Below are 72089 nucleotides of genomic sequence, written 5' to 3'. Positions count from 1 at the left end.
GTCTTAATTGTTAAGTTTTTAAATGCAAAAGCTGGAATCATTTAAGTTTCCGAATCTGCAATGTTGACCATATTTTTTGGTAAATGTAATGCTTGATTATGTTGAGATGGGGTAAGCTTAGTAAACTGTAAAAATAAGGTAAATACATACAAATGGATACAAAATGTTAGTATATTCAAAAGTACTTGCAGTACCACATGGATCTACATTGTTAGTAATTTTTTCCTCATTTGGTTTGATGTTAGGTACTGGTACTGATGTCTCTGCAATAGCATTGTTCTCCTCATGTGATACTCTATTAGTATGTCCCTTAGATTTTTTCCTCTGCACCTATTACCATTATCAAGTTCTATTAGGTTCAATATTATTATAAAAATTCAGATTAATTATTAGATGCATATTACTCATTGGGAGTTTGTGTCTCCTATTTTAAACGTTTACCTCTTTGCAACTCCATGCCACCTCTTGTTGTGGCCTTTTGTCCCATATATTGTGCATGTCATAACAAATCCTTTCTTACTCACTTTACTATTCTTTATTAAGGCTTCAATTTCTCATCATCTTTCCTTATCTTTACAGGATTCCTGCCCTTTTTTTGGCATTTCATGCACATGCAGTGGTGGGAGGACTGGTGGAGAGTAGATTTAGGCTAAAATTTCTTATTAGTTGTTATGTATAAGAGATGGCTATGGTAATCTAGGTGAGTACTGACTTTATAGTAGTCATTCAAGTGATTTTTAGGATTATTATTGTTATACCACAATGCATTCACAACATGGCAATAAGGGATGTATGTTAAGTCCCACCTCCTACATGTACAACTCCTCTCCTTATCAACTACAAACTGCCCTTTAGAATCCACAACCTGAAATTTGTCACACCAGACCATTTTGTCTTATACAACCAACTAATGATTTTGACTTCTCTAGTTTTGCAAGTATCTTAGGACAATAAACTGTTGCAACTCTCCTCATTTGGTCTCTTTTCCTATGTATTCTTTTCATTAACTTAGTTCTTATAATTTCATTAATAGTAATTAAACCATTGGTCCTTAATTCTAGAATAAAGCTATTAAAGTACTCACTCAAATTGTTTAAAAGCATGTCACATTTAGGATATGACCTAAAATGGGACCTAAACCAATGATGTACAGGTATATTGTTTATATAGTTATGTGCATGCCTATTCTCACTACCCAACTTATCCATTATTTTTTGAAATATCTGCATAGAGCCAGCCCTAGCAACACTAAAAAGTGACTTGTTTTAGGCCTAAACTATTGAACCGCTTTCTGAAGTTTGTGTTGATATGCCTAATACAGAATTTGTGTTCAAAATTGGGAAATAGTTCCTCAATTATTGGGATAAGTCCCTATTAAAAAGATCATAATTCACAGACAACAAAGAAAGTGTTAGTAACTATAAGCATATAAAGTATAATCATTAACTATAAGTAAAAAAAAAGTTATACTTTGTCTATCACTCATGAAAGCCTAATAATATGAGTTGTTTATCTTCAAGTCCTCTACTAGTAGTTGCAAAAACTATTTCCAGCATACCTTGTTCTCCTTTTCCACCACATCCCAAGCAATTGGGTAAATGCAGTCATTGGCGTCAATACCAACTGTATTCAACAACTGCCCACCATATATGCCCTTCAACCAACATCCATCAACATAAATTGAAGGCCTATAATTTTTTTTGAATTTTATCCTTAGTGAACATATACATTCCTTTAAACATAGAATCTTCTAAATCAAGAACAATTGTTGATCTTGGATTACTTTGCAACAACTCCAACTTATATTAATGCAATCTAGACAATTTCTCTTTTTCATCACTGTTAATAAACTTCAATACTATATTCCTTGCCCTCTAAGCCTTTAGTATAGAAATATCAACTTGCATATCTTCTTTCACAACTGCAATAATCCTACTAACTGCCCATGTAGGACCAACCTTAAATCTCTCAAATTATTATTTGTTATCCATTTAGCATTCACATGTCTATTATAGTGCTCCCTCATACAAATATGTTTGAAGTTTCTTGACTTAATTTGGACAGTTTTCTTATCCATATTCATCAAATATGCCCAAATAAAAGAAAAGGCAAACATTTTTATATTTTGCCTTACATTTCTATTTCATATTAGGACCAAATACAACCTGATTTCTGCTTCTAATAGCATTTTTCTTAATAGCCTCATTGAATTGTGTAGAAAAAAAATGTTGAAAAAATATAGTGGTGCAACGAAAGCTTTAAACATTTCACATCTCATGGAAATTAAGGTTACAAGTTGTAATTGAGGATTTAATTTGAAAAAGAAACTAACTTTTCTTTTATAAATATGAAGAACACAAAGAAAAAGATTACAACCTTTGAAGAGCAAAATTCAATTCTTGATTGTTGATGATGTTTCTGTTAGAGAATCAAATAGAGGTTCGCAATTGCAAATCCTCTAGATTATCTCACACAACCAATCTCAATCAAAGCTATTCAATCCTTGAATATGAAAAACTCCTTTTCCTCTCTCAAGTTTCCTACTATGATAACCTTGTTATAATAGTAAGTATGTTGAATTATCACTCTAATAATAATAAGAATCAGAAACTTTCTCTTATATAGTGTTAAAGATTTATAAATCCTTAACACAGTTGTACAAACATATATCATTACAAAACTCATTTATGATGGCATGTGTCAAGCAGTGTTGACATATGTCATCATAAAACTCTTTTATGAGACACATGTCAAGTTATACTAATACCACGTGTCAAGCTGCATTCTTAACGCATGTTATCATAAAACCTTTTTGGTGATCACGTGTCAAGCTGCTTTCCTAACAGATATTATCATAAAATACTTTTTTTATGATGACACATGTTCATATACTTTCTCCACACTTGTCATCGTAAATCCTTTTATGATGACTTGTGTCAAGCTACTTTCTTAACACATGTCATTATAAAACCCTTTTATAATGACATGTGTTAAGCTGTTGTACAAACATATGTCATTACAATAATCATTAGCTAGACATTTACGGGCTTTAACTTCGGAAGATGCTAATGTTCCTATTCGAGGTACAAGTCAAGTCCATCGCTGTGCTTGAGTTGATCTTAGCATGTGTGACTTTCTAGGTTCATTATTAATTTGTAATGGAAACTTAATATTAACCTCTTTAATATTAATTAAAACACTTTAATCAACTAAGAGAACAATTAATCAATTGCCCTTTAACCATTCCCATAAATTATAAGTGACGTTTGGAACTATATTATAATTCCTCAATTAATAATAAAGGTACTGATTATCCATAAACCCTTTATTTATAATTACCATGTAATTAAATCCTTCTAATAAACAATATCCTAATCAGTGAAGATCATAAAATAGTAAAATCTACTAACTTAATTCTATGACCAAATCCAAGACATATCTCGACTAAATATGATTAATAAGAAAATCATTTTTCCATTAATCATAATTACCTCGACCAAGGATTTCTTAGTCAAGATGTTATTGGATCACATAGGATATTTTCCTTGTTTACTTAAGGCAATTGATTCCTTCTTGATGAACACCCGCCTCCATGCATATGTAACTTGAGCCACTATCTGCCAGTACCCATTCTAGGTATGAACGGATACCTAAAGCATAAGCAAATTCCAATTATATATTCATGAAATAACTCTAATACTTTAGGTTTGAGGATTAGTTCCACCATCATAACTTAATAATGAATCAGTAATTTAAGTAAGTCATCCATGTGATTCATTATTTTTTCAAGTCATATTCAATCCATTTGTCTTACAAGTGACCCATAATGATTAACTTAGTAACTCATACTAAATGGCATGAGACTCACCATCCTATATATGTTAGTATCTCATACTAATCATAGGGTTAAACACATTATATTAGTCTTCCAGGCTAAAGATTTCAATATTTAATCATAACCAAGAATTATTTTATAATATTTATTCTAAAGATCATCCGTAACTCATATTCTCAACTATTGAGAATGGAGTCTTTAATAAATATTATTAGACTCGTTCAATAATTATATTACTATAAAAATGAATGAAAGATAACTGCCATTAATAAAATGATATTCATTACATAATAATATCATAATATATGAACCAAAAAGTAAAAGTCCAATTGGCTTTTAGGACATACATCTAACAGAAAACAACATCCCAAGCTTGAACTCTAGGTTGGCCATATCTATTTCTTTATTAAATTGGAGCCACTTATGCTTTCTTGAATCTCCATCTGATTCATTAGTTAATGAGCAAGAAAGTAGCTCATTAGATGGAGCATATACAGTTTTATCAAAATCATAGTAAGCTCCATCCATATTCTGTCTAACATTAGTACTGCTACCTTTATCTCTTTCTAACTCCTTGCTCACAAACTTCTCAAACAACTCATCAGCATCATCCTTCAAGTTATAATTTGAATCTACAAAATCATTATCTTTGTGCTCAGAACCACTCTCATCCTCAATTTCCTCCAAATCACAGTTCTGACCATCCTCTCCCTCTCCCTCCAAACCATTTTTATTTCCCTCCTCATTCTGTCCATCATTCTCCAAGCTAGCAAAACCTAGGTCCATTTCCTGCATTTCAGCTTTGGCCCTAGCATATACATGCATCATTATAGCCTCATCGACAGATAAACTCATTTCAATAGCATCATTATCATTATCTAAATTTCTTAACCCATCAAAATGATTCTTTTTAGGATGCTTCCGAAAAAACTTTAAAAGTTCAGGGACTAACCCAAATTCCCTAGCCACACTTTGTAACTTCAAATGAGACATTTTATGTGATAAGCAAAAGTCTACATTTCCTACATTAGATAATATAATATTTCTCCTATTATCTAGTCTAAACACATGCCATTGAATAGTGAAATATTCAGAATTAGGACTGCATACCAATATATAAAACACACTTATTAATAGTTCTATTATACTAACATATATAACACAGTTTATTAAATGTTCATAAAAGCCCCTAATATGTCACTATTAACAAAGTCAGATTTGAAACTTGCAATACTCAGGTGATAGATCCTCTTCATTCCTTAGTCTCCAATTAAGTGACATTGTTATGCTTCCAGCTTATGACTTCACCAAAAGAAACAATGAGGGATAATGTCGAACGAAACAGGTCTTCAAATAACACAACAAAGCTAAGCTATATAGATAGAGAATCAAGGTTAGGTTTCACAACATAAAGCTATGAATGGTAGTGGCTGCAAGAGAAAACACGATAACGAGAAAGAAGGGTAAAGAAATAAAAACCGTGAGAATAAAAAAATGAAATTAGGATTTTCAATTTAGGTAAAGATAGTTAATTTAGAAACACTTTATAAATCTGGGTTCCGTATGCGGATTATGATTTAACTTACCTTACATGACACTTATGTGTCAAATATTAGAAGAATATGTTAACTCCGGTTGCCATGTTAGTATCATACAACCGAAATCTCTTTGGGTACTAAAATTTAGCTGTCATATTGAAGATGCAATACCAAAAAAAAGTTAATATTTTAGTACCAATTGAAACAAAATGCATCCTAGCTTTAGTACCAGGTAAGCTATTTACATTTTAAAAATTGTTTGACTTATTTAACTGTAATTTTAAATATGTAAGTATATGTTTATTTTATTGATATATTATACAAATGGTCTCTATTCATATATGAATTAATTTTAAAAGATAGTATTATTTTTTATATTATGTTAAATAAATATCATTAATATATTAATTAATGAGTTACTTTTGCTTAAATAATAATTTTAATTTAAAACTATTAATTATAAAGTTGTGTTAAGATTAATAAATTTATTCTTACGAATAACTATTATGATTATTTCCTTTAAGAAAAAGAAAAAAGAAAGTAATAGTCCACGCGGCAAAGGAGTCGCTTCAGTCAAATGTCGTCTATTAAGTTCTTAAGTCAAGCGTACTGCGTAGCAAGAGGATTAAAAAATTGTTTTCTTTGAAATTTCATGGTCATGGTCGTCGTCATGATCTTTCTTTATCTTCTTACAGAATCATTGCAGTTGTTGCCTTACATTTAATAAGCCGGCTGGCTGTATATATAAAACCTAAATTATTATAATAATTATATGTTTTTAATAATATTTATTAAAAACTTATAATTATATAATGAGTAACTTTTTTATTGAATAGTAAAACTCATAAGAATATATAAATATATATATTTATCATATAAAATAATTCATTTATAATAATTTTATTAATAAAATAATTATAATAAATATAAGAGTATTGTTTTCTATTTTTATTTTTTATTCTAATATTTTTAATTTTATAAAAATTTATATTGAATTATATAAATTTTATTATTAGTATATATCTATATAATATGAGTAATTTATCAATTTTTTATAGAGTTAAAAATATATGGAATTACTATAGAGTTATAATTTATTTAGATTAGTTACTAATTAATTTTATTAAAATTAATAAATTAAAATAATTATTTATAAAATAAAAATATAATAAAACTAATAATTATTGATTAATTAAGAATATATTTTCTTATGTTTTTATTTTATTATTATTATTATTTATTAAAACCAAGTAAATATAAGACTCTTTTGGATTAGGTGACAAATCGGTCCTTATCTTTTGAGTTCCACATTTATGGATAAGCCATTGCTATTACTTTTCTTTTTCCTTTTTTGCCTTCAAAAGTTGGCATATATTTGAGGAAAATGATTGATTTATGCATTTTGAAACATTTATTTCAGGTTAATTCTTCAAGTCCTTTGCATAGGGTGCATGTGAAAGCATTGATTATGCGAATCAAAATTGGTAATTAATAAGAATAATTTAACCCTTAACATAATTTTGCAATTTTATAAAATTCTTTTAATTTTTTATGAATAAAATTCTTTCAGTTTTAATTAGTCTGTTTTTTATATAATTTACGTCTGACTCATTTATAAATTTATTACAAATCTCATAATATATATTTAGATATATTATTGAGTGTTATAGTTATAAGAGTGGTATTGAAAGACCAAAATACTAATAAAAATATTTATTTTCTTTTTAGTACTATATTTGGCGAGAAAAGACAATTATTGTATTATGGGGGAAATTTGTTTTTTTTTTTAATTCTAAAGATATCTAATTTCACAATTTTTTTATTCTATCAAAATCATCTGTGACGTACAAATTACCTCTTATATTTATATTTATTACATTAATATCCACTTGTGTTTTAAAAGTCAATGCAATTAAATAACTAAATTGATACAAATTATAATTTGATCCTTAAAATTTTTATCAAAGTTACAATTCAAGTAGAAAAAAATTAATAATAAAAATAATATCTATTTATTTTAATAATTTAATGTTAAATTATATAAATTTTTCATATTTTGATAATATAAATATTTTTAGAATATTTATATTTTACTAGAATTTAATTATGCTATAAATTAAAATAATTAAAGAATACTAGTTAATTCTTTTTGTACATACACTAAAATTGATTTTTACATGAAAATTAAATAAGGAGATTTGAGTATAATAAATAAACTTAAGGGACGATTTATATACTACACCAAATATCTTGGGTAACATAAAATCAGACCTAGTTATGTTTGTTTAACTAAAATTTTGACGGAATGAGTTTTTAGTATAAAATTATAAAATAGAAGAATGAAAAATATAAATTTTAAATATTTAGATGTAACTAGTATAATATGGAGAAATACATAAGGCAAATAATAATTCATTAATTTTATATAATTACTCTTTACACTTCAAAATAATATTTTAATTCTTAATTCACTTTTCAATTGTAAATAAAATATTTTCTAATTGAAATAATTATCTTTCGAAATAGAATCTCAAATTGAGTTTTTAGTAATTTATGAACTTAATTAATAGTCTCGATGTATAGTATCATGTAAATATTTGAGAATTCTTTTAACCACGTGCAAATGAGGTTTTTTAGAACGAATGAAATCTAACACATAAATATATACTATCCATGATTCGGATTCGGAAGCCATTAAGTAAAGAAGTGAGCCAATTATATTTTCATACTTTTTTTTTTTAAATAGATTTACGCTTCTATAACTTGTCAAGCAATTTTGATGCGCCCATTGGGATTTTCACACTCTTACAACCATTCATTTCAAACTTCTTTAGAAGCTCTTTGGTATACTTGGATTGGTTGATAAGAACATTATCTTTATATTATTTGATTTGTAATCTTAAAAGGAATTTGAACTCGTTCATCATACTCATCTCACATTCCCTAATCATATATTTGAAAAATTCTTTATAAAGACTTTCATTATAGTAGCTCCAAAAACAATATCACTAACATAAATTTGAACAATCAAAATGTCATATGATTATACTTTTTCATAAAACGAGCAGTGTCCAGCCTTTGCTTTAGAAAAACTATTTTGTAAAATAATAGAACGAAGAGAGATCAAAGAATTAGAGAGGGAAAGTCGAGTTGAAGAATGAATTCAGCTTAGCTTCTCATTAACAAAGCAGTAGCATTTCTAGCTTAGCTTGCATTTCTAGCTGGCAGGTAATTAACCAATTATAAATAACTTACACTAACTTTCTTATCTTTACATTAAAAAAAAAAAAAAAAAAAAAAAGTCTTGCATACCAAATTTTAGGAGTTTATTTAAATTATTTAAAGCTTTAGTCAATCATTAAACTAGAAAGCTTTAGTCTAACTAAGGCAGATATTGATGGTTAATAGTTTATATTGTAAGTCCTTTTTTCTTATTTGTAGCGATTGAAAATTTAAAAAGGTTTTTTGTTTATCATTTATAAATATTATTCGCTATAGAGATAATAGGGTGTGGTTAAGGCCACTCGCAGAAATATCAAGTCCGGAATTCTAAATTATACTTTTATTATAATTGTTTATAAAAGAAATTTTTATTTTTTTATTTTTTTATTATTTCTTATGATATATTATATATTATTATTTTAAATTGATTAAGAAAAAAGACTATAAATACTTTTTGAAATCATGTAAAAACAAATTTAAATAAAATACCTTATATCACATCTTACTTAGTTTACTAATTAAAAAAAGAATACATATATATTATTTCACTTAATTTAATAAAAAGAAGAATTTAACCATATATTTATCAAAAATATTAAGTTTAAATAAAATATTAAAAATATATTTAAATTCATTTAAACTCAATAGATTATAAATATATATATTAGGTATTCCATATCACTCGCAGAAATATCAAGGCCGGAATCCTAAATTATACAGTACTTAAACTTTATTCTTTCTAATATAAAATTTTATTTATTAAGTAATTTATCATATATCTAACTATAAAAAGCTTGTGATTAATCAAATTAATATGTATATGTTTTGATTTTATAAAAAGATAAGATGAAATCATTTTAGAAACTCTTAAAAATATTCTACTATCAGTTTGACAATAAATTACTTAGGAAAAGACTTTGATTTTATAACATAAAAATGTAATAATATTAGTTGAAAAGGTATTAAAGTGAAACATACCCTAAGATTAAAGGAAAAAAGAATAAGAAAAGAATAAAAGAAAGAATTCACATATCCTTAAATGACATATGATACTTTTTCATATTCTTTTATTTTCTTTCTTTTCTTATACACATATGCATATAAGCATTTACAATGATAAAATGACTAGAATTCATAATTAATTAGCTTAAACACATTAAATATGAGCAAAAGAAATGCACAAATCCTTTTCCTCATTAAAGGCTGTATTGAGAGAGTATTAAACAATGTGTGGGTTGTCTCCAACCAACCAAATGAAACAGAAGCATATTCTAAATTAAATTCAATAATAAATAATCTACCAAATAAAAAATCTACTTTCTTTAAAATTTCATTAAAGGAAGTCATGTATCTGACAACAATATTAAAATTGATAGGGTAGATATATGTATTTAATTAAAATACTTTGATTTATAGGCTTGTAATTGAAGCAGCCAGTTCCATTTATGTTATTTATGGGTTCTTTTCTCTTGGATTTAATGCTATACATTCAGTTGTTTTCAATTCAATCAGTGTTTTGCAATTTGAAAACAATTATTCAACCCATTACATCTTTTGATTAAATCATTTACTAAATCATCACATCTATATATTTACTATTTATGTGACCATATAAAAAACACATTCCCTATTTGTCATTTTGCTTTAACTATGAAGGTCAATCCGATTTTAGTTTTGAGTGAATTGTATTAATTTCTGTTTAATTTTTGTAATTAAATTTTCACTCTTTTTTCTTTATAAGAAAAAAAGTTTATATCCATATTTCAACATTATTCAGACCTCTGGCCAGGAAGTTGAAATGTCATCTTTATACTAATGTGTGAATTGAGAATATATTAATTGTCAAACTTTGCCAACGAGGCATAGTTTAGAATATTTTAACAAATTTTTAAATTATGTTACTTTTTTATTATAAAAAAGTATATCTAAAAATTAGATTTTTAAGAAATTTTCTTTTGAAAAATTAAACGTAATTATATAGATTCTTTTTTAATACAAAATGTGCAGATCACTAAACGTATTAATTTGGAATCTAGTGAAAGAGAGTCAACTAAAACGTGATCAAATAATCAGTCTTATATAAAATATAAATACTTCAATAATTCCTTATGATTGAGACCTAGGCCTAGGCGCTTATTTTATTAATTTTTTTCTTTTTAAAGTCACATTCTATTTCTACATTCTCTTTTTGTTTTTTATTAATATAAAATTAAATAAAAAATAAATAGAAATTGAACAGAAATGTATTGCAAAATAAGAATTAATTAAAATCATATAATTTTTTCTTGAGTTTTACCCTAAATTAAAATCTAAAAATTAAATGATCATGATGATCGTTGACAAGTTGGTTTTTCAGTTCTACTAGGCTTCTGTTCGTCGGTGATGGCGTAACCTTGGATTGTTCTCAAAGGCTATGGGTTAGCTTATGCTAAGGGGAGTTTTTGTGGAAGTTGATTCTATAGTTGTGTGAGATTTTTTTATGGAGAAAATGAAGATTGATGATCGTCTCAGTGTCATTATTTAAAAATATCAAATATTACTATATAATTGATCTGGCTTATAAATAAAATGATAAATCGAATCTACTTAATAGTTTTTCCCGACTCCCTTACTAATTTGGTTTAGAGTTGGCTATGGGATCTCATGTAATGGGGTACTCCCCCTTTATAGTTTATCTGAACCTCAAGTATAGGTGTTGGTTGGGACAGAATTGCTGCTATGTAATTTTTGGGTTTTATGCCTCCTTAGTACCAAAAAGAATATGAAAATCAACCTAAATGATTATATAAATTAATTTTAAGTATACAGTCTAATTTAAGTACACACATACCGTCATATGCTGATATATTTTTCTAACAATTTAATTAATCACAAGCCTTTTATAGTTAGTTATATGATACCGTGAAGGGATTATTTAAGTGAAAGAAATGAAACCATACACTTTAAAATGATAAGAAAATTTTTACATACTTTTTAAGTGAAAAAATGTATAACTACACAGTAGATTTTTATACTTTTCTGAAAGAAAAGGTAAAATAGTAATAAAACTCAACAAAAAAAATATCAAGCAAAACCGTTCCGAATTCTTTTCTTTATTTCTTTGTATATATTTATATTTATTTCATATATCTTAGGAAAATAGCGCATTTTAAAGGCTAAAATACACATTTTTCTTGTACAAAAATTATAATTCAGGTAAAATGAAAATCGACACGTCAGATATAATATATGCAGTGTTACAGAGAATAATAAATTGTCTTACTTTCCATGATAGAGTGAAGAACTATTTCAAAAAAATAAAATAAAAAATCAAAAGTTAAAATGAGAAAATGGGAACCTCAAAAGCTCAACAATATAATTGCAAGCTTAAAGCTTAAATTTAAACTAGGCAGGCAACACAAAAGTCTTGATGCTAGTTGGGCTTGGACCCATTTTCCAAAAGAAACTGGGCTTTCTAGTGGAGGAAACTTTGATAAAAATATCAGTTTTATTAATAAAAGTCAATTTGTAAACTGGATCAGCACCTGTCCTATAACTGAACTAGATATCTGTTATTTGGACGGTTAACTTTTTGTAATTAGATAAAATCTTTTGATATTTATTTTTTAATTAAATGAGTATTTTAGTTACCAAATTGATTGATGATAATTAATTACAAAACTCTTTTTTTTTTTTATGCATATACTAATTTTTAAAATCTAAATTTTTTTTGACATGTGTGTTTTGTTTTGGATATATAAATTTTTTATTTTGATATGTGTATTTATTTTCAATACATGGACTTCAAACTGATTGTGATTTTATAGTTTTTTTTATTAATTTGCACAAGTAAATGACTAGTTGCTATATTACATTTTATTATAATTATCCATATTCTTAAGGTAATTAACTTTTTACTATTATAAAAATTTGAAATATAATTATTTATCTAAAATTTAATTTGGGTATTTAGTTTAGGTGGCAAGCGATTTGACCACACTCCAGATTTTAATAAACTTAATATAAATAGAAAGATTTTAGAGAAATATTACTATATTCTTAAAGTTTGAAATTAAATTATACTATTACTATTACTATTATTATTTATTATAATTATTCATTTCTTTAAAAGTAATTAACTTCTCAAAAAAATTAATATAAATATATAATTGTAGAAGAATTTTAATATTTCTATAGAGTTTGAAAGAAAATTATACTAATCACTTATCTTTATGTTTGGATAGCTATTGTTATTATTTTGATTATAAAATTAAATTTATAGGTAGAATTTAATAAAATTATAATATTTAATATCTATTTATAATATTTTTAAAATAAAAACAAATTAAATATTTCTAAAAATTCTTCTTAACTTTTTTTATTAGTGTAATAATATAAAAATTATTTTAAAAATATCTATTAATTATTTTTAGTATTAAATAAATCAATACTATCAACATAATCGATATTATAATCTTTTAATATTAAAATTATTATATAAATAAAATTAATTATTTAATTAATATAATATTAAAAATATAATGTAAGATATTATTTTTTAAAATTAGAATCATTATTTAATTAAAAATTAATCTTATTAGTTAATATAATATTAAAATATAATTAATATGTTATTTCTTATGATCGAATTAGAATTATTATTGCGGTGGTTTCGAGTGCGAATCCAAGTGTCTTTAGCGATTACGATACTGCAAGGCTAGTACATTGACTGGTCACACAGACTAGTGCCGGAAAAATGAGTCACCACCTAGATAATCATCAGGACACTTCTTCTAAATTTGTGGCATAACTATATTCCTTAAGAAAATATCGCCGCATCCGAGATGGATCTGGAAACCAATTTTCTTAATTGTGTATTTCTACTTTTGGTTTTCTTAATTAATAATCTATTCCCTATAAATGCAACAAAATATTTTTTTACACACAAACAGTACAACATGGCATAGGTTGACTTAATTCTAGCCCTTTTATTAAGACTGACCTACTTCTTGTTATTCAATCTAATTAACTACTCAATTACATACAAAATGTCTAGCCCAATTTTATTTATCCGGTCTAAACTTATTAGCCTTTAATCTTAAATGGGCTACCTTTTATATGCCAAAAGCCTATTTTAATCTCTTAAGTCTAATGGGTTAGTTTATTAATTAAACAAGGCGAAGACCCACTTAGATTTAGTTAAGTTTTGTAATCAAGCCCAATTTACTATCTTCTTAACTTAATGGGCTATAAATTTCATGTTAAAATCCAATTTCAAGCCTAAGTCTATGCTAGCTATTTTTAATTAGCAATCACTATCAAGCAAATATTTATCACTACGTAGAGGTTATAGAAATTTAAAACATAAAGCAAAAAAAAATTAAGAAAATAACAAAATTACATCCCCAAAACTCCAAAATAAGTAAAAGAGAAGAAGCTAAAAATAGGCGAAATGGGCAAAAAGTATTGAAACTACACAAAATTAGCGAGCCAGGGATGAAGTGTCGATCGACACTAGGGCAGAATTGATCGACTCTGCGCACAACCAATTGGCTCTGTGGCTTTTCAAGGGCCAAAACGATTAATTTTGATATTTTTAGATTTTCCCATGAATCCCAATCCTAAAATCCTTTGAAAATCAATCATGCATAAGATAAAGTAAAAATCAATTAGTTGAAGAAAATAATAAAAGAAAGAAGCAGACAGTGAAATAGGAAAACTTAGCCTAAACATGCAAAAAGACTATTCAAAAGAAAAACTTACAGTATTCTCAACTGAAATATATACAAATGCAAGAAAAAGTCATATGACATGTTGGATTAGACAGATCTATCATAGGAACCAAAAGAAATAAAGAAAACTAACAGATCCTACACAAGTTTGGCAATTGGATAGACAAACTGGAAAAAGAGCATATCAGTCATATGACAAATAAGAACATTTTAAAAATATGTTTCTATAGAGAACAACTGTTTTAATTCTCTTTATCTTAAACATGGCAAATTACTAAATAACTTATCCTAGCATGCAAATTTAATCAGTTATGACATAAGTTATGTGATTCAAAACTCTAAACATGCAAATCTATTATAAACAATTGTCATGCAAAGATTAGATTCAAATTTAAAAATCCTAAGCATGGCATTAAATCAGAAAGATCATAAAGAGAAGATGATGAGATGACTGAGTTTTAAGAATTCTTAGATTGCCACCATGTTGTGTAGATGCTTGAGTCGCAGGAGTAGAGGAGGAAGTCAATCCAAAGATTAAGTAGGAATCTAGAGTGTTTAAAGGGTTAGTATTGATTTTTAAAATATCAATATGTTCACTAAAGCTTACTAGTCGTTCTCTTGCTAAGAATTACCAACTCCCCCGCCTAGGTTTTTTCTGTTAATAAAGAAGGTGGGGAGAACTCTAGAGGCCATGATAATTATCCCTTTAATTATTGATAATTCTCAAGAATTATAGATAATTAAAGGAATTTATCAAAATATATTTTTAATGATGAATATGGGCAATTAAAATAAATTGGGATAATTATTGAGAAATATCAATTTAATTATAAAATAATAAAAATTAAATAATCATTAATAAAATTCCTTCTAGAAAGTTGATTTTGACGGCTATGGGTGTTTAAAATAAGAAAAACACTAAATATAATCACGAAAACTAAATATCGAGCCAACCGGCTCTATGTACAACTATTCGACTATATGCAGAGCCGATTAGCTTTGAAGGTGGGTGGATCTGTAAAAATTTTGCAATTTAGCCTCCAAACTTTGTCGTTTGATTGATTTTGACCAAAAAATTGACCATTCTAGTCCATTTAATTCAATTTTGACCTTTTTGATTTCAAAAAATAAGATTTTGATTCAATTACTCTTAATTCTTATTAGGGCCTTGAATTTTCTCACCTCCATGATACTCGGGAGGAACAATGATTTTCATCATCAAGCTTTTCGTAATTTTTTCGACTTCTAGATTCGGAAAACGGGTGCTTACAGTTTGCCCCTGATTTTGTTGAGATTTATAAGTATGTTCATGGTTAAATAAATCAAGACAAATCATAAACATTAATGATATGATAAAAGGATATGAGAGCTATAGATGCTTCGCTCCGTAGGCCTTGTGACATCTCAAAGACCTCCATCCAAGTATTCAGTGTATGGAGAATTCCTCTTGCTTTGTGGGTTTTTTTTTTCTTCTAAAACAAATATGGTACAAATTTTTTATCTAGCTTGGATTTATAGAGTTCACCCATCTTTTTAAATTTCTAAGTAACGGGCATTTCTATTGTTGACTATTTGGGGTTTTCTAGTTATCTTCCACTTTAGGAAGTAAAGAGCTGTGATTTCCGCTTCGCTGTTATTATGGGTATCGACTTCTCAAGTGCTCATATACCCTTTGACAATGCATTTCACGATCATCGGTCTGATGCTCGTGATCAGTATATTATTGATCTTTTAGGGTTCTTACCTATGCACAAGAACACCTGTTGCCTAGTTTACTAGTGCATCCCGCACCACTATAAGGGATTTACTCCCCACTCTGATAGGGAGGTTGATTAGATGGCTCGACCCTTTCTAGTTTACTTGTTCGGGACTATCTTATTTTACTACTCTTGGAACTCGTTGAACCTGCATTAGCTAGCCCCTCTATGAGACTTGGACAGAGTCTCTTCTTATAATTAGAAATCTACTGCCTTGGCCTATTTGTATCAACAGTTGGACATTATAATCCGAGAAAGCAAGAGGCTTCACAGATTCTAGAACGTTATCCATGTATGTCTTTCTTCTATGTTATAGTTCTTTTTGCATTTTTCCTAATTGTTTCTTATATGCTGATCATTGAAGTGCAAGTTTGGGCTCCATAGCTTTGCGTTTTGTTAGAGAGCTTGGCCTACTAGCACTTCTCGAGCAGGAGCGTTGCACTAAAGTAGGCCTAGGTCCTCCCACACTGTATGTGGATAAATGCCTTATCCTAGGATCATGTAAGAGAATATTTATTAGTTTAATTTCACATAGCTAAAGTTCGGACACTTACCTGTTTGAATGACTCAAGGACCGGAGGAACTTGGATCCATACATGCTATTTACTGTCGATATTGAGCACAATAGTATACTTCTCATTGGGCAAACTTGGCACATATAGTATCTTGGCGAGTGCATCTATGATTGAGAAAAGGTCCTACATTCCGACGCGTGCCCATGTCGCCTCCATTGTCTATGTTTTGGACGGCTGACCTCTAAGATGAGGAGATGGAAGAGTGTCTCAAGGTTATGGCGATCTCGAGGAGCTTATGATTAAGTCACAAAGGAGCTATTATCCATCCTTAATGTCTTAGTTGTTAAGGTCAGTGCCTCTAGATAGAGACACCATTGCACAAGTATTTTATTATTGTTTATCCGTTTCACAATTATTTTGTTATGATATGCTTTAATCATTTTCTTCATTGATGTGCTCGTTCTCCCGGCCTAGTGCTTCTAGAGTATTAGAGTCGAAGGAGGCACCCACTCGTCATCCTAGGGGTACACAAACTTCTAGTTCTTCTACCATTATTACATCTAAGGAACCTCCCATGATCATTTCCAATGTGATTCCTGAGAATATTCCTTTCCTCTAGATTCGACCATATCATACTAGTGTCCTTTCAACATCATTAACCACTGATTGACCTTGGAATTGAGTTCGGAGTTCACTCCCAGCGTATGCACCTATACAAGTGGCTTTTCATTTGTTGCTTCTTATTATCTTTGCTTTCCGAAATGTTAGTAATATCATATACATACATAACTTGCAGATTTAGAGGGATTAATTCGAGCATGTACACCAACTTACTACTACTGCTAGAGGACAGTTCTTCATCGTCGACGAAGACTGGAGGGTAAGTTAGAAATAAATATGCATATGTGATATGATATAAATGTGATGATATGAAACGCATGCCTAATCCTTTGGGTTTGTGCGAGAGGATCATGAGGGCTTACAGGGGCAGGTCGATGCTTTGCGACAATAGACTGAGACTCTGACATTCCAACTATCTACTCTTCGGACCTAGGGCTTAGAGACTACCTCGAATGAGGTAGATGATTCCGAAGAGGGCCCCAATGACTATTCTTGACATTTGTAGATTTTTCCTATTTTTAGAACATTGTCTTGTACTACATTTGCTACTGCTCTTGTTATGACTCTGTGGCAGCGACTCTTGAGTATAAAAGTTAATTTGATCATATTGAATGCATATTTCGATTAGTCAACGTTAATTTTACATATATACAACTCGTATAAGTGTCGGAATGTGAAATGATTGGACTATAAATGTTATTTTACTTAAATGGCTAAACATTATTTTTTTAGGTTTATAAGCGTGATTTATTAAATGATTATAGTACATTAATATTGTTAATATTCTGTCTAGGTTGATATGGGTTAGGCGTTAGCTTCATATATTTAAAGTTAATTTTTTTTGAATAAATTAAATCTCAAGTTGGATGATTTTTTTGGTTAAGTTTAATAATTTAATTAGCGGTATGTCTAGGGATAGATATATATGTTTATCCTCTATTTTGTTTGAAATAAGTATGTCTAGGGATAGATATGTATGTTTGTCCTCTATTTTGTTTGAAATAAGTAAGTTTAGGCTATATATGTTAGGTTTGTATTTCTGCTATATTTTGGATTTTCTTTAATATTAAAATCATTATTTTATTGGTTTATTATTATAATATCACTATTTGAACATTTCATTAATTTGACATTCTTCATAGTATAGGTTGGGACTTCTTATACTTGACCTAATCTTCTAATGAGGACTATCCTTGATTTTGGATAAATTTAGATTTGAGTTGTTTATATGCTTATTCATTTATGTGTGTGTTTTAGGGCTATTTAAAGTGTTGGATAATTCTCCATTATACTTGCTAATCCATTTTGTATCCCCATTAATTTCCTTCTTCCTATTTTTTATATATATTTTGTTAATTATTTTGGTATGTTTAGATTTCACCTCATATGCTAAAAATAAATTGAATTTAAGTTGATTGATCACCTTACATGTTAATTAAAATAAATCGACTCACCAATATGAGTCCCCCCGCTTTCCTTATTTTCTTCACCTAATCGATTAAAATAAAATGAACCCAGCACCCACATGCTTAATAAAACTGGTTCTATATGGTCACCTTGACATGTTAGATAAAATTTAAGGTACCAATATACCTCTTTTGGACTAATGGGACCAATGTGCCTTCCTTACTTAGGTAGATGTATACTAGGCTAGTCCCTCCTTTCTCACCTTTGCATGTTTAAACAAGATAATAAAATGCCATCGTAATAAAATGGGTAGCAAAAAAACTAGGTTAGTACGATCAAGGAAACCAAAAACCTTAGAGTTAGTGGAGGCCAGACTTTGTGTCCGGGCATGTTGGGGTGCTAACCTCTTCCAAGCATGTACCTAACTTTCGAAACCCAAATATCTAATTCGGGGAGGGGAAAAGTTAGACTCTCCGTAAGGAATCTGAGCCGACATCTTTCATTCCTCTATATTTGTTCCGGTTATTTTACTCAGATGGTGACTCCTAGTCTTCTCCGATAATTCACAGTCACTGTGATTATTATTGATTCCTCTAGACCTCATCTCGGATGGCTAACTTTTAAATCAAGCTTAGTACAGACAAAATAACTTCTAACATGATGACATTCTCACACTATCCTTCTTAAATTTGAACTCAAATCCTTTATAATTTGGTATAACTATTTATCCTACTGGACTACCGCCCTAAATGGATTGGCTTGGCTGAATTATTGCAATTTATGACTTGGATTTATATATTTATATTTAATTTGATGGGATTAAATTTTGACACTATTATTAAAATGATATACCGTATTACTAGACTAAATCACTATTTTGTTTGAAGAATGAAACTCTTTAAATGATTGAACATAAAGAAAGAATGAAAAGCGTCAAGAGTGAAGACCCATCATGTGAGGGATGTAAAGCTTGACTGAACCAATTTGATATGATTCTTTTCTAGAAGAGCATCAAATGATATTTGACTAGGAATAAGAATCATATGACTACTAATTTTTCAAATGATACATTAACAAATACAGTAAGTCTGAATTTGCTTTTGTAGAAATCAGGCTAACCTTTTGGAGATAATAGTCATGTGAAAGTTTTTTATATATATTTATTATTAAAAATTCTCAATGTATGTTAAAATTGGATTTGGCTCAAATTTATCGAGGATATTAATTTGATTTGTAAATAAATTCTAAATAAAATTTACTTGTAAATAAATTTAGATTTATTTGTTAAATAATATTATGTTTGAAATAGGTCATAATAAAACAAATCTATGGAGAGGACACCATAAGAAAATAAAAAATTAAATAAATAAAATTCTGAAATCATAAGAGATATTTATTAGTGTACTAATATAGAAATCATCTAATCTATCCATTCTGCCAGAATTTAATTCAATTATAATTAATTTTTAAATTGATTATAATTTCATTTAGTTTGAGAGTATGTAGAATCTAAAAAGATAATAAAAAAATACATAAAATCTAAATTGATGAAAAATAAATACAATGAATTTTAAAGAAATTCCACTATTTAAATTGAACACAAAAACCATAAGTTAATAGAGGTAATATGAAAATAAAAAATATTACAACAATTTATCAAATATTAAGAAAATAAATAATAATATTTTTATTTATTCAAAAATTAGAAAAATTTAAGAATGATTAACTTTTTAAATTTATAAATTTTAATATTCTTTTAATAGATGTACTCAGCTTACATCAATAAATTTTATAAATTTTTATATGAAATCAATAGTATCTCTTAATATAATTTTATATTGAATCTTTATTTTGGTTCAACATATAAATATGTGAATAGCAAATAAATTTTTATAAAAATCTATTTCCACGACAACAAAATAAATATTTAAGTTGTTGTTTATACTCACAATAGATATTATTGACTTTAACTTTTCAATTCAGTTACATTTTGGTAATTTTCCATAAAGAGAGATCGGCCACCAAAAAAGCGGTTGTGATAACATCATGATTTTATACATACAACAAACAATAATGATTCTAATGTTTCCCTGAAGTCACTCTGCTTGTTTGATTTGTTTTTTCTTTTTAAAGAAATTCTGTATCTGTAATTATGATTAACTTATGGCTGAAATATCAAAAAATAATCTATTTTACATTTGTGATCATATTTAGCAAGTAGTTTTTTAAAATTTTTATTATATTTTAAAATTTATTTAATTTTAAATTGTAACAAAATTATTTGCTAAATTTATTGACGTGACGTTTACTCCATAGACAATGAAAGAAAATTGAATCAATATTAAATTTTTGGCCTAATTACAGATTAATTTATGAACTTTATACTCTTTAACAATTTTATCCAATTATTTTAAAATTTTAAAATAAATATTTATTTTTTAATTTATTTTTAAAAATATTTTCTATAATAATTTTTAAAATTTTATAATAGAAAAGATAATAAAGAAAGTCAATTATACTTACTAAAAAAATAATAACTATGCATCAACAAAAATAGTTTATTGTAGACTTGATAATATGGCCATTAAAAATCTCATATATATATATATATATATGAATTTTTTCATATATTTTACATCTAAATGCAATAAATGTTTTATTAACTCACCAATTTTATATTAGTAAGCATAGTTGACTTGTTGTGGGCAACGGTTTCGGGCGTGCACCCAAGTATCTTTAGCGACTACGGCACTGCAAAACTTTTCAACATAATTGGAAACACGCTAACTAGTCATAGAGACTAGCGCGAAGATGAGAGTCGCCATCCAGATAATCGTGACACTTTTTTACTAATGAGTGATGTTTCTCGATTCCGTAAGAAGCTTACATTATAAATCTGGAGATAGATCCGAAAGCCAACTTTCTTATTTGTGTATATTTGTCTTTAATTTTATTGTTTAACGGGCTATTCTCTATAAATGCAACAGTTATATATTACACATCAAGCACTATAACATGTAAGGTCCTCCTAAATCTAGACCATTTTATTAAAGCCCAATCCATACTCCAAGTTATTAACCTAACTTACTAATTAATTATATATAAAGCCCACTTAGTCTAGCCTAATTATAAATTACGCTTTGATTTCCAATCTTTAAGCCTAATAGACTACTTTTCATGAAAAAACTCAATTCTGTGATCTTAAATCTAATATGACCCAATTAATTCAATTAAAGTATGGTAAAACCCACTAAGTCTATATGAATTTTAAATTTAGGCCCAATAAACCATTACATTAATCTAATGAACTACAATTTCTATGTCAGATCCAATTTTAAGGCCTAATGTCTATCTGTCTAGTTTTAATTACGTAATCAAATAGCAGATATTTCAAAATAGAGCAAAAATAAAATGCAGAAAAATTAAATCTAACTATTATAATCCTCTTACAACTAAAAATCAAAAAAAAATCCCATAAACTAAGTTACAATTTACAAAAATTGTAAAAAATCACATAAAAATCCAAAAATAGGGCTAAAATTGGTACAGAGCTGAATCAGTATTGCTTAGAGTCGATCGGCTCTAGGGCTTGGTAACAGCCGGTTTTACATCTTTTATCAATCCTCCCTCGCAAAAAGTTGATTTAACATGCGTAAAAGATAAAAACATGATTAAAATCCAAAAAATAAAGCAAGAATCATAAAAAAAAAAAATCAAATTAAGCCAGATATCATAAAAATAATACAAACTCTAGAAAACAGAAAAACTAATAGAAGACAAATAAAACTTCACCATAGCAGATACTAGATTTCAAGCATGCAATCCTAGAAATCTAATACAATTGCAAAACTATAAATAAGACACAGATCCAACATGTAATCCTAATCATTTGATTAATCAGATTCAAAATCCAAAAGCAAACATATTATCAGATTCAAAACTGTACATGTTCTTATAATCATATTCAAAATCCAATAAGATCAACAACATAATAATTAATAAGAAACCCTAATCTAATCATGTAAAACATATAAAATAGGAAAAAGATATTCTAATCATGTTCCTAGAATCATAAAAACACAAGAACCAATTGAAAGAGAAAGTGATGTTATTGATGTTGGCTGAGGAGAACCCTTAGGTTGTCACCATAGTTTGCTAATTTGCGAGTCTCTGTATTAGATGTATATCCTAAAAGCCAATTAGACTTTTTACTTTTTAGTTCATATATTATGATATTATTATATAATGAATATCTTTTTATGACAGTTGTCTATCATTTATTTTTATAGTAATATAATTATTGAATGAATCCAATGATATTTATTAAAGACTCTATTCTCAAGAGTTAAGAATATGAGAGAAAAATGATCTTTAGTATAAATATTATAAAAAAATAGTTCTTGGTCCTATGATTAGATATTGGACATCTTTAATCCGGAAGACCAACATAATGTGTTTAATCTTATGATTAGTATGAGATACTAATATATATAGGATGGTGAGTCTCATGCTATTTAGTATGAGCTACTAAGTTAATCATTATGGGTCACTTGTGAGACGAGTGGACTGAACATGACTTGAAGAAATATTGAATCACATGAATGATTTACTTAAGTCACTGATTCATTATTAAGTTATGATGGTGTAACTAATCCTTAGACCTGAAGTGACAAAGTTGTCTCATGAATATGTAATTAAAATATGCTTATGCTTTAGGTATCCGTTTATAATTAGAATGGATACTCGCAGATAGTGGCTCTAGTTGCATATGCATGGAGGTAGGTGTTCATCAATAAAGAATTCATTACTTTGATTAAGCAATGTGAATATCCTATGCGATCCGATAACATCTTGACCAGAAAATTCTTGGGCAAGATAATTATGATTAATGGAAAATGAGTTTTTGCATTAATCATATTTAGTCGAGATGTATCGTGTATTTGGTCATATAATTAAGTTAGTAGATTTGACTATTCCATGATACTCACTTGATCGAGATATTTTTTAATGGAAGAATTTAATTACATGGTAATCATAAATAAAGGGTTTATGAATAATCAATACCTTTATTTTTAATTGGGCAATTAGAATATGTTGCTAGACATCACTTATAATTTATGAAAATGATTAAGGGACAATTGATTTTTGTTGTCTTAGTTGATTAAGGTTTTTAATTAATATTAAAGAGTTTAATATTAAATTTCCATTGCCAATTAATAATGAACCTAGAAAGTCACACACGTTAAGATCAACTCAAGCACGACGATGAACTTGACTTGTACCTCGAGTAGAAACACTAGCATCTTCTAAAGTTAAAGTCTGTAAATATCTAACTAATGATAATGTATAATATATAAGTGTTATATATTAAAGGAACTTGACAAATGTCATCACAAAAGAGCTTGTAATGACATCTGTTTGTAAAGCAGCTTGACACGTGTCATCATAAAATATGTGTTTAGAAAGTAGCTTGACACATGTCATCATAAAAAAGTCTATGATGACATGTGTGGAGAAAGCATCTCGACATGTGTCATCATAAAAAAAAATTTATGATGACATGTGTTAGATAAGCAGCTTGACACGTGCGATCACGAAAGAATTTTATGATAACATGTGTTAAGAATGTAGCTTGGTGATGGTGTTAGTATAACTTGACACGTGGCAGCACAAAATAGTTTTATGATGACATGTGTTAACACTGCTTGACACATGTCATCACAGAAGAGCTTTATGATAACATGTGTTAATAGATTTTGACACATGTCATGGCAAAAGAGTTTTATGATAACATGTGTCAATACTGCTTGACACATGTCGTCACAAATGAGTTTTATAATAACATATATTTGTACAACTGTGTTAAGGATTATGAATTCTTAACACTATATAAGAGAGAGTTTCTTACTCATATTATCATAACAGAGACAATTTAACATAGTTATATAATAACAAAATTATTTATAGTAGGAAACTTGAAAGAGGAGAAGGAGTTCTTCATATTCATGGATTGAATTGCTCTATTCGAGATTGGTTATGTGAGATAATCTAAAGAATTTGCAATTGCGAATCTCTATTTGATTTTTTAATAGAAATATCATCAACAATCAAGAATTGAATTCTGCTCTTCAAAGGTTGTAGTCTTTTTTTTTTTTTTGTGTTCTTCATGTTCATAAAAGAAAAGTTATTTCCTTTTTCAAATTAAATCATCAATTATAACTGGTAATCTCAATTTCCATGAGATGTGAAATGTTTAGAGCTTCTGTTCACTATATGTGTTTTTCTCAACACTCTAGAGATGATGAGATTGTTGAGTCAATGATCGGTTGAGAATCAATCGTTACTTAATTTTGGAAAATTTTTTGTTGTTTCTCAAAAAGGTTTTCTAATCTAGGATTCTTTGTTAGTGACTTTACTGTATAGTTGCCAAAATAGCTTAGTAACAATAACCTATAATTGATGTAGCTCCCCTTAAACAATAGGGCATCATATGTTCTATTTATAGAAATAGGGTTAGGAAATCCTAGATAACTACTTAAATATTTAAATTAAAACGAAACAATTATCTTCTCCTTTTATCAAATAATTAAACTTTTAAAATTAATATCCGATAAATTAAATTAAAATCCTTATAGTTTAAATAATTATCACTAAATATATATTCAAAATGCCAATAATTATCATGAATACCTTCTAGAAATTAATCTTGGTTTTAAGTCAAAAGCATGTGTAAAACGGTGTTCAATTTTGAAAATCAGCCAATCTATATTGTGTAGAGCCAGTCGGCTCTATATAGACTCCGTACTTGTAAAAACTGTCGTTTCACTCCTCAAACTTAATTTTTCCCACCAATTGAGTTCAAATTAATTCTAGAAAAATAATTTTGATTTGATTATCCTCAACCCTAACTTAGATTCGTCCATCCTCAATTTTCCGATACTCTAGAAAGACAATAACTTTTATCATAGGGTTTTTCATAATTTTCTTGATATTTGGATTCGGAAAATGGATGCTGACACTTGCCACGTCATTTTTATCATTTTAAAATTTCAAAAATTATTATCCAAAAAAGGATTTTAAAAATAAATCGAAAGCATATATATTTAATTTAAAATTTTAAAATAAGTGGATAAAATTGATAAAAATATCTAAAGTTCAAAATTTAATTTATAATTAATGCCTAATTTTTTTTTGATTCACCCCTTTATTAAAATATTATCGTTTAAGCACATAATTTTATTTTTTTTTAATTTTGAATTTTCATTGATGTTATGTACTTAAATAACAAAATTTTAGTAATAATAGTGTTGACCATGTCCCTCCTTTTTATATTATTACTAAAACTCACGCTTATTTCAATAAATTTAATTAATAATTTTATTTTTAAATTAAAATTAAAATCAATATTGAAATATGATACTGAATTTAAAAATATCAAAACTATATGCTATATTTGATAATAAATACTAAATACAAGATCTTTTTAACAATTAAGACATTAAATTTATCACTAAATCTTTAATTTCAGAAATATAATTATTTTTCTTCTCATTTTACCCGATCAACATGTCTAATTAGAAATTATATCTAAATTATTTGAAAATTATCTTAATTTTTTTAATTGTAAATCTCTGCATTTAATGTTTCTATAGTCTCCACACTTTATTTTATTTAGCCAAATGTATGTTTTTGTTTCTGAATGTATACCAATTAGTCAATTCAACATTTTAACTTTCAATGTAACCAAATAAATATTTAATTTTTTAATATCAAAACACCTTTTAATTTTTAATTTAACTTAACTTAACTTAACTTAACTTTATATAACTTAAATTTATTCTTTAGTAATTAAACACCTTTATATAATACACACAAATATATTAAATAATATTAAAATATTATAAGAAAATAAAATAAATTCTGACATTTATTAATTATATTAAAAGTTACTATATTAAACTGATTAAATAAGTAAAATCCTTATATATTCTTTTTCTCATAGACTTTAGTTAATGTATAAAATTGTATTTGAGCTATTAGAAATATCTCTGATTTTTCTTATGTCTGAGAAGTATTTCATGCCTCAATTTTTATATATAAACATTGACTTATTTGGTCACCTCCTTTCGCCTTTTTCTTTTGATACTATAGTCTCGCCTTTTTTATTCAAAAAGGAAAAAGATACTTTGGCTTTTCTAGGGACCAAATTCCACCTCCGGATTAGGGATATTGATAGAGATGTCAAAATAATTGAAAATCTAGACATATAAACATCACCTATTTGACTTTATTTTACTTTTTAAGAACAATTAATCAATTGATGCTAACTAATAGGTTCTGGCGTAGCCATCAATCTCTTCATGAGCCGCGGTTCGGCTCTATCTTTAATTTTTGGAAATAATATAAAATTTTCACTTTCAGGATAGATTAATTTTTATTTTAATAAAAATATTAAATTCTCATTATTTATTTTATTTTAAAAGTTAAAACTATATGATAATTTAATAATATTGTTCAAAGAATTAAATTTTTATAATACTTTTAAATTTTCATCAAATAAAACTATGTTAAAAACAAAGGATTAAAGCAAATAAAAAAAGATACTAATTAATATTTTTTAGATACTAATTCTAATTTGTGATAAAAATAAATATATGCGAATTTGAAATTTAAAATCTGATCTATTACTTTATCTATATTCAATTTACACGAAAGAGTGTAGTAATTAATTTTATAGAAATTTAAAGTGGTTCTAATGTAAATTCTAGCCGCCTCTTCTCTTTCTCACTTATTTTTTTTGTTTTTTATCAAAATTTCATCTTTTGGCTCATCGCTGATTATTTTTAAATTGGCGGTAGTTCTTTTTATTATTATTATGAATTAATTTTATAAATAAATATTAATATTTTTTCTTTAAGAGTTTTATAGTCCTCTATTATAGAGATTTTGAGTTTTCTTTTTATAGAAGTTTTATGGTCCTTCATTACAAGGATGTTGAGTTCTTCCTCTATAGGAGTGGTGAAGAGAAAAAAAGATTAAATTTGACATTCAAATAATTAGGCTCTTTAAAAGACATCTATAAAGTCGATACATGCCTTAACGTCATTGAATGAAGCGTTCTTCCCGCAGAATTACAATTTATTATTCCATCAACACGAGTAATAATTGTTAGAAGTAAAATTATTTATATATATTTTCTAATGTTTAATATTTATTTTTATCTATTATATCAAGATGTATTTATCAAGTCTCATCAATAGAATATTTATATTTTTTTAAAAAAAATCAATGAAATAAAAGAATATAAGAATCAATTTGTGCAATCAACTGAATCTCAAAATATATAAAAAAGTTTAACCCAAATCAACTTGACGAAGATCCCATTGTACTCCAGAAGATAAAAAGATGTTATTTAAGGCGAGCTATTGCTTGAATCAGGTACATCTTTCTGTCCAGGTGCATGTAGTCCACATCTTCATAGACATGTGTATTTCACCGAGCATCTCTCTGAGACAGCGCTCAGATCGTTACGCCCTTAGTGTGGGTCGACGTTTACTCAATAATGAATTTCTCTATCTTAGGACCGTTATAGTTACGGCTGCCGTTCACCGGGGCTTCAATCGCCGACTCCCCTGTCATCAGGTCACCAACTTCCTTGACCTTCCAGTACTGGGCATGCGTCAGCCCCCATATACAGTCTTACTATTTTATGGAGACCTGTGTTTTTGGTAAACAGTCGCCCGGGCTTGCTCACTGCAACCCCCTTTGTGAGGAGGCACTCCTTCTCCTGAAGTTATGGGGCTATTTTGCTGAGTTCCTTAGAGAGAGTTGTCTCGCGCCCCTAGGTATTCTTTACCTACCTACCTGTGTCAGTTTTAGGCACAGGTACCCTTTTGTTGAAGGTCATTCAAGCTTTTCCTAAGAGTATGGTGTGGGTTACTGGTACTCGAACATTGGCTCGAGACATTTTCTCTACTCCTTCTTATCTTGAAAAAGCAGGTACTCCTTGCATCCTTGAACCAATAACCATCTTTCGGCTAACCTAGCCTCCTTCGTCCCTTAGGACCAACAAGGGGTAGTATAGGAATATTCACCTGTTGTCCATCGACTACGCCTTTCGGTTGATCTTAAGCCCTGATTCACCCTTCCTGGACGAGCCTTGAGGAGGAACTCTTAGGTTTTCAGGGCATTAGATTCTCACTAATGTTTGTGCTACTTAAGCTGACATTCTCGCTTCCGCTTCGTCCACCCCCACTCGTGCGGGTGCTTCCTTATAAGGCGAAAGAATCCCCTACCGGTGCATTTTTACATTTTACAACTTCGGTAGATCACTTAGCCCCATTCATCTTCGCGCAAGAGCGCTCGATCAGTAAGTTATTATGCACTCTTTCAATGGTGGCTGCTTCTAAGCAAACCTCCTAGCTGTCTCCGCACCCCTACCTCCTTTATTATTGAACGGTAATTTAGGGGCCTTATCTAGTGATCCGGGCTGTTTTCCTCTCGACGATGAAGCTTATCCCCGATCATCTCACTGGTTGACCTTGACCCTTGTTATTTTGAGGTCATATCTAGTATTCAGAGTTTGCCTCGATTTGGTACCGGTCTCGCGGCCTGTACGAAAATAGTGCTTTACCCATAGATGTCCAGTCATCTACTGCACCTCAATGCATTTCGAGAAGAACCAGAAACATCAGTCGGTTCGGACCTTCACTTAGTTTCACCATGCTTCATCCTGGTTATGGATAGATCATCCAAGTTTGGATCAATAAGTAGTGACAATTGTCCTATGAAGACTTGCTTTCGCTTCGGCTCTAGTGGGTTCCTTTAACCAAGCCATTGCCTATGAGTCATCGACTCATTCTTCAACAGACACGCGATCAGAGCCTCGGGCTCCTTCCACTGCTTCGGAGCTTATGGTTTCATGTTCTATTTCACTCCTCGATGGGGGTTCTTTTCACCATTCCCTCATGGTACTACTTTGCTATCAGTCATCCAGGAGTATTTAGCCTTGCAAGGTGGTCTTTGCTGATTCACACGGGATTCCACGTGCCTCATACTACTCGAGTCAGATCATAAGCTAGTGATGCTTTCAGCTACTGGACTCCCGCCATATAGGGTGCAGCACTCTACCGCTTTGCTTAGCAGCACGACGCTTGTATTGCTCTCCCATAACCTTATTTTCACGGTTTAGGCTGCTTCCATTTTGCTCGCTGCTACTACGAGAATCCCTTTTGCTTTCTTTTCCTCTAGTTACTAAGATGTTTCAGTTCGTTAGGTTGTCTCTTGCCTGTTTATGGATTCAACAGCAGTTTCAAAGGTTGACCTATTCAGGAATCTCTAGATCTACGCTTATTTTCAACTCCCTGAAGTATTTCCTCACTTACTATGCCCTTCCTCATCTTTGGGTTTCTAGGTATCCACTATAAACCTTTGCTCATTTGAACCTCGCCCTTAACCTTAAGGCTATGCCATCCTAAGGTGCTAATAAATGGAAGGATCTTATCAACTTCCATGAATGATGAATTGATAAATTATAGATCGAACTGTCGAATTAGAAAAATGGGTTGCTATCATATAGCTTTGTACCAGTTAAGTTCACGAGTTTGAGATAAGGAGACTCGAACCGCTGACATCCACCACAGGGTAAACCACTACTTTCGGACCCTCCGACTGATTCTACCATAGAGGCCAACAATAGACAATAACTCCCCCCGGACACAGCTTACAAGTTTCATCCTACTGTGCTGTCCAAAGAGCAACTCTTCTCAAAATCTCAAAAGGTGCTGAGTTGGAATTCCATTCTAACTAAGGATTCTTGTGGCTCTAGAGGATCTAGCTATAGGAAAACCAGGAGCGAAGAGCTTACTTTCCTTTTCTGCCCACTCTTTGGTCTTAAGAATGTTGGTTTTAAGAATGAGTGATTGCCCTTCTCCGACCCTTACTGCCCAACTTGAGAGTGGACAACTAATGCGTTCCACTTATTAAATAGGGATCTATGGTCGATCCGCGACCCCTAGATGTTGAAGGCATCCTTAGGGTAATCTCGTAGTTCCTACGGGGTGGAGATGATGGGGTCGGTCCATGAATTTTCTTTCTTTTTTCTGTATTTCGTTAAAGGATTGAAGAGAGATAATGCATCAAGTTGTTCACAAGGGTCAACTTGATCCTCTTCCCTAGGGATCCCAAATGAGGGAACCCTAGGAGAGCCGCTGACTCCAACTATCGTCCATGTACGATCCATACTAGATCTGACTAACTGCCCATCTTACCTCCTCTATGTTCTTGAGAGCCATTTTTTTCTCAGTAGAATCTTTTAGTGGCTTGTTATTGTACCCAAAACAAACACGCTACCAAGCTACTCTATACTTTTTGGCTTTACCCATGAATAGTAACAAGTCTTTCACATGGAGATCCGTCTATACAGGAACGATATTTAATTATGAGGATTTTCTAATTAGTTGACCCTGTTAGTCCGTTCTAATAAGAGTAGGGGTATAATTTTTTGCCTTTTAATTTAAATAAGATTTCCCCCGCTTAAAGGATAATCATTTGTTACTAATGGAAAACTCTTTCTTGTTTTAAATTGAAAGTTGAGGTTGCAGTAATAAAACCATAAATTTGGTACACAATAGATGAATATGATAGATAATTTTTTTCTTTTTTTTTTAGATAATAAAGGGAATTCTTCTATTCTATCTTATTTATTTGCACGGATCATAGATATTGGAAAAAGTTTTCTTTTGTCCAAGTTCACGATCTGAACAAGTCACACATACACTTTAGTACATGTTCCTCGGCGTTGAGGACATCCCCCGAGAGCGAGGGATTTGATGATATTTGTGATTGGATGTCTTGTGTTTCTAATAAGTTATTTAATAGTTGGCATGTTAAATCATATGCATAATGGGCTCGTTTAGATCGATCCTAACCGGATGATTATGAATTTTTTTATATTAATATTCTATTATTAAATAATTAATAGAATATTAAAGAATATTCAATCATGATTTATGTGAGATTTCTGCTATTTCTTATGCAACTGCTACAAAATCAACAATTGCATGAGCTTGGGTTTCTACTGCTGGCATAAAAATATCTCTTTCCATATCTTCAAATACAACCCCTAAAGGTTTTCCCATTCTTTGTGCATAAATCCTTGTGAGGATTTCGCACAGTTTCAGTAGTTCTTCTGCTTCCAAGACAAATTCTCCTATTTGGGCCTCATAAAGACCAGCAATAGGTTGATGAATCATTACCCTGATGATATAAGAAAAAAATGGCTATTCTATCTCATATAATAAATAAAATAAGATGAGAAGAGATAAAGAATAATAAGAGAAAAAAATATAGAATTGAACAATCGTATAGGCATTGTTTACGCATTGCATGCGGCTCCATAATGAAATTCACTTTTACTTACCTTTTTTTATCAAATAAAAACATAGAGTTTATCAGGTAAATCAGTAAAATAACGACCCTTTCCTTGTCTTTGAAGGAGTTAAAAAATAAAACAAAATACTATGGGGTCCCGTTGCTTTATTTCATCAGTGATTTAGCAATCCCAAAGTTTTTTTATTTTATTTGAAAAATAAATTCTTTTTTCATACTCTTTTATTTTTATAACATACATAATGTTAAGAGCCCTCTAATGCGAAAATAAAAAATTTTGTGACGCTAAAATAGGCCCTGATAGAATAAAATAAATACCCTTACTTAATATCTCATACTACTCTTTTGATACATAAATCTAATGTTTAAAGAAATTCTTATATCTATATCGAATTCGAGCTTTCATGCTATTATTACTTAATATTTATATTTCAATATTTCTTATGGCAAAGGCATAGTTTTCTTTTTTCTTTCAAATAAAAACCCATTGGCACCAAGCATGAGGCAATGCTAAACGTTTGGTAATTTTTCCCCCAACTAGGATAAAAGATGCCATTGAAGCAGCTAATCCTATGCATACTACTTGTACATCTGGTCACACAAATTGCATAGTATTATAAATAGCTATTCTAGGTATTACCCATCCACTAGAAGAGTTTATAAACAAATACAAATCTTTAGTCTCGCTCTCTATACTGAGATATACCATAAGACTAATAAGTTGATTCGAGATCTCGCTATCAACATCTTGACCTAAGAAAAGTAATCTTTCTCAATAAAGTTATTTAAGATAAATTTCTATCTTCTAGGAACTGTACATGCACCTTTTGATGCATACGGTTCAACAAAAATTGATGAAAATAAAACAAAGAATCAATGTATAGATTCTAAACCTCCTTTTTTGACAGTGAGTACCTTTTAACTTAACTCTTTTTTTTCTAATGTCTAATGCTAATGAAAGGGCTTTTCTTCTAGTTTTTAAGAAAAATGAGTTTTAACTTGTTTACTTATAAAATAAATCTTTAAAAAATTAGCTTTTTATGATTATATTAGTAATAATCCGACAAAAGGTGGATTGTTCAGAGCAGGCTCAATGGACAATGGAGATGGAATAGTTGTTGGGTGGTTAGGACATCTTACCTTTAGAGATAAAGAAGGGTGTGAGGTTCATGTACGTTGTATGCCTACTTTTTTTAAATATTTCCAGTTATTTTGTAGACGGAGATGGAATTGTTAGAGCCGATGTTCTTTTTCGAAGGGCAGAGTCAAAGTATAGTGTCAAACAAGTAGGCATTACCATTGAGTTCTATGGTGGCGAATTAAATAGAGTCAATTATAGTAATCCTGCTACTGTGAAAAAATATGCTAGATGCGCTCAATTAGGCAAAATTTTTGAATTAGATCGCGCTACTTTTGAAATCTGATGGTTTTTTTTTGTAGTAGTCTAAGGGCTTGGTTTACTTTTGGACATGCTTCATTCGCTCTGCTCTTTTTTTTGGACACATTTGGCATGGTGCTCGAACTTTGTTCAAAGATGTTTTTACTGGCATTGATCCAAATTTAGACGTTCAAGTGGAATTTGGAGCATTCCAAAAAATTGGAGGTCCGACTACAAGAACACAGGTAGTCTGATGCAATATTTGATATCTCTTACTTTCTGCCTCTATTCTATTTTATTTTTGTAATTTGACACAAGGTACTAGAGATATCTAAATTTGAATTGACGTCATTTCTTTGAATCTTGTTCTTTTTCTATGCGGAAGACGATTTCCAATAAATATGTATGGAGCTATGATTGTAAACCACGATTGACTTTATGGATACATTGGTTTATACATTCCTTTTAGTCTCAACTTTAGGAATCATTTTTTTTTGCTATCTTTTTCGCGAACCACTTAAAGTTCTAACTAGAAAACATAAAATGATTTTTCGTTATCTTAATTGAAGTAAAGAGCCTCCCAATATTGGGAGGCTCTTTACTTCAACTAGTCCTCGTGTTCCTCGAATAGATCTCTTAGTTGTTGAGAGGGTTGCCCAAAAGCAGTATATAAGGCATACCCAGTAAAACTTACAAAGTAAACCAGATATAAAGATGGTGACTAGGGTTGTTGTTTTCATTATTATATAATTTAATTTCAAGACCACAATAGATCTATGATAAGATCATTTATTTACAACGGAATGGTATACAAAGTCAACAGATATCAAATAATACAAATCGGATTTATAGCTACACAAAGCATAGACGGTAGTTCTAGATCTGGTCCAAGATAAACTTTTGTAGGGGATTTATTGAAACCATTGAATTCAGAATATAGTAAAGTAGTTCCTGGATGGGGAACTACTCCTTTGATGGATTTCACAATGGCCCTATTTACGGTATTCCTATATATTATTTTAGAGATTTATAATTCTTCCGTTTTACTAGACATAATATCAATGAATTAAATTTATAAGAAATGCTAAGTCCTAGTTTTTTCAATACAAAAGAAGCATTTTGGCTTGGTCTCAAATTTTTTATTCTATTTTGGTAGTTTGATCGTGAAATTTCTTTCTTCCTGTATTTCTGGAATATGAGTGTGCGACTTGTTATAATTGATCGTATTGATAGTACAGAGAGTGGGCCTGTCATCTTGATAGAGATGATTTCTACCTCGTCAGGTATTTATTTTAGTATATGGAGCATAGAATATATGAAATATATTATGAAGTATTAGAACTATGATTCATACTTAATATTTAGATCCCGTGACCGAATTCCAAATTTTTTTAAAGAATTAGAAGGTATAAATTGAAAGATTTTTCCTCCTCTTTTTCTATGTTTGATCAAAGGACAAACCTTTCTTTGGATTTTTACTCATTATATTTATTTAGTGAATAAATGATGGTACAATGGTTCTTACTTAGGGAATCTTTGGACTTAGTTTGAAGTTTTTATTAAGTCATCGTGGTTCTAATATAAATTTAAGGTTTCAATCGATTTATAGGATCTTAACAAGAAATTCCTATCAATAATAATGAAAACAACAGTAAGGCTGTATTACATAAAAAAATGAAAAAAAATGGGTAAATAGAAGATTCAAGAGGCTTGTAACAATCAACATCAAGAGATGAAAGAGCCTACTTGATATTTTGGCATTATAACCACAAAGAAGAGTTTTTGGATTTTTTTTCGTATCATCATCTTCAAAGAAAACTATTGAATTGTAGGATTAAGAAGTTTCTATTCTATTACCCACATCCATTTCAACTAGTATTTTGGTGGTTCTGTTTGAGCCGTACGAGATGAAATTCTCATATACGGTTCTCAGAGGGGGAGGCCCTCTGGTTTAATTATCTCAATAAAGTTTATGATTGGTTCAAAGAACGTCTCAAGATTCAGGTGATTGAAGATGATATAACTAGTACATATGTTCTCCCTATGTCAACATATTCTATTGTTTAGGAGGAATTATGCTTACTTGTTTTTTAGTACAGGTAGCTACGGGGTTTGCTATGAATTTTTACTACCGTTCGATCGTTACTAAGGCTTTTACTTCTATTTAATACATAATGACTGAAGCTAACTTTGGTTGGTTATCCTATCAGTTCATCGATGGTCGACAAGTATGATGGTTTTAATAATGATCCTGCATATATTTTGTATGTATCTCACTGGTGTCTTTAAAAAACCTCGTGAATTGACTTGGGTTACAGGTGTGGTTCTTGCTGTATTAACCGCATCTTTTGGCGTAACTGGTTATTCTTGACCTTATGACCAAATTGGTTATTAAGCAGTAAAAATTGTAACAGGCGTGCCAGAGGCTAGTCCTATAATAGGATCGCCTTTGGTAGAGTTATTACGTGAAAATGCTAATGTAGAACAATCCTTTTTGACTCGTTTTTATAGTTTACACACTTTTGTATTACCTCTTCTTACTCACATATTTATATTAATGCACTTTCCAATGATACGTAAGCAAGATATTTCAAGCCTTTTATGGTATAGAGAATATAGATTATAAATATTTGTAATCAACCATTGATCGCTTAGAGGAGAAAGAATAATATTTCATTGCTACAAATATGGATTATTGAAAAGAATAAAACTTGTATTTGGATATTTCCCTTCAACTCCAATTTTTTTTTATTTTACATGAATAGTTAAAGTGAATTCTCTTAAAATAAAAATGGATTATGGGAGTGTGTGACTTGGACTATTGATTTGGCCGTGCGAATTTATGCCCTTATCCGCTACATTGGAGTTAATAACCAAATGTGTCTCCAACCACTGCATAAGCCTTTTACAGAGGATAGGCTAGTTCACTTGAAGAGAATCTTTTTATGATCAGATCCAATTATATTGTACATGAACTGGCTCCGCAAAACGCAGTTGAATAAGCGATATGGTAGCATCTATATTCTATTTTACCTATTTTATTTATATGTTTTATTTTATCTATTTCTTTTACTTTATTACTTAATACATTATAGTATGAAAATAAAGTCATTTCCTTTGCATTGATCCAATTTATGATACTATCGGAGTGAAGTGAAATAAGGGATCTAAAGAATGACATAGGCTAAACTATATTAGTAACAAGTAAATCCTTTATATGTAAAAATCTCGATATATTTTAGAGATAAAGGCCAATCGAAAGGTCTGAGACGATCTAAAAAGCACTTAATCATGATTACCTTTTAGGCCTACTTGGGTATTGAGCATTTACTTGTAAGAATAAATTCCTTGCAATGGATAATTAATTGTAACTCTAGAAAAAGGAATCTAGTCAATTTTTTATTACATAATATTACATAAAATCATTCATATATGTGTAGACATGGCTAACATTTTACAATTTATAAGATCTATACATACAAGATTTTTTTATATGGATCTGTTTGATTCGTTTGATTCTTGCTCAAGCTGGATGATGAAAAATTATCATGTTCGGTTCCTTCGGAGGATGGATTTATAAGAATTTATCTATCCCAATAACAAAAAGACTTGACTTGAATGATCCTATATTAAGGGCTAAATTGGCTACGGGAATGGGTCATAATTATTACAGAGAACCCGCATGGCCCAATGATCTTTTATATATTTTTCCGGTAGTAATTCTAGGTACTATAGCATGTAATGTAGGATTAGCAGTTCTAGAACCATCAATGATTGGTGAACCTGCAGATTCATTTGCAACTCTTTTGGAAATATTGCCTGAATGGTATTTCTTTCCTGTATTTCAAATATTTCATACAGTACCCAATAAGTTATTGGGTGTTCTTTTAATGGTTTCAATACCTGCAGGATTATTAACAGTATCCTTTCTGGAGAATGTTAATAAATTTCAAAATCCATTTTGTCGTCCAATTGCGATAACCGTCTTTTTAGTTGGTACTGCAGTAGCCCTTTGGTTAGGTATTGGAGCAATATTGTCTAATGATAAATCCCTAACTTTAGGTCTTTTTTAAAATTGATTCAATTGTAAAATAAAATATCACGACGTGTATGTATATCTAGAGAATAGTCACTTCAAAGTGAATTCTCCCTAGATAACATCTATCGGATTTATATTTTATTCTTTGGTAAAAAATTAAATTGTGAAATCTTTTTCTATTTCTAGAATATCCAATATATATTTTACATAGTTTATAAGAAAATGTTCAATTTTCATAAGATCTTCTTGACTTATATTAAAAGGTTTGATAATGTATGTATATTAGATCTTTTGAGGCAATTATAGATCTTAAGAGTCAATTCTGATTGGTCAATAAAAACGTATTAATATTATCTAATTTTAATTTTTTTCTTAATTTAGTCAATCTATCATAATAGGTAAAAAAAGGGAAAGTAACCTTGTGTTGGTTTTTTTCTAAATGGAAGTTTTGTTCTTCTGCATGTAGAAAAGGAATAAATAAATCAATCAAATTCTAGGAGACTTCATGAAGTGCTTCTTCTTTAGGAGTTAAACTCCCATTTATCTATATTTTGAGAAAAAGTATCTCTTGCTTTTCATTCCTGTGGAAATCTGAAGACTCAGTTGTAGATATGGTTGTTGAAAGATAAGTTTGAATAGAAGTTAAGTTTGAATAGGTTTAACTAACTTAACTTTGAATAGAATTGTATATATGTTATAGTTAAGTTGTTAAATAGCTAACTAGATATAGAACTCTAAGATATATACTTGTAACAAGTAATCAAAAAAGAAAATGAAGTGTTTTAGGGTTTTTTGCATGTTTTACATGATCTCCGTTTTAGGGTTTTGCATGCTTACATGATCTATAGTCTTAGGGTTTTGCATGTTTACATGGTATCAGAGCATACCTAAGGCAGATTGTAAATCATTCAGATCTTCGAAAAACTTATCGTAACTATGAGCTTCAAAACACCTACACCAATCATCATACAACAAGAGAATGCATCCTTTCCTAATAGTGTCATTCTCGATGAAACTAACTATCCTTTATGGTCTCAGTTGATGGAGATGAGGATAGGGGCACGAAATAAGGCTGGTTTTCTAACCGGGAGTGAAAAAAGGCCTGATGAAAATGATGCGAAGCTTGCAGGCTGGGTTACTGACAACCAAAAGGTGAAAAGCTAGCTCATTGATTCCATGATTCCATCTCTTATGCAAAGATTCATCTGTCTTGGAACAGCAAAGAAGGTTTGGGAGGCAGTATCGAAGACTTTTTATGATGGTTCTGATGAAACTCGGCTGTTTGAGTTAAATCAGAAATCATTCACCATTAAGCAAGATGGAAGACCACTCTCTACGTACTATACTGAACTTATATCAATTTTTCAGGAAATTGATCAAAGGTCTTCATCTTCGGCAAGCACTGTAAATGGAGTTGTGGAGTTGAATTCGGCTATGTCTACGCTTAGGGTTCATATCTTTCTCAGTGGATTGGACCATGAATTCGATCAAGTGCGTGGGGAAATTCTTAGGAAGGACCCCAAACTTGACTTGGAAAGTTCCTATGCATATGTCCGATGTGAATTTCAATAAAGGAAGACCATGGGAGGATCTTCTTCTCCTGTATCTAAAAGTGTAGCACTAGCGACAAATTAAAAGGGATCATCCAGGAATCGAAGGAATCATTCAGGAGGAAAACCTAACTATGTATGTGATCATTATGGTGAGTCTGGACATTCCAAGCAGCGTTGCTATGAGCTGATTGGATATCCAGACTGGTGGGATTTCTCAAAGAAGCCACGCAAGAAGAGTAACCAGATTGCTGCTGCTGTGGATAACTTATTTTCAGAATCAAAGTCTGACATTCCAACTGCTCATGTAGCTCACTCAGGTGGTGGTAAGGGTAAGGCATTATCAACTTTCATTGAAAATGATGCTTGGATAATTGACACAGGAGCTTCTGACCATATGGTTGGAAATTCGAATAGGATACAAACACTAAAATCACCTTCTCAAAGCTTTGTTTCTACAGCTAATGGGAGTCAATGCCAAGTCATTGGTGAAGGTTCTATTAAGTCACGAGTGTCTTACCCTTGATTCAGTTCTTGTTGTCCCATCTCTCGAGTGTAATCTCCTTTCTGTTAGCAAAATTACTTCCTCTTTAAATTGTACAGTAACTTTTTGGTCTTGTTACTGTATTTTTCAGGATACTCTGACTCGGAGGACAATTGGTTATGGTGTTAGAAGAGGACAGCTTTACTACCTGGAGTTAGGGCAAGCTGAAGGACAACAAGTAGGGTAGATGTGTTTGATGAATAATGAAACTAAGAGACGAGAAGATGTATGGTTATGGCATTGTAGACTTGGCCATTTGTCTTTTAGTTACCTTAGGAAATTAAAACCTCATTTATTTTCAAGTTTTGATGAATCAGATTTTAAGTGTGATGTTTGCGAATTAGCAAAAAGTCATCGAGTTCCATATTTTCCTAGTTTGAATAAGAGTAGTGAACCTTTTTCAGTCATTCACTCGGATGTATGGGGACCTTCAAAAATTTCTATGTTTTCGAATGCCAAGTATTTTGTTACTTTTGTTGATGAGTGTACTCGCATGACATGGATTGCCTTATTACGTAATAAGAACAATATAGGTACAGCTTTCTATGAATTTTGTAGCATGGTGAATACTCAATATCAGAAACCAATTCTTGTATGGAAAACAGATAATGCAATGGAGTTCATGGATTCAACTCTTGGAAAATATTTGTCTCAGAAGGGAATCAGGCATCAAACATCATGTACGTATACTCCCCAACAAAATGGCTTGGCGGAAAGAAGGAATAGGCAAATTTTAGAGATTGTTCGTGCCTCTTTGTTTGGAATGAATATGCCGAGGTATTATTGGGGAGAAGCTGTGAAATCTACTGTCTATTTGATGAATAGAATGCCTTCTCGTGTCCTAGGTTTTGATACTCCTCAACAAAAATTGAATTCTTTGTGTAAGACTCATCATGTGCCTAATCTAGAACCACGAGTGTTTGGCTGTGTCGTGTTTGTGCATGTCTCTAAGCATTTGCAAACTAAGCTTGATCCATGTGCGAAAAGATGTGTTTTTATAGGGTATGCAGACTCTCAAAAGGGATATAGGTGTTATAATCCCTCGGAAAAGAAACTAGTGGTGAGTATGGATGTATCTTTCAGGGAAACTGAACCCTATTACCTCAAGACGGGTTTGAATTCTCCTGGTCAGGGGGAGAGAATATGTAGAGATAATGAGGTAATCTCTGAACAGATTAATTACTTAACATGTGATGATTGTTTGCTAAGTGAAGAAATGAGATTTCTTGGAGGTGACAGCACTTCTGGCGAGATGAATCAACCTTTGATAACACCATATACCGAAGCTCCGATGCAGGATATCTAATCTGAAAACATCACTCAGGTAAGTGCTCCATTACTTATTGAATCTGATGAGTCTATTATTCCTGTTATTAGACAATCCCAAAGATCAACATGAACCAAACTTACACTCCAATGTGAAATATCCTATCACTAACTATATTTCTAATCAAAATTGAGTTGTGTCAGGTCCATATGCTCTTGTGGTAAATCAGTTAGAGCACATTCCTATTCCTAATACTGTACAGGATGCTTTAAAAGATCCTAAGTGGAAGGCAGCAATGAATGAGGAGATGAGGGCATTACAGAAGAATCAGACCTGGGAGGTAGTTCCATTACCTGATGAGAAGAAGACCATTGGGTGCAAATGGGTGTTCACTGTGAAGTTTAATATGGATGGGAGTGTGGATAGATATAAGGCAAGATTGGTCGCGAAGGGTTACACTCAGAGATATGGTGTTGATTACCAAGAAACATTTGCACCAGTTGCGAAACTGGATACCATTAGGATACTGATCTCCTTGGCAGTGAATAGAGGCTGGGATTTGAAACAATTTGATGTTAAAAACGCATTCCTCAATGGTGACCTCGAAGAAGAAGTTTATATGGATATTCCACCAGGTGTTAATTTTGAAATGTCCAAGAAAAATGAGGTTTGTAGACTGAGGAAGGCTTTATATGGACTGAAACAATCTCCTAGGGCTTGGTTTGGTAGACTCACAGTTGCCATGAAGACATTTGGATACACATAAAGTAATGCTGACCATACATTGTTTATTAAACACAAAGATGGGAAGATTACTGTCCTCATTGTGTATGTTGATGATATGATTGTTACGGGAGATGATAATGAAGAAATGAGATCACTTCAAAAGGCCCGCAACTGAATTCGAGATGAAAGACCTTGGATGTCTAAAATATTTTCTAGGAATAGAGGTTTCACGAACTGAAGAAGGTATTTCTCTTTCCCAAAGAAAATATGTGATTGATTTACTAACAGAAACTGGAATGCTTGCATGTAGACCTGCGGCAACACCTATGGAGTTCAATCACAAGCTCGGAATTTATCCAAATCAAGTACCTACTGACATTGGAAGGTATCAACGACTGGTTGGGAGACTGATTTATTTATCACATACCAGACCTGATATTGCTTATTCAGTGAGTGTGGTGAGCCAATTTATGCATCAACCAAGCGTTGAACACATGGAAGCAGTCTATAGAATTCTAAGGTACCTAAAGGGAACTCCGGGAAAGGGTTTATATTTTTCTAAAAATGACGGTTCAAAAGTCGAAGGTTACACTGACTCGGATTGGGCTGGAGATCAGACAACTCGAAGGTCAACTTCTGCGTATCTTACTTATATTGAAGGAAACTTGGTAACTTGGAGAAGTAAAAAGCAGAAAGTAGTCGCAAGATCAAGTGCGGAAGCTGAATTTCGAGGAATAGCTCATAGGATGTGTGAATTAATATGGATTCCACGGGTTCTTAAAGACTTGAAGATTGAATGTCAGAAGCCAATGAAACTGTTTTGTGATAATAGGGCTGCCATTGAGATAGCAAGAAATCCTGTCCAACATGATCGTACTAAACATGTGGAGATTGATCGGCACTTTATCAAAGAAAAATTGATCAACAGGTAATCCAGTTGTTGTTTGTTAAGTCCGAAAATCAACTTGCTGATGCTCTTACCAAGGCTGTTACTAGCAAAGTGTTTCGAAATCTTATTGGCAAGTTAGGCATGTCAGAATCTTATGCTCCAACTTGAGGGGGAGTGTGGAAATCTAAAGACTCAGTTGTAGATATGGTTGTTGAAAGATAAGTTTGAATAGAAGTTAAGTTTGAATAGGTTTAACTAACTTAACTTTGAATAGAATTGTTTATATGTTATAGTTAAGTTGTTAAATAGCTAACTAGATATAGAACTCTAAGATATATACTTGTAACAAGTAATCAAAAAAGAAAACGAAGTGTTTTAGGGTTTTTTGCATGTTTTACATGATCTCCGTTTTAGGGTTTTGCATGCTTACATGATCTATAGTCTTAGGGTTTTGCATGTTTACAATTCCCATTTCAATAAGAATGAACACTATGATTCACATTTCAAGCAGGCATAAATACATCCTCCATAGGATAACTTTCCTCTTGAAAGTTATTTATCAATTTTATACGACAGCCGTAATTTTTCTCGATTTGTAATCTAATACACAAATCAATTGGTTCCATTAAGCTAGTGATATGCTGTGTATTATCAAGGCGGTAAAATGATGTCTTGAGTAGTTATATATCCAGGACTCTTGACACAAATCGATGTGTCATAAGTTCCATACAAATTGCTTCTCAATACAATTTCTTTCAAATTCATTAAAGTTTCATGTATTGATTCTTGAATACCAACTATAGTCGAAAATTCGTGTGGTATTTTCTCAGATTTTGCACGTGTGATACATGTTCCTTCGATTTCTCTAAGCAAAGCTCTTCACATCGCAATGCCTATTGTGTCGGCTTGGCCTTTCATAAATAGTGACAGAATAAAACGTCCATAAGAAATACGCTTATTGTCAGTATTTTGATTCAACACATTTCCACTATAGTGTCCGAGTAGATATTGTTACTTTCTATTGAATCATTAATAATATTGAAATCATTGAATTATTTATTTCTCTTGAAATCTCTTCAATATTTATATTTACACACGCCTTTTTTAGGAGGCCTGCAGCCATTACGTGGCATAAGAGTTACATCCTGGACGAAGTTTAATAATATACTACTTCAGCGAATAGCTCTTAATGCTACTTCTCACCCGAGACTAGGACCTTTTATCATGGCTTCTGTCCGTTGTATACCTTGATCCACTACTATTCGAATAGCATTTCCTATTGCAATTTTGAGCTGCAAATGGCGTTCCTCTTCTTGTGCTACTGAATCCACAAGTGCTGGCAGAGGACCAAGAAATCACTCGACCCCGTATATCTATAAAGGTCATAATAGTATTATTGAAACTTGCATGAACATGAGTAACACCTTTTGGTATTTTATGTGCACTCTTACGTAAAACAATACGTCCATTCCTGCGTGAACCAATTCTTGGTAAAAGTTTTGCCATATTTTATTATCTCATAAATATAAGTCAAGGGTCTATGGATATATCCGTCTCATGTCAAAATAGATCTTTTTTTTATTTATATATATTTTTATTTGTACATCAGATCCTTTAGAGCGTTTCCGCTTAGCAAGATTATCCTTGTCTTTGTTTATGTCTCGGGTTAAAGCAAATTACTATAATTCGCCCCCATCTATGTACCAGTCAACATTTTTCACAAATTTTACGAACATAAGCTCTTATTTTTATATTTCTCGTTCCTTAAATTTTGAATATACATAATTTTTTTGAAGAAAATAAGTTTCTTTAAACTTTGGAATCGCAAATTGTATCCCTTGAAAATGATGAAAGTGAAAGGAATTTGAAAGTTGAAAAAAAAAACTGACTAATCATTCAAATCTTTGTTTGTTACGGAGTTTATAAATTAAAAGTGCTCTAGTCGAGTTCTAAATACTTAACACTATTTCTGAACAGTATAGGTATAAAAAACTATGTTGGATCCTTCCTGAAGCATAACCTAAAACGAGATCTTCATTATCTAAAGGAACTTGAAACATACTATTGAAAAAGTGATCCATAAATTAAACCTTCCCGAATTGAATCCATTTTTGTTCTTTTATTCCATCTAAAATCCCCTTCAAGTATCGATTAATGTAAGAGGAATGATATTAGAAACTTCTTTTTTTCACAAATAAGAAGTTGGGATACAATTCAGATATCCGAAAAATTACCATATATAACATAAGATTTCTCTACCGGTTCTTCTAGTCAAGCTTCTCGGTCTGTCATTATACCCCGAGATGTAGAAAGAATTACAATACCCATCCCACCCAAAATTCTAGGAATTTTTTGATAGTTAGAATAGATTCGAAGACTAGGTTGGCTAATCCGTTTTAAATTTAGACTAATTCTACAGAATTTTCTCCTCTTTCTTCTATGTCGTAGGATTAAAATCAAAAAAAAATTTGTTACCTTTCCAGTGTTTCTTGGTATTTTCAATAAAATTTTTTCGTAAAAGTATTTTAATAAAAAAATCCAATTGAAGCAAATTCCGCAAATAACCCAATTTTTGCAGTCACACCGCAACTGCTAGTGGCCATTGATATTAATTAATATATAGTCAAGGGAGTAATGGACTCATCTTCAATCCGAATCATTATTCTTTCAATTTGTAGAAAATGTGTCATTAAAGCCTAAGAATTTTCTAAGTTCCATATAGTTACAGGTCAAACCCAAAACAAAGAGAAAAAAGAGAAAAAGAAAAAAGACGAAGGATTGCCACAGGGGCGGACTTATATGAAGACGAGTGGGGGCTGAAGACTTTATTTCTTTCTTTTTATCTGAAAATTAAAAAATTAATCATTTATTCATAGATTGTACGACTGTTATTTTTATTTTAATTATAAAATTAAATTAATTGATATAATTTAATAAAAATTTATATTTAATATTATTTATAAAATTTTAAAAAATAATTATAAATTAACTATTTTTAAATATCTTTAATATCTTTTTAAATTTTAGAATTTTATTAATACAATAATATAAAAATTTCTTACTAATTAATTTTAGTATTATATAAATTAATATATCAATATAATTAATATTATTATATTTTAAAATTAAAAATTTATTATATAATTAAAAATTAATTATTTTATTGTCATATAATTATTTTCAAAGTTCTTATTCTTTTAACTATTTTTGAAGATAGTCAATACTAAAAGTAAGAATAAGTCTGAAAATATATTTTAGTTAAAATAAAAATAATTATTTTATTCTATTTAAAAGATTAATTTATAAAGTGGATTAAGGATTTAAAAAAATATTATTTCATATGTGAATCATATTAAAAAAATAAAAGGTATATATTCAAATTTTAAAAAATAATATAAAATGCATAAGTATATTTTACTAGATAAAATAAATATAACTTTTACATGTTTCTAATATCAAATTAATAATTTAAGTAAATAAAATAAATTAAAAGTTATATTCTTTATTAAAGAATAGAAATATTGCAATTTAATTGCAGTGATGATATCCATGAGTTTAATGATTGTTATTATTTTATTGATGGATAAGATTGTCTTTAAAGTTTTTTAGTTTGGTTTTAACAAAATAAAGAGTGGCCGGTAAAAACACTTAAAAAGTAGAACTTTAAGCTTCAATCCTTAGATGAGATGGAACATGATCACTAATTAATGCAGCCTGAATGATCTCTAAAAGATGTTTACATTTTTAGAGATCATGTGGCTATTATTTCAAATGATGAAATTAACCTCTCTACTCAAATCAAATTTCACTAATTTTGCTGGTTCACTAATTCTTATACTGAAACATGGGTCATTTCAAATTCATTAATTTATTGATCTACTAATTCTTATACTGAAACATGGGTCACTTCAAGTAGTACAGTGAGAAAGCGTAAAAATGTAATGTTAAAGCGTAAAGATGTAACAAAACAAAACAAGAGGGATTTTTTGCAATTATTTTTAGATTTAGACGTATATAGTGTAAATTTCTCTTAATTAAATTTTCATGTAATTATGAACCATTATTAGTTATTTATTTAAGTTAGAATATTTACTTAAGTTGGAATAGTTAAGAGTTGTAGAGGATAACTCTTAAAAGTTTTGTATTTAGAGGAAGACTCTGCAAGAGGAATATCAAGTTGTGGAGATCAAATATACCATGGGAATATACACATTCAGTCTGCATCTATATCTTATTATTCTTTCTGCAATTCTCTATAGTTCATCCTCCATAAACACTTTAGTTTATTTTTCCATTTTTCTTTTAAGATCAAAAAAGCTTTTCAAGAAGTAGAGAGTGATGAAAAATCATCTTCTTCAAATCCTACTTGAAGGATTCTAGATTTTAAGAGAATTTTTATTTTCTGTTTTATTTCATGTCTTTTTATTTAATAACGATGACCATTGAATTAAGTATGTTAGGTTAATTTCATAAGTATGAACTTTGTTATTTATTTATTTGATGAATGATTTCTTAACATTCATATCTTTATTAGTTTTAACTATTATTCTTAGTTGACTATCATATCAATTTAATAATAATACATGTTATGAAAATATTTAGGTTGAATGTATTAGAAATGCCATCTTTACTTCAGTCTATGTTGCTAGAAGAAATTTTAATTGCATCATTAGTTTAAATGGCTAGAAGAAAAAACATATCACTATCTCATTCATTAGATTTAAGCTCAAAATAAAACAAAAGGATTACTAAGTAAATGGCTAGGCTAAATACTAATTTTATCATATAGTTTCACATATCATAATCATTGTATAAATAAAGTATTTAGATTTATTTTTAATATTTTTGTGTGATAATTAATCTTTATAATAACGGCTCTGCAGTTTTTTGTAAGATCGACCTCGTTGTGAATTTATTCTTATTATAGGAACAGTTCGTACACTTGCGAGTACATATTGATAGACATCACTATCCCATTATTAAGGAGAATGAGGGCAAGATAATTTGTGAATAATACCAATAACATCTATGGATTTAGCTAAATATTTCTTGAAATACTTACCTACGTCATTAAAATAAACAATGTTCAAAGAAATTTTAGATTGTGTAAGTACCTGATGATGGAAAGTTAAAATACTGCATTAATATCACTCTTATATCTTAGCAATATAATCTGCGTAGATATAAAAAAAATACTAAGATATATCAAAAGTCGTATTAGGTCATAAATAAATTAATTATTATATATCAAAAATTATAAATTAATTATGATACACCAGAAGCCTCAAGATATTGCCAAAGATCATAATATCCTTGTTCTAGGCATTCTGTTTACATATCAAACTTTATTTCAATCAAGATACATAAAGAAAAATATTTAATACTCTTCTATTCTTTAGAGAAATGTATTATATTCTTCTATTCTTTTAGTTCTTTCTTCCAATTATTATAATAGAGCTCATCAATTTTACTATTATAGCTGATGTGGTGTTCATTAATTGTGTTGATTCATCGTGTCTTGGAAAATACATGGCATACTATCTTCAAATTCTAACTATAAAAGATAAATATAAATTTATTTTAAGGGCATTATGTGATACATAAACTTTAGAGTTTTAATTTTGTTTGTCCTAGATTTTTTTATTGGTGTTTGGGTGGTATTTTATGGAATTTTAAATTTTTTGATTATTGACGTCTTATTTTTCACACTGAGTCTTACTTTCAATATTCTATTATGGTTATATTTTTGTGTTTTCCTCTATTAACTTTTGCAATTATTAAACTTTTAGTTTCATTTCTTACATATGTGTAATACCCGTAATCTTTTTCTTTGATTTTTTTAATTTTATTAGTTGTCGGGGGCAATTTAATAAATTAATATTTTTCGTGAATAAATGGGTACCATTTAATTTAATACTTCGAAATAATTATATTATATTTATTTATGAAATTAAATAATTAAATTATAATTTTATTAAGTTGAATTACTTTGACTAATTATCATATAAGAGTATATAAATATATATGTATATATAAGTGTAATCTATTTAAGTTGGGGGTGTTTTTATAGCATAAATTAAAATGAGGGATTAGAAAGAAATTTTACAAATATATATATATATATGACAAAACTTTTTCCTTCTCCCTCACCCCCTATTTTTGCCATCACTTCACCTCATTCTAGCTGCCGCAAACTCTTCTTCCCTTTTCCTCATTGGCGTCGCTTCCTTCTTTTTCTTTCTATTGTCGACGAACGAGTTGGAGAATGGAAGCTCCTCCATCACTACCATTACAAGCACATCCGTCTACCGCCCTTTTCCTGCAAATCTAACGCCGAAAACGAGCTTTCCGTCGTTAAAAACCCCCAAGCTAAGCTCCCCTGCCATTTTTCCTCCACCGATAGTAGTATATAGCCTCGCTGGAGCTGAAACTTTCCGGCCTCGATCTGGTGGCTTCTGGTGATTTCCAGCAAAAGCATTTGCATTTTCGAACTTCCTGTAACTCAAGCTTCGCGTAGGCGCTTTCGGATTTAAAATCCAATACGTTGGCGGTACCGGCTTTCGGTTCCCGATATTTCCCGGATGCATATAATTTTTAATTTTTAGCTTGGTAAAATTCATTTGAATCTTAAAAATTATTTAAAAATTTTTAGAAATTAATAACCCCATTAGTTGTTAATTATAAATAACTAATTAATTTAATTTGATTAATTGATAGTTTAATTATAAATATTATGAATTAATTAGTGTGATTAATTATTATTCAATTTTGTGATAATTGCGGTTATGAATAATTAATTAGATACCAGTAAATTATTTGTGGGTTGGTTGTGGAATAAATATTAATGACGGACCGCCTGTTGTTAATTGTGATTTGTGTTGTGTTTCAGAGTTGGAAAAATAATGCAGTTATGGGTGACCCGAATCCTGATAAAAATGTATTGAATATTGAAGTGTTTTTAGCAAGTTTTGGACCCATTTTACAGAGGGTAAACATCCACGCTTTTGGGGAGATTCTACCGAATATTTAGATCGGAATTTCTTAGACAGTCTAATCTAGGAGTCTAGGCCTAGAAAAAATTAAGAATATCTCATTAATTGAGTTATTTTCATGAATAGATAATTCACTCATCTAGCCAGCTCCACCCGAGGCGTAGGAGCAAACTGCAAAACGCAGCAGAACTGTAAATTACAGTCATATAATCAACTGCACTTATATCATGTCTAAATGAAATACAATGTTAATGGATTAATAATTACTATGATTATTATTAGTATTATTATCATCAATTTTATTTGATTAATAATTATCACAAATACTAGTAGCATCATTATTATAAACTTTATTTTCGTTATTATCGATATCATTATTATTATTACTATTATTCTTTTTGGCTATTATATTTATTATTATTATTATTACATATAATTTTCATGTTTGTTATAGTTGAAGCTATTCAACTTTAATTCTTAATATGTTATTGAATAATTTATGTTGCTTGTGATTTACGCTATTTTTAATTATTATTGATATTGTGATTGTAATTTTGGAATGAGGCGGCAGTAGAACATTCCACATGATGGATTGCATCAGGACCGCGTACGCACCGATATTAATCAGAGACAGGTAGTAAAAGATTATTCTTGGAAATTGCCCTGGTCGAGTATAACTCTCTCGACTATGAGGATTTGATTGCCGGAGGAAAGGTCCCTGGTTGAGCGTTGCTATCTAGGCACCGACTTTATTGGAAATTAGGTGACCAGACTGGATTAAGGACTCTGGTTGAGATTTACTCTCTGGGCGCCAGTCTTATTGGAATAAGGGAACCAAATGGTTAATAGGATTGGAGTTTAGGGTTATGCTGAGGTACTCGTCCCATAACCATTTAAATTGTATTTTTCTGAATCATGGTATGACACGTGTTTTGATATGATATGATATTTTATTGAGATGACTGTATTTATTTTAGGATTATATTATTTTAACTCACTCTCGAGATTGACAGTTTCAAATTTAATTTTTCAGGTGACAGCTAGGTTCTTCGTCGTCTTTATTTTGATAACTCGACTTCCTTCTTCTTCGGCCCATTGTAATTAATTTCTACTTTTTGCATTTCGAACTATTTAAAAATCTAGACTCTCTATAGTAGTGATTCTAAAGCTTGAATAATTTATTTTGGTATGTTAAAACTATGGAAAAATATTAAGCGCTCATACTGATAGATTGATTTAATTATGTTGTGATCATGCGAATGAATTGTTGGTATATTTGAGTAGTATGTATATATATATATATATATATGTATGTATATTTTAATTGTTAATTAGTTAGACTTACTATGAGTTTTAGTGGTTTTAAGCCTACCCATTTCCTAGTACCAATCACGGGTCCACAAATTGAATCGTGACAAATTCTCTAAATTGCTAAAAAATATAATTTGAAGACCTTGTTCTTATTTGCAGATTATTAATTATATTTTAAAAAAAGAATTATATATTTTAATTTGTGGTAAACTAAATTGGTGGTTCTAGATTTGTTATTTTCATTTATTTTCAAAAATAGAAAATATTTTAAAATCAAATGTTGTGATTGTCGTTGTTGGAATTCATTAAAAAGAAAAAAAAGACAACCTAAGGCGGTCAATACTGATAAATTTATCTAGTGTGGATCCTCTAAGTCTACTAGAGATATAGGCATATCAATGGCAAAATAGAAACAATACTGTGAAAATATAATTAACTTCTCACTTGAATTTTCAGGTAGGAGATTATTGAAAAATTATTATCCAAGACAAAGAAGGAGTTGAGCTTGGTGGCCAAAAGAATTATTGGCCGTATGTTTTGCTTGGAGGCAAAGCACCTCTATAGGTAAGAGGTGCAAGGCCTTCAACATCCCATATCCCGTCCATCCCAAAGCAACAAAATTAGAGAGGGGAAAGAAAGAAAGAAAACAAAGATTCAAGAGTGAAAAGAAAAATGTGTAATTCTCCTTTTTTTTTTAAAAAAAAAGAGTGTTAATATTTCTTTTTTAATTAGAGAAAAATTATAATTTCATAGTAAAACTTTTCTACCTTTACTAATAATTTTTTTACCTTGATTTATTTGAGATTTTTTCCCATAAAATCTATATATATTTATTTTCTTCATTATTATTTTTCTCAATTTATTATATATATTCCAACATATAAACATAGCTATATTAAATAAAAAAAAATAGCATTAATTAGATAAATAACATAGGCAGAGGATGTAAAGAGCTGCTATATTTTATAGCTAGGTGACATGGGTTGCCAACTGTATATGTCTGCTCAAAACTTTTCTTATTAAAAGATGCAAAAAATGGCAAGAAATAGTAACCTGATAAATTTTTTAAAAACAAATGCATGCTTCTGATGAAAATCATCTCATCAAAATAATGAGAGGGATTGGATATATTTGGCAATGCACTCAGTTTGGCAAATGGAAAGCTCTGAATCATGTCAAATTAGTACCCATCTCCATTCAAAACTTTCACATCATATAATAGAGCAGTGTGATATAGTAGCATTTTAAAACCTGAACCTGAAATGGGTGTGAAGGCCTTGATATTTCATGCAAGTAAAAAGTGATCAAATGCACATTATTAAAAGTTGAGAAGATAATATCTATCTTGAGTTGCTTTTGCTTTGACCAAGTGAATCAAGGAATCTAATTAATTGAGATGAGAAAATGAATTGGGTTTTAGGTTGATTTATATGAAACTTTTATGGCTGATTGGTATAATTTCCTTTTACAAATTGTACTTGCTATTTGTTCTAGTCAATAATTTATTTATGAGTTTGATCCTCTTTTAAATAATTATCAGAGAATGGACTTGACCCTAAATCATTTGCTTTCACTGTCTGACCACACTGAACCTTTCTGGTATTTTACTTTTATTTTTTTATAATTTTTTTTACGACTTAGATAGTATTTATTTAGGTTTTCTTTTTTTTCTTATGAGTAGATAGCATTTATTCACATTAATACTGTGCTTGGCAATAAGAGTGAAAAGGAGGAGAATATATTTTAAAAGAAAGAGAAGAGAGTTGAAAGGAAAGGAAGATAAAAATGTGTTTGGTTATATAAAATAATTATTAAAGAGAAGCAACGGAATTAATTCAATTTTGAATTTTCATATAAAATAATAGAGATAAAAAGGCTAATTATTTAAATTATAATTCTTTTTTATGAGATAAAACCTTAAATTAGAGTGTTACCTTCTGTAAGGAAAATAGAGGAGAATCATTCACTTTTTGCTAATTTTCTCTTTTAAGCTAAACACGAGTAAAATGATTTTTTTTTTTCTTTCTATTAACCTTCATTTATACATACTGTAAAAATGATCGAATTTTAATTTTCAAGTGGGCATATTCTAAATACATTGTAAAGTAGATAAACAAAATAACTAAAAAAGACTACAGATCACTAAATATATATAAAAGAAAAGACTTTACTCTTACAATGAGTGAGTTCGAATTTAAGGACTTTTAATTTCAAAGCATCAATCACTAGATAAAGTCTAACATTTTGGTTACTAATTAGTGGGTTAGGCAAGTGATAAAATGAGAAGATTCAAGTCTCACTTGTTAAAATCTCTTTTCCTTGATTAAAAAGAAAAAAGAGAAAGAAAACAAAAAAGAAACTGCACATTGACTATTGTTTCAGGCACCTTACCCTTCAAGACCCCTTATAACTAAACATATCACATTGAATTGCAATCCACTAATACAAGTAAAATCATTACAGTTATTTCACAGCTATACTTTTTCCCTTGTCAAGATCCTTTTGGAATACCTTATGGACGGATCCCTTAAGATTCGGACTCACATTATTTGGTGGAAGGATAATGATATAAATGTTGATTGAATTCTTTATATTTAGTTATATTTTTATCATAAAATTTAAATTTATTTTATTTCAATTCTTTAATTTTTATCATATTTCAATTTAGTCACTTTATAAATAAAAAATTAATATGAGGCAGAAATAATCAGCGAGAAAACAATAAAAGATAGAGATACAATATGTCAATTCCTTGTTGATATTGTAACTAAATTATAACTAAAATTAAAATTAAATAACTAAAATAAATAAAATCAGAATTTTATAAATAAAATAAAATATAATCGTTTTAGAAATTAAAAAGTCGAATACAATTTTTTTTAATCTAAATTAGGTATATGTCTCCATCAGTATACCAAATTGATAAAAGAAATATTCATCAATTTTAAATAATTGAGTATGTATCAATTATCTAATATCAAAATTTAAAACACTTACATATATATATATATATATATATATATATAGGTCATACTCTTATTTGTTTTGTGGTATATATATTTAGTATATATAAAAATTAAAAAATTTATTTATCCTGCATATTCTTATAGGCCGAGTTGGGATTTATTTGCTTGTGATTTTTTTAATATAGATATGATTGTATTAATTTAATTGAAAATTTGTTTTGGCTATTTTTATAACTAAAATATTACAAGACCTAGGAGTATAAGAGAAAGCAAACTGCACAGGGGATTTCACAGGTTCGAATATATCCGCAAAGATTTGGAGCAAACTGACGAAGGAATCGAAATTTCTCCCTTAGCAATTTGAATAACTTTCAAAGCATCTCCTTCGAAAATTATTTTCATCAAATGATATTTGGATACCCAATAAATGCAATCTCGGAGAGCCAAGCATTCTAATATGAAAGGATCGCAAATGCCCAAGCATTTGCTTGTGGTTAGTATGTTAGTAAATAGGAACTGATTATTAGGTTCTTAGCTTAGTAGGATAGCTCAATGCGTATTTGGTTTAGTAAAAGAGCTTTATTGAACTCGGATGAAGGTTTTAAGTTTGAACCTCTACTTCCTTTTCAATGAATGGATTGAAATTGCTCATCTCATATTATTATTTAAACATTTTTTTAAAGTTCTTGAAACTTTATTTTTAACCCAGAACAACAATCTCCGGCTGCATCTTTGACATAGAGCAACAATTTCAAATAGGTAAGGGGATTTAGTATTACGTTTATTGATTTGTCCGGTCAATTTTTCCGTCTCAAGCAAATAATGGTATGATCCTTTAATAAAATTTGTACAGAGAAAAGCGAGATTGGCAATTCTTTCCTGCTAATCAATCATTTTTTTTATGAACAATTGAAATTCAAAATCCTTAATTTAAGGATGTAGATGGGACAATTGGTTCACAAAAGCCCATTCCAGAATCGCAAAGTTGGGCTGCGAATACATTTGTTGTCCGAATCCAAAATTTCATTTCAAGAATTAATTACCGGTCATACCCATAACTTGCCGCTGCTATATTTATAACATAAACACGGTAAATGAATAATAAATCCTTTGTATATTTTATATTTAAATACTTCATCGATTATTAGTTTTTCTTAAATCAGACATTAGATTAAATTAATTCAGAATCTCTTTGTCTCTAAATATAGGCTTCAAGTGGGTCGATAAAAAAAAAATTTAGTATTCAAAATTTTAATCCTAGTTTACGAGTCTATAAAGTATAAAAAGCTATATACACATTATATACTTTAAAAAATATATATTAATTGGCTCTAGCAAAAATAATCTAATAATATGATATGAAATACTTATAATTAATAATATTTTTTTATTTATAAAAGTTTCTATCCAACACATTTTAGATTTTAGATTTTAGATTAATACTTGATAATAGATGAAAGGCAGATAATTGAGCCTATGAATAAGCCTAATGGCATATGGTGCAAAATTAAACACATTGAAAAGTAGGTTCACACTGAGTCTGCCACCACTACTCCAATAATAATTCTTGCTGAATCAGTCCAATGTTACTGTATAAAATTTTATTTTCATGGGTTTTTCTTTTGAATTGACTCTTTAGATACATTAATTGTATTTAGTTGAAAGGGAAGTCCTGACAAGGAAAATGGCCACCATTGCTGTGTTGTGTAGCAGCAAATACCAATATGAACCACAAAGGTCAACCACACCCCTATCATTTCCAATTTTTTATTTTTTATTTTCTCCCTGCTGCCAGTTCTCTCTCTCTCTCTCTCTACCAGTCATGGTTTTGTGTAAGCAACTGCTAATTTAACTTCCTCAACTCCCCTGACCCCACTTAGCAAACCAAGATTCTACGTTATGGGTACCCTTTTTTCTTCCATTACTTCTAATCATCAACTGATCCATCTTCTGCTATAAATCTCTCTTTAGAAACTCCTCCCTAGTTCCCTCTTCATCAAACATCACCCTACCCTATATTTCTCTCTCTCTCTCTCTCTCTATATATATATATATATATTTACCTGGTATACATATATATCTAGTTATTTATATTTATACATATAGATTCTGATCATGGAGGGTTCTGTGGATCATTCTTCCGTGATGAGAGGTGTTAATATTGTTCCCGATTCTGAAAGAACAGCTGCTGTTAATGATGAAGAAAGTGGATGGACAGCTTATTTTGAAGATTTCTCTAACCAAAGAAGAGATGATGATGATGATGGAGATAGTTTTGGTACCTCTTCTATGGTTTCTGATGCTGCCTCTATTCCTGCATGGAATAAATCAACTACTTCTCCTCATCACAGTAACCATGTTGTTGTTGCTGATGCTTCTTCTTGCTCCCCAAATTTTCCCAAGAAATTAACTTTCAAGAAAATAAGAGCTAAAGAAATTTCTTATGATGATTCTCTGGAGGATACTGCTAGTTCTCCAGTCAATAGTCCTAAGGTTTAGATTCAAATGCCCAATTTTTTTAATTCTACTCTTTTTCTTTATGTTATCTCAAATTCTATTGAATATATATGAGAAAAGAAAAAGAAAAAGGAAAAACCTAATACGTTGAACATTTTAAACTAACAGGTAAGTGATTTCGGAATGGCTGACAGGAATCCCAGGAAGACAAATGATCATTTTAATAGTTCTCTGGTAATCTTAATTTCGGTCTTTTGATATATTAATACTTTGCTTGAAGAGTTCCATCAATATAAATTCTTTCAAATGACTTTTCCCAGAGAAAAGGAGGCAGGTTAGAGCATTATGGAGGAGTTCTGGAGACCAATGAAAGATGTGAAATGAGTTACACTGGGAATAATGACCGTACTGACTTGAAGAAAAGAGGGCTATGTCTGGTTCCTTTGTCCATGTTAGTTAACTATCTTGGTTAATCTCTCTCTCTCTCTCTCTCCCTCCCTTGCAGAAGGCCTTGCAGTTATATATAATGGGAAAATCCTGTTAATATGGTGCTTAATAGTTGTGAACTACACAAATGTCTCTCTTTCTCTCCTTCTTCATCTGTAAACTGAATCTAGTTCAGATCTTTCTTCTGTTGTACATATTCAAGAGAAGAGAATAAAGACAATGTTTGGCAACAACATGTGAATATATCATTTTCATTGGCATGTAACTTAATAAAATAATGCTACAATAAGAAACACATTTATCAAAATGGTAATAATATTTTTTTTTAAAATTAAATTTTTGATTTCGAGTATTCTACATGTAGCTGTCTCAATATTCTTAAGATAATATTTTCATAATTGTAAAAATTCTATATATGATTTTTAAATTAATTGGAAAAGATGAGTTATTTAATAAATTTCAAGTTGCTTTATCTAGGTTTATAAAATACTTTGGCATAAAAATATATGAATAGGATAGATGACCTTTTGATGCCATTATGCATTTTGTTCACAACTACAAGGATAAAGAAAAACCCAAGAAGAGCTGATTCTTTACCTTTTGCCCAGTGCTAAGGGTGCAGTATTGTTACAGTTTTACAAATTTTTAATTCAGAATGGAGACATAGAAACATGGAGTGTGAATTTCTTGGTCAATCTGAAGTCGTGCAATCTTCATCAGTGATTTAAAGAGAGGAAGAAAATAAAATAAAAAAGAAATATAATTGATGATATGGATAGTCGGCAGCAGGGTGCTTACGGCACCTCTGAGAAGCATGACACCAAATTTGCAGGTCATTTAGTGGTGACTGTAGTAAGGGCGGCAACGAAGTGGGGATGCAATTAGTTATTACAGCTTTGGTTGTCTAAATTTGTACGTAATGCCTTCAATGAGAGGTTAAACTTTAGACTATTAAGACTTTCAAACATTCAATTACTAATTTGTGGTGAAATGTTTTTAATAATGGTTGACTATTTGTGTATTTTCTTCAAGATTTTTTTTATTACAAGAACTTAAGGAAAAAAAAAGTTCTAAGAGGCTATTTATTTTTTAAATATAGTATTTTTAGTTATAGATTAAGTATCAGTTATCCGGAGGTGCACCAAGACATTCTAATTTGATGGGCATGTACTATGATTTTAATTAATAACTTATAATTTTTCATGCAATTTTAATTAATATTTCTAATCGATAATAATTTTAAAAAAGAGGTGAACACTTTTAAAAAAAAGTGTTCACAAAAGAAAAGCAAATAGATAGAATTTATTGGATTTGAATAGAATTTTTTACTTTTTTATTTAATTATTAATTATAATATTTTTCATTCAATAAATTATACTCTTTAAAGTAATAAAAAATTTTGAAATGCTTTTAACAGTTTTTTTTTTTTTAATTTCTAGAGATACTCTAATAGTGAAATTTCTTTTATTGGAAAGAAAAAACAAAATATATATGAATATTCAATAAAAATAGACAGAAAAACTACTACTGAAATAAGGCATATTGTTAGTTACATTAAACATATATACTACAATAAATAAAGAAATGATACATATATGTGAGTACTTTACATTTTGATATTAAATGATTTACACTAGTTTAATTATATAAAGTTAATGACTATGTGTCAATAATCTATTAATTTGATGTAGGTAGTGACATGCAACTTAATTTGGTAAAACTTTTTTTAATAATAATAAAAAAAATTCTTGTTTAGGTTTGGTGTATGTCCCATCTATGTACCAAACTAATAAATTATTGATATATATTCATTAGTTTTAAATGATAAAATATGTGTGAATCATCCAATACCAAAATATAAAATATTCATGCGTATTTGTCATTTTTCTATTAATTATGGTAAAGAATCTCTCTAAATAAAATGGTTCAATTCAAGAAATGGAAATAAAACGTCCTATTAACATTGAATTCTTTTGCTACTCTCGATGTATTACACTTTATGTTAGATGAAACAAATATAAAGTTATTAAAAAATTTAGGCTTAATTACAAATTAAATTCTGGATTTTATATTTTGTAATAATTTTATTCAATTATTTTAAAATCTCAAAATAAATATTCGTTCTTTTAATTTATTTTTAAAAAATATTTTCCGATGACAAGTTTTAAAGCTTCACAATAAAAAAAGATGACGTAGGAAGTCAATTGCGCTTACTAAAAAAATAATATTTATGAATAGTTTATCCAAAATTAATAATATAACCATTAAAAATTTCATATGTGTGCATTCTTTCACGTGTTTTACATCTAAATACAATAAATTTTTTTATTAACTGAGTAATTTTTTATGTTAGTAAGTAAAATTAACTTGCCACTTTACTTTTCTCGTCATCGTAAGATTTCAAAAATTATTACCAACAAATATTTTTGAAACTAAATTGAAAATATATGTATTTATTTTAAAATTTTGAAATAATTAGATAGAATTATTAAAAAGTATAAATTTTAAAATTTAATTAGTAATTAGACTAAAAATTTAAAATACGTGTCACTTTCTTATTATTTAAACATAAATTTTTATAAATATTTATCACTCATTCAAGGACTGAATATCTACAGTAGCCAAAAACTTTCATCTAACATTAAAATTTCAATCTTTTTTATTTATTTTATAATTATTTATATCTATGTTACTTGAATTTAGGTTAACATCCATTTTAATAATAACTTCTGAAGCCACTATTTAAATTATACTTAGTCATTCTTCCTAAAAAGAAAAGAATACTTGGTCATTTAAGATAATGCACTTGAAATGGGAATCTTTGAGAAAGAATAATCTGAATATAAAGTAAGAAAAGAGAAACATGGGGAAGATAAGAAAGATCATTCTTGGCAGGAAAATTGTGATGATACATGAATCTAATGTGACAAAAATTGTAGGTCTGTTTCATTTGTTTTGCTTAATAATTATTTCTCTTTTGTATTTTTCCTATTTCATGTAAGGAAATAAAAGAATGAATTTCTCTTTTCTATCAAATAATAGCACTTTCTTTGTTTTATATTTTATTTAGTTGACCCCATTACTACTCTAGAAGAGGAAAAACAAATAAGGAGGCATGTAGTTTATTTTCAAAGCAACATAGGTGTGTCTATATATATATATATATATATATATATAATTCTATTTAATATATGATATAATATAAGCTAGATTATTGATGTGGGAATGAGAATCAGAAACGAATCCTGAAGGATGTGAGTTCCTTTATACCCTGAAAGTTAGATTGATAGGTTTAAAAATTAATTCATCTCCAACCCCTTGCAGGCCATTCATTTAAATTATTCAGAAACAGCTGCAAACTGAAGACCCCTCCATGTGCTTATGCATTAAAGGCAGGTGTATGTCTGTGTGTGCTATTCAGAACATTACAGACTTGTTAATGGATATTCACTAACACTTATTACCACCTTTTCTTTTTCTTCTTAGTTATCTCATCTTATCACTAAAATAAATCAAATATTTTTGAAAAGAAAATAAATCTTTTTCTTTATTCTTCTCCCCACTATTCTTTTTCAGGCACTGGTTTATATGGTTAATTCATAAACTGCACTTACAATTGTTGATCTTTTATAGCCTTTTTGACGTGTAGTGAGTTTGGTATTTTCTTCTAGAATAGCATAATCATATAAAATCACCCTTTTGAAATTCTCTTTTTGCTAGTTGGAATATAAAGTTACTCATTTAACGACTTAATTTTGAAATATCATTTAATAATTTTTCTTTCTAAAGCCAATTTCACGGCTTAAATTATTAAATTAATTAAATTTTTGATATAATATCAGAGTATTACAAATATTATACAAAGTAAATTATTTTGTATTTATTCAAGCAATGTTGTTTGACAAGCAGAAACATATTAATACATAGTATGCTGTAAGTGTTTTTCTATTACTATTTTTAATAAATATTTATTTTAGTGCCAACAGTGATATCGAACATATTTTTATTTTGCCAGGCTCAACAGTGAGAGTCTGTGACTCAAGCTGGAGGCAGAAAACAACATATTTCTGTTTTGTTTTGTTTTATCTGTTATCATTGCATCTGAACTAACAAGGATAACAAACCCCTCAAGACGAACAAGAATATAACAAAAGACGGTGCAATTAAAAAATATATTTCCTGCTAATGGGCAAGTACTGATGAACAAATTAATATACAAAGTATTGCTGAAAGGGAAATTTAGAGCTTAAAACAACGAGAAGCCAAGGGAATGAAAGCAGAAGGATCAAAGGCATGACCTAAGCAAGAGGGATACAGCAAACTATGGAAGGAAAGAAAAGGAAGAATTCTTTTGTACCAGTGTGTGTCAGTTGGTTTCAAAACCTCCAAACACAACTCATGATTCTCTTGGAATTTAACTTACTCACGTAACTGAAAGTTGGTTTCAATACTTCTTTAATCACCTCTCTTCATTAAACTACAAAAATGCTGGTGGTGCATTGAACGAAACTATAAATAGATAATAGAAATGAATTAATAATATCAAATTTAGATTAGTTTTTATGACTTTATTTATTAAATTTTGTTATCCATTTTGATTGTAAAATGATCATTCCTCTTGAAGCTAAAACGAAGTATATATTATCTAAGAACGCATAGATGAAATGATAAAGGTCTCTTCTAGTTTAATCAAAATTTTGAATTTGAATTTTAGTTATGCATATGCATTAAAACTCTTAAAAAAATATTTTGCTACCAGTAAAAGTTCTATCCGATATACTCTAATTCTATATATATATATAATACCAACTAAAATTTATAATTCACCAAAACAAGTTTATAAAATAGACAAATAATAAAATAGGCTCTTTATATAGCGAGAAATAAAAATTTAATCAATAAAAGTGGGCAGCAAGCATACCGACTTGCAAATCAGTTGGTAGTTTGCTTTGGCAGCATTGAGTAGGAATGACAATGAGGTGGTGTGGGGTAGGATTAGTGCTAAGCGTGTATGTCGATGATTTCTGCCTTAAAAGAAAAATTGTACAGAAAGAAACCAAAATCTAAGTACAAAAAGTTTTAGAATTGAATCCAACCGATTTAAAAATATTTTATTATTATAATATAATATTAATTTTTTAGTGATAATCATAATAGGAATAAACTCTCTGTTATAATAAGTAATTTATTTTTTAAGGTATATTTTAAAAAAATATTTCTCTATATAATAATATTTGTATATATGACCTTAAAAAATATATGTTATGTTATATTTTGTCTCATCAAATCTTATTTGTATAATATGACAAGATATTTACGTATTTTATTTATGGTTTCTATTATTTCACCAACATGATTAAGTATTAAGTCCAGAAAAAAAAATTTAACACTCAAACCTCCATTAAATCATAACATCCTGAACTGGAACTTACAATCAATTACTCAAAATTATAATTCTCATAATTTAATATTTTCATCAATTAAAGTTCCTATCATTGATACTCATACACAAATTACTATGGGATAATTATAGATTTAGTGTCTTAACATTTTGATTTTCTTTTATTTTAGTGTGTGAATTTTCTTTTTGTTCAATCAAGTATATAAATATGCTAAGTTATATATTTTGTGGTGTTTCTTATAGGTTTTGCCGGTAAAAATAATAATTGAACTCCTTTTACACATGGAATTATCTAATATCATTTTTTATCCTTATAATTTTTTCTATTTCTTTTTTTCTCTTTTTCTTAATTTTTTAATTTTTCTATTTTCTATTAAATCTTCTTTTAGCACTAAATAAATACTGAATTAAATTTTTAATTTTTATTCGTTTTAAAAAAATTACTCACTATCTTTTTATTTCTAAAAATTATTTTTTCTTTCTCCTTTTTTCTTATTATTTTGAGGTGAAAGAATATATTTTATTTTTATTTTTTAAGGTGAATGCACAAAAATAAAAGAATAAGTAAATAGCATTGATTTATTTTTAATCTTGTTTGAATGAATGAGAAAAATAAAATATTTTACTTTTTCTTCTTTCAATCTTTTGAGAAACAAATGGAATTTTAAAAAAATAGTTCTAAAAATGGATAAAGAAAATGAAATTAATTATTTTAAAGGTGGATATTTAAGTTAATTTACTATTCAAAATAAATCATATAAATACTTTAACCTATAAAACTGGCTAAAGATACTATATTGAATATTTTTAGCAAGTTAAAATACTTAATTGAACAAAAGAAACAGTTTAAATATAAAAATTAAAAATTAAAATACCAAATTTATAATTTTTTCAATTAGTAATCAAATACCTTCTTTCTTTATGTGTATTAGTGATTGTTTATTTAAATATTGAAACTAAAACCTTAAAATTAAGTTACTTACTCTCTATTTGTTATCAAATTTAAGAATCTAACTTTACCAACTTGTGCAATCGTTAACTAGCTTTTTTTTTTTGTAGAACTCAATATTAACGTTCTTTAGTTTTGTATTTTTATTTAAATGTTAAAACTAAATTTGACTTAAAGTTTTATTTATTTTATTGTTAGAAGCAAAAAAAGGTATCGAACCGATTTTGTACTAAACTAAAAGAATTGGATCAATTTATTACAATGCCATTTATATTTAGTGCAATTTTAATATTTTAAATTTTAAAAGAATTGAAATTTGATACGGTACTGACCGAACCGTATCAAAATCTATATCCAATCCTAGATAGAATTGGTTTTGAGATTTTATTCTTGCCCTATAAAGGATTTAAACAGAATGAGAAGTAAACTGGAATCTCCATTTACTTTTTTTATAACTCTATTAATAGTGAGATTCATAATTTATATACATATATATATATATATTTCTGAAATTTAAAACTTGTTTGACATGTATGCTTAATTTTTGACATATAAGATTTTTATTTTAACATGTGTACTTATTTTTAATATATGAAATTCAAGTTGATGTGTAATTTTATAGTTTTTCTATTAATTTGTTGATTTATAAGTTACATTCCTAATTAAACACTGATCTAATCTTAAAAAAATAGCATATTAACTAATAAATGATTTTCTAATATAATAATGATACTAATTCTATCCTAAAAAATAGCATATTAATTAAATTTTAATATTATATTAATTAATAGGTTAATTTTATGATTAGATAATAATTCTAATTCTAAAAAAATAACATCTTTTAATTATATTTTTAATATTATATTTAATAATTAATTAATTTTTCAATTATATAATAAAATTTTAATCCTAATAAATAGTAACATCAATTATATTGACATATTAAAATGAACTAAAAATTATTTAAAAAAATTATTGTATTATTATATTAATAGAATTTTAAAATGTTAAAAGATTAAGGACGTTTAAAAATAATTAAATTATTATTATTTTTAGAATTTCTAAAGTTAATATTAAATATTAACAAAAATTTAAATTATATTTATCAGTATTATTTTATAATTAAAATAATAATAACAGTTTTATAACTAATATGTATAAATTCAAACATTAGAGGCTAAGTCGGATTTTGTCCTTGCTATAGAGGGAGCAGAAATTTTCTACCGATTAGAGGCTAAGTCGGATTTTGTCATTCTAATCATTTGAGTATTACTCTTTTTATTATTGTCTATTGGCTTATTTACAATCATCATATTTGACACAACTTTTTTAAATAAAGACTATTTATTAAAATGAATTAGTAAATAACTTTAAGAATTGCAGGTAAACATTTCTTAAAAGCTAATTTCTAAACACCAAATTTTCAAAGTTCAATAACATAAAAAAAAAAAAAAAAAAAAAACCAAAAATCAAAATAGTATTTATATAATCTCTACATGTATTTATAAACTTTAGATAATTGGTATATTGAATTATTATCTCCTACACTGATAAATTAACTTAACAAATATAATTTAAAATTATCTACTTTTAAATTTAGTATCTCAATTTAGTTATTAGGTGAAACTATTTTAAAAATGAATATTTTATTTATTTATTTATTTATTCGAGATATATTGTTAGCATATGTTAATTGTTAGTGGGATGAGAGATTTTTTAAATAGACTATAATAGATACCACATTTATGTCTAATCTCATTTTAAGAGGAATTAATCCCACATGACATAAAAAGAAGTCTTGAATTCGAAACTTCTAGTTCCAAAAGTAAAACTCTTACCAATTCAGTTAGACATGGATTGATAGCATTTTATTTAAACTAAATAGAAAAGAAGAAAGAAAAAGAAATTCTATTTTTTTTGGAAAAAGAACAATAGAGTATAATGTATGTCTCTCACATAAAAATATAATTATAAATCGTGGTAAAAATATGTATCTCATTATTAACAAGTTTTAATTTGTAATGATTCAATAATTTTTATTTCGATCAACCATTATTATCATGTTACTTGTGTTTAATAACGTGGACTTAGAGTTTGAGAATTCTTAACTTCGTTGTTTAATCATCAGGTTGTAATAGAAAAAATTAGACATCCAATGACATCAATTTAACGGTCAAATAATAATATTATAAGTTGTTAAGTTCTAAACTTATATTATTAGACACAGAAAATACAGTAATGATGATTAATTAGAGTGACGATGGTTGAATTCTTACGAACCAAAATTTTTTAATAATAAGATAATTATTTTTATCATGATTTATAATTAAATGTCTTTTTTTTTTTTAATTTAAGGAAACACGTATAAAAAGTGGAGGTGAAACTATGAAATGTTTTCTTTCCTTATTCCTAAAATTTGTAGGTCAGCATCATTAGTTCTGTGACGCTAACTTCTTATATCATAAAGGAAAGGGATAATTGTAAATAAACAAAATGTCACTAGTCTGATAGTTGGGTTTGAGTGCAATAATACAAGCCAATTGATGGGTTAACCATTATCATCTAATTAAAAAGATAAACTTCTTCAAACCATTGGCTTTAAATGGATTTAGAACTTCAAGTTAGGTAATCAATCAATCAATAAGTTAACAACCACTAGCTAATTATGATGTGATTTGAGTTTTGGAGTGGTAGATCACATGTCTAATTAATTACACATCACTAGAAAATCAATTAGCTATTAATTTTAGAGCTTTTCTCTCCTTTACTCTCTTTCTTTATTTTATTTTATTTTATTTCTGATGTATTTCTTCCTCTTACTTTAAGGACCCATATCACTTGTTGATTATTAAATAAATAACGAATTGTTAGTAGTAAAACTGATAAGAGCAGCCATGCATTCTTAAAGAAATTCAATTAAATTATGAATTTTTGGATCCTCATGTTGATCAAATTCCATTACTCTAGCTATTGATTAAATTTCAATATAAACTAAAGTGAGTCTTTGTGCATGAAAATATATTTCAGAGACATTTAAACTATTATAAGATACTTAAACTGGAAATTTGTAAATAAAATTTAAATAAATAGGCTGGTCAGACATATATTTTACAAGCCTTAGATAAGCCATGGGTATCATACACTATACAAAAACATGTTTATGTCTAGATTGCACTCCATTATTTTTATATTTGTCAAAGACCATTATCCATTCATGCAGTGCAATGTGTCCCCTAAATTGTTTGATTTGAGAAATAATTACAAACATGAAATTATTAGTTATACACGTGTTGGTTTTATCATGCAACTCGTTGGAACTATTTAATTATTCTTGTTACACAAGTAATTCTTTATAATTGGACTGGCCATAAGGATAAAGATTGACCTAATACGGGGAGAGAGCTCGTAAATTTTCACTTTTAAGTGTAAATGTCATTGCGGCTTTTATAATAATATATATATATTATTATTATTATATATATATATATATATATATATATATATGAATCAAGAATCCAGCCATTTTTAAATTCAATATGAATAAATTCTGTATGAGAATCAATTTAATAATTCAGACTTAATGATATCCAGACAGAATTCATCCCACTGAATTTAGAAGTGAAAGATTTATTATTTATTACCTCTATGGGATTAAATTTTAAATTATTACCAAGTAAAAGAAATAATGAGATTATGGAAGTAAATATTCTTGCATTTATTGTTATTGCTCTGTTTATTCTAGTTCCTATTGAGAAAAAAAAAAGATTTTCTTTTGAGTGATTTAATCGTGCGATACTTTTTTCTTTTTATTTTTTTGTATTGAATTGGAGATATTATGTGAATGAATCAATTAATAAATCTAATAAGTTAAATTCAAATTTAAAATAAAAATAAAAAAATAAAAAAAATAAAAAGGAAAAGATATTCTAAAGAAAATAGAGGGTCATCTTTATTTAAAATTAAAAAAATGATACAAATTCGATACAAATATATAAATACTAAATAAATAAACTAAAAGAAATATGTTCTTCCTCCGTAAAAAATTCTTCTAAAAATTCCGAACCTATTCTTTTCAAAAAACCGCGTACACTACTTTTGTGTTTACGAGCCAAAAGAGGGATCTTGAACTAAGAAATAGATTCTAGAAGCTAAAAAATGGTATCTTGAGCAATTTCAATGATTGGGTTCATATATATATATATATATATATATATATATATATACATACATACCTCGTGAATTGACTTGGGTTATAGATGTGGTTCTTGCTGTATTGACCGCATCTTTTGGCGTAACTGGTTATTCCTTACCTTAGGACCAAATTAGTTATTGGGCATTAAAAATTGTAACAGGCGTGCTATAAGCTATTCATATAATAGGATCGTCTTTGGTAGAGTTATTATGTGGAAGTGCTAGTATAGGACCCTTCTTACTCGTTTTTATAGTTTACATACTTTTGTATTATCTCTTCGTACTGTTGTATTTATGTTACTGCACTTTTCAATGATATGTAAATAAAGTATTTCAGGCCCTTTATACTCTCTCTCTCTCTCTATATATATATATATATATAAATATTACATATAGTATCAGTTATGATGACAGATTACGGAGGCAGCTGCCTAGAACATGTGAAATAATGGAGACTTTAAATTTTTAAATAGTTCAATATAAGATTAACTTTTTTTAGCTTTTGATTATATTATATAGATTCTAAAAAAAATATATTATAATATCTGAACAATATCATTCAATATATTTATATTCTTTAATCCAAAAACTATTTCCGATCAACTATGTCATAAGAAGGATTGAATGAATTACGATATTGTCTATAAAAAATTTAAAGTAAGAAAAAGTAAAAAGAAAAATAAATAAGAAAAAGCTCTCATCGAAAGTCTCTCTCATACTTTAAAAAAAGACAATTATCACCCCACGAGGACCAAAACACTAAAAAGGCTAGATTTTGGGATGATAATAGGGAAGTTAATACCCCAATTGTTATCTCTTTCAAGGAAAAAGTTGTGCATTTAGTTTATGTAGCTTACAATTCTATGGTAGAAGGTAATGATGATTTCTTAGTGGGATTCGAGGATGTTTTTATTGATAAGAGGACTCGGGTCCCTCCTATTTGTTTCTTTAATCAAGTTCATGAAATGCTTGTTTAGCCATGGAAGACGGATGTAATTGTAAAATTGCTTGGCCATCATATAGGTATAAGACTTTGTGTTTGAAGTTGGAAGTTTTATGGGGAATGTCCGAAAGATTTTTGGTGGTTGATAAGGAGAATGGTTTCTTTTTTAGTTAATTACAAAATGGAAAAAGATGCCAATAACACCCTTGTTGATGGACCTTGGATAATTCTTGGCCACTACCTCTTTATTCAGTCGTGGATCGCTCAGTTTGATTGTATTAAGGAAAGGATTAATAAACTATAATGTGGATTAGATTATCCGACATGCCTTTACACTATTATCACAAACACATTTTGTGTTGGATTGGGGAGATGGTTGGATGGATCATCAAGATTGATTACAATCTTGAGAGTGAGTTAAGGGGGAAATATGAACGTATTGCTATTGAAATATATCTTAGTACTCTCTTATGTTTTAAATCTTTACTTGATGGTGAGCTTCAAAGGGTTGAATATGAATATTTGCCTCGTATTTATTTTCATTGTGGGAAGTATGGGCATCTAAATGGTGGTTATCTTGAAAAATCCATACTAGAAGGTGCAATATCATCGGAGGTAGTGGAGGAGATTAATAGGGCTGAAACAGGTGATGTGGATAGGAAAAGAGTGGTAAAAGATGCTTTTAGCCCTTGGATGATTGCACCTAGAAGGGAAAGACCTTAGATAAGAAAGGGGGCTGAGCAATTTGTGGGAGTTGGAATATTAAAAGTGGAACATGATAAGAGAGGTTCCCATTTTGATATCCTTAATTAGAAAGCAGGGATCAAGAGGATAGTATAATAGAGGAAGTTGTTGCCCCTTTGAAAGATGTCCCTAGGCTTTTAAAAACCTCTGGACTGAAAATCTCAACCCATAATCAGCCTACTTCTAGACGCCATCGTAATCTTGCCCCCAGCCCTAACAATTCAGTTGTTCCCATGCAAGCCTATAATAGCTTACATAAATAGAAAGAAAATATCCCTACCAGCTCAAATGTTATCGTTGTTACCTCTACCCGAGTTACACTAGACCCAACTAAGCACTCTGCAGTTGTTGTCCATTTTAATCCATCCCCTCAACACAACTTTTAAGAATCCCCACTTGTTTGTAGCTCCTCAAAATTAGTTATTGGTTGGAAAGAAGGGTGATGAGGTGGCAATGTCATCAGCCCACTTGATATTCATGGCGCTGCAGATGATAAAGGATGTTTACTGGGTGATGATATTATGGAGGGGTTTAATAATCGAGATGAGTTTGATAGTAGTATAGATATTTGCTCGAAGGATCAGGATGATTTTGATGGTGGAGTTGATATGGATGGTGTTATCCAACAAAATGCATGAATGGTCCTTCTCTTTTTTGTATTATTTTATATTATTGAATTTTAAAATAATTATATGGAACTACCAGGGGGTAGCGTCGAAGGATTTTATGCACTTTTTTAAGTTACGTATGCATAAATATGAGCCTAATATGTGTGCTTTACTAAAGCATCATGTTAGTAGGATGAAAGCTGATTAGTGTATTCGTAATAGTGGTTCTAACAAATCTTCTCGCATTGAGGCTAATGGATTTTTAAGAGGAATATGGTTATTATGGAGGGATTGTGTTCCGGTTCATATATTGGAATGTCATAAATAGTATGTTCACTTTTAGATTGAGGAAGGTAACATGACATTTCTATTAACTGTAGTCTTCGTGAGTCTAGTGGCGAGGATGGGGTGTTTGCTTTAGGATAAACTAGACAAGATTGCAAAGGCTGTGTTGGAACCTTGGATTATTGGAGGAGATTTTAATGCTATTGTACATATCCCGAAAAGAAGATAGATCTCGTAGAATAAGTGGTATTTGTAATTTATTTCATGATTAGATTTTTAATAATGGCTTGAATGATCTTGGATTTATAGGGCAGAAGTTTACTTGGAAGAGGGGAAGTGTTTTGAATAGGTTAGACAGGGTTCTCAACAATGATTCATAGTACAAAATGTTTTGAACGCTATTATTAAGCACATTTCGAGGCTGTAATATGATCATGTCCGCCTTTGGTAAGTTTTAATAAGGATGCTGGTGTTCTTAGGTGTAATAGACCATTATGTTTTTTTAGCTTCTTGAATAACTCATGAAAATTTCAAGCCTTTCATTGAGAATGTTTAGAAAGATGATATATCATATACCCAAGTTGTGGCTCAGTTTATGACTGATGCGAAGGTATGGAACAAACATGTTTTTAGGGATATTTTTGTAACACCCGGAATTTTTTTATATATTTAATAATGAGTTTTTATTTAAGTTAATTTTAGCTTTATTTTTATTCGGTTTAATTGGAATGATTTAAATACAAATTTTGAATGTTCATGTTAGATAAATAAATGAGTTATTTTTCATATCCAATTAGTTTGATTTTTAAGGAGTAATTAAGTAAACTATTTGAGAAATGATTATATTTTGGTTATTCAAATTTTTTTCCAAATGCATATTTATATAAGTAAAATTATATATTGGAAAATTTTGGAAGAAATTATAAAGGATGTTTTTATAAAAGAATTTTGGGAAAATTGGTATTATAATTGATTAGTAGTATTAAATTTTAAGTTGGAAATTGATTATTTAATTTAATTGTGTGTAGGATTTAATTGGAGGATTATTTTGGAATAAGGATTAAAAGTATAATTTTATTTTTGTGAGGGTTTAATGGAAATTTGTGAGTTTGGTATTTTCGTAAATAAATATGTCAGGGATATTTTTGTAATTATGTATTTTCAATAATTCGGATTTGGCCCAAATTAAATAGTTAGGGGCTTAATTGAAAGGCTAAAAAGAAGTTTGGGGGTCAAATTGGAATTCGCAGGGATGAAATTGTAAGTAATTAAGAAAGTTGAGGGACCAAATTGCAATAAGGAAAAGTTCGAGGGCCTAATACTCGATATTGAAAGGAAAGAAAATCGGGGAAGAGGAAGAGGAAGAAAGGGAGGAGAGAGAGGCGTCGGCGTCCATGGTGGATGACCCACGGAGGCCGTGCCGAGGGCGGCATTGACGTCGGAAGGAGCGCACGTCAGCGAGCACGATGGTGGCGGTGGAGGCGGTGGCGGCGTCGGCGGCCGAATCGCGGCGTGTGGCGGCGGCTTGGCGGCCGAGTCAGTGGCGATCGGCTCCTCTCGGCAAGGGCTCTCTTTTGGCAGCAGCGGCAACGCCTGTGGTGGCCGGAGACGGAAGATCCGGTGGAGAGAGAAAGTAGGGGGCAGCCGCATTTTTCAGCTTTTCCGGCGAGCTCCGGCGGAGGATGGACGATCGGAGGACGTATCCCGACTCTCCTCAGCTCAAGCTTTGAATTGGCACCGGTTTCGTGGCGATCGGGCTTCGTTTGCGAATCGACGGTCGAGATCGTCCGCAAATCTCTCCGGATGATCGGGTGTCAGATCGAAAAATCGGAAGCGGGGATCGTCATCAGTGCGTCGTTGTGAGTCCGATGGTATGTTCGGATCGTCGATCAGACTCCGGCGGCCGGAGGCCAGTCGACCGAGCGATCGAGCGTCTCGGTAATTATCTTTGGCCCGTTAATTTTGGAATTCTTGGTTTAATTGTGTCTAATGGTTTATATTGAGTATTTGATGTTATTGTGAGTCAAAAATAATTGTCTGTCAGTTGCCTGCCTTGTGTTTTGTGCTGTGTGGAGGAGTCGGGAGATAGTGAAGTTTGGGGACCCGACTCCCGTTGTTTAAATTGTTGGATATTGGAAGTGTCCTTCTGGCAGGTCCTGGACCCGTTTTTACGGGGGGTAATGTTCGTGTTGTAGAGGAGGTTCTGCCGGATTTTTGGTAGAATTCTCCTGAGTCGAGATTCTTAGGCGATCCTAGGAGTCTAGACCTAAGATTAAAGATCGATTGTTTCAGCGTTTTGATAAATTGTTTTCCGTGACTAGATTGTCCGTTTGTTCGGCTCGCTCCAACCGAGGCACCGGAGCAGAGCTAGGAGGTCGCCCAATTCTGTGAGTTAAAGTCATTTAAT

At 29.5% G+C, this 72089-nt stretch overlaps 2 protein-coding genes and 2 pseudogenes across 2 annotated transcripts; 3 read left to right on the top strand and 1 right to left on the bottom strand.

Moving 5' to 3' along the window:
- The first annotated feature begins 33019 nt into the window (after positions 1-33019).
- LOC125370537 lies at positions 33020-33627 on the top strand (annotated as a pseudogene).
- A 3294-nt stretch (positions 33628-36921) lies between these two features.
- Positions 36922-37446, top strand: LOC125370536 (cytochrome b6-f complex subunit 4-like). The gene has a single exon (XM_048376414.1). The coding sequence runs from the start codon at positions 36922-36924 to the stop codon at positions 37444-37446; it is 525 nt and encodes a 174-aa protein (XP_048232371.1).
- Positions 37447-37568: 122 nt separating this feature from the next.
- Positions 37569-43418, bottom strand: LOC125370535 (annotated as a pseudogene).
- A 12016-nt stretch (positions 43419-55434) lies between these two features.
- Positions 55435-56794, top strand: LOC8274851 (vascular-related unknown protein 1). The gene is made up of 3 exons (XM_002524123.4): positions 55435-56150; positions 56283-56348; positions 56435-56794. The coding sequence occupies exons 1-3, from the start codon at positions 55773-55775 to the stop codon at positions 56585-56587; spliced, it is 597 nt and encodes a 198-aa protein (XP_002524169.1). The 5' UTR covers positions 55435-55772; the 3' UTR covers positions 56588-56794.
- Positions 56795-72089: the final 15295 nt, after the last annotated feature.

This window comes from Ricinus communis, chromosome 7 (genome assembly GCF_019578655.1).
Source record: "Ricinus communis isolate WT05 ecotype wild-type chromosome 7, ASM1957865v1, whole genome shotgun sequence".
In the NCBI taxonomy this organism is placed as follows: domain Eukaryota; kingdom Viridiplantae; phylum Streptophyta; class Magnoliopsida; order Malpighiales; family Euphorbiaceae; genus Ricinus; species Ricinus communis.
This window is presented reverse-complemented; position numbering and strand designations above follow the sequence as displayed.

What these genes read in the sequence shown, in the direction of transcription:
- LOC125370536 (XM_048376414.1), top strand. Translation starts at nt 36,922, where the DNA reads ATGTTCGGTTCCTTCGGAGGATGGATTTATAAGAATTTATCTATCCCA.
- LOC8274851 (XM_002524123.4), top strand. Translation starts at nt 55,773, where the DNA reads ATGGAGGGTTCTGTGGATCATTCTTCCGTGATGAGAGGTGTTAATATT. An exon ending in CTCCAGTCAATAGTCCTAAG is followed by an intron (nt 56,151 to 56,282) that starts GTTTAGATTCAA and finishes TTAAACTAACAG; the next exon opens with GTAAGTGATTTCGGAATGGC. An exon ending in ATCATTTTAATAGTTCTCTG is followed by an intron (nt 56,349 to 56,434) that starts GTAATCTTAATT and finishes GACTTTTCCCAG; the next exon opens with AGAAAAGGAGGCAGGTTAGA.